The sequence below is a fragment of the Siphateles boraxobius genome, unplaced genomic scaffold, assembly GCF_051911475.1.
Source record: "Siphateles boraxobius isolate OS27281-9 unplaced genomic scaffold, OSU_SipBor_1 66, whole genome shotgun sequence".
Classification (NCBI taxonomy): domain Eukaryota; kingdom Metazoa; phylum Chordata; class Actinopteri; order Cypriniformes; family Leuciscidae; genus Siphateles; species Siphateles boraxobius.
In genome coordinates this window covers 9,255,232-9,316,613 of record NW_027509193.1, presented here as the reverse complement: position 1 = coordinate 9,316,613, position 61,382 = coordinate 9,255,232, and the positions used below count along the sequence as shown (strand labels likewise).

The following is a 61,382-nucleotide window of genomic DNA, read 5'->3' as shown; positions in this document are numbered from 1 at the left end:
TTCATTATGCACCAGTAAGAGATGGTAAGATCCGTCCTACGTCCCATTGGCCAGTGATTTCAAGTGTGACTCTTCAAGGACCCCCAGGCTGGCCTAAAGGCTGCGATACTCACTAAACAATTCATCATTTTTTCTAGGAGTCCTTCTGAGCTCAGGTGAGGAGAAAAAAAAAACCTCAATTACACTCTCCCAAACACGCATACAAAAAAGAAAAATAATGGGAAAAAATTAAAAATATTTCTTCCTTAAAAAAATAAAATATTCAAGACTATCAGCTTTTATATAAAACACCAGCAAGCAAAAAAAGGGGGAGAAATACAAAATAAAAATAAAAGAACGAAATTAGGAATACTGAGGTAACAATACCCTGAGGTAGTTTTTTTGTTTTTTCTTAATTCATTTTATCTAATCTGTTCTAGGTTCAGTGAGAAAAGCCAGGACCCTGGCAACCTCATCGGCAAATGTCGAACAAAGTGGGTGAGAGAGAGAGCACAGAAACCATATTGCTGTCCCCTGTTCTTGACCTTTGACCTAAAGGCAGATTTGTGGCGGCTGTACCCTGTCAATTAAACCTGGCATTCAGGACGACTCTCCTCAGTTGACTCGTCTCGGCATATTTTTACAGTATATTTATTCTCAGGAAAAACAGAACACCACATCTGAAGGCCAGGTTTACAGATGACAAATGCTTCTTAAAAAAGCGAATACGTAAAATCACACATTCCTAAAAGCGAACACGCTTTTTAAAAAAGATGCTCTAGATCTCGTTTTCTGAAATTACGGTACGCTCCATTTCTTCGTCTGCCTGCTCCAATGCAATGAGGGGCCAGGTTAACTCACATATCATATATATATAATATATATAAAATATGCCGTTTGGGTGTGGGCGGCACTGCAGCGATCATCGCTGGCGTGGTTTAGGGCGGGATAGTTGGGCATCCGCACATCAAAGCTGAGCCACTGCAATACAACTGCAGAGGTCACCTTTAGCCCACACGCTTACTGAACTCTCGCCGCACGTCCCGCCGGCCAAAGGGCACGTGGCCTGAAAGGGAAGCCTCCGAAAAATGCCGCAACCCTCTCAAACCAGGTGCGCGATTGCAGACGGTTAAACGTGCAGCATCTCAACTCAAAAAGTCATGAAGATTATATTTACAACCTCATTTTTTTCATCTTTTTTTCATCTCGTCACCCCCACAGTTTAGTGTGGGGGACTTCAAGAGCAGTGTTAACAACTTTGGCCCCTCCCCTCATCACTGATAGGTAGGGAAAGTCACCTGATTGGTGACCAAACCCACTAATAAATTGGACTGATTCTCTGCTCTCTTTCTCTCTCCCATCTCTACCTCACTGCATTTCATTAATAATACCTCTGAATAAACATTTCTATACATATATCTCTATCTTTAAAAAAAAACAGTTAAAATTTTGAAGTGACTGCTGATGGCTGAGGGTCCTATGTAGCTAAACTTTTGCGGAACCTTAATTATGCCCTATTCCTAATAAGCGGCTATGTATAAAAGCTCTCACCAGAGGGCGCTCCGCTCTCACGGACCTCCTCGCCATCCTCAGTCACTCCACCTGGCCTGGCATCTGGTCTCTGTTTTCTAGTTATCTCTCCTCTTTAGAAAAATCACTCTTTTTTCTTGTTCATATTCGCTAAACTTGTGTCCTCTTTCTCTCTCAGGCATTTTTTTTGTTTTGTTTTTTGTTCTCTTTTCAATTCCCTCTCAGTTTGCTGCTCATTTCTCCCTGTCTACCGCTGGGTCTGTGTCACTCTCTCTCTCTCAGTCAGTCCGCTCGTTTGTCCTCCCATTTGTCTGTCCGTCTGACTGGGTAGCGGCCCCGGCCTCTCACTTCCTCCTGGGTTCTTGTGCCAGTCCCTGCGGGGACCCCGGCTCAGTCACGACCTGCGGATGGGGCCCCTGCTGGCCTCCCATACCTCCTTTCTGCTGCTGCTTGACTTGTGTCAAAATGTCCCTGATCTTCCTCTGTGCCAACTAGAGAGGAAACAACAACAACAACAAAAAAACAGCTTTTTAGCACTGTCTGCTGTGCCATGTGCCAAGTTTTTGTAACATTCTAGCCAAATGAAATGTCAACCAAGCTCTTTGGGGGTCCACTCGTAACTAAGTGAAGTAAATTTGTGCAGAGAATACAGAAAGATAAGCCACTCACCTGACTCGCGTAAAAGTGGCCGATGATTTTGACAATGACCTGGTCGTGTTCATCAGGGGTTTGCTCTCGGGGAACCACTACTTCAGCAGCGGTGAGGTTCTGCAGCTCATTCACCTGATCAATGAAATCAGCAGCACAGTCTTGATCAGTACATTACATCAATTTTTTCTTTTAATTACTAAAGTTCTCATATACATTTTTGCTTAGTTTGATGCATTTACACACACACACATATATATATATATATATATATATATATATATATATATATATATATATATACACACACACACACACACACATATAAATATATATATATATATATATATATATACACACACACACACATATAAATATATATATATATATATATATATATATATTAAAGTATAGTAATATTACTTTTACCTTTAATATTAAATTATAGGAATATATATATATATATATATATATATATATATATATATATATATTTTTTTTTTTTTTTTTTAATAAATTAAAATTTATTCGGCAAAGATGCATTAAATTGACCAAAACTGACAATAAAGCCATTTATGTTAAGATCTGAATTTTTTTTTTTTCAAATGAACCCTTTTCTTTTGAACTTTCTTTTCTATTTTATTCTTCCTAAGAGTCTTGTATCAAATCTATCACAGTTTCCACAGAAAAATAAGCAACAAAACTGTTTTCAACAGTAATAATAATAAGAAATGTTTCTTGAGCAGCAAATCAGCATATTTGAATTATTTCATAAGGATCATATGACACTGAAGACTGGAGTAATGATGCTGAAATATCAGCTTTGACATCATAGGAATACACACACATATACATATATACAGGACACTTTAATATTAATATTTCTTGATAAAATGGGCAGAAGTTAAAAGCTGAGACTTATCAGAAGTAACAAAGCACAAAGCTCTTTATGATTATTAGATAGGAGGTAAGCTACAAATAATGTTTGATGTATTGAAAAAACATAGATCTGGCATCATCTGACATCTATCAGCAATTTGTTAATGATGTTTGACTTACAGTTTTCCCGCCCTTTCCGATGACCCTTCCTGCTGCCGCAGCTGCTACTTTTATGTGCGTCTCCAACTTCACCTCTTCTTTGGGGCCGAAGAAGTTCTCCTCCTTCAGCTTACCGTATATCCTGCCTTGAGCCTAAAACACATAGGGCTTGTTAATGACTTGTGTATCTACTGACAATCTTCCTGACAACAAATTCATTTAAAGAATTTTGATCTGAAATGACTTTGCAAACCATGCATTCATGCAAACCTTGAATTGAGCCTCAGGAGGTCCTGTCACGATGACCATTCGCATTTTCGAGTCCGGAGCCTCTGCTGGAGCAATCTAAGGAAAAATGCATTTGAGATGTCCTTCAGGAAAAGGGAATAAATATTTTAAATGACATAACACAATCTTTGATCTGAGATGAGCCGTGACCACACAAATATTAAGACACACAACGGTTTTCAACATTGATAATAATAGGAATTGTTTTTTCAGCAGGAAATAAGAATATTTGAATGATTTCTGAAGGATCATGTGACACTGAAGATTGGAGTAATGATGCTGAAAATTCTGCTTTGTTATCAGAAAAATAAATTACATTTTAAAATATATACAAATACAAAAGATATTTTAAACAATAATAATATTTTACTGTAATGTACCTAGTGTACATAATACTGTTTTTACCGCATTTTTGATCAAATAAATACAACCTTGGTGAGCATAAGATACTTTTTAAAAAACATTATTTAAAAAAAAGAAAAAATCCTACAGACCCCAAACATTTGAATGTGCATCATTCTTTTCCATGCAATTATAATGAATGGCAGTTTTCAAACTTAAAATGTACGCAAAGGTATCATAAAATATCATAGAATTAGTCCATAAAAATAAATTTTAATTTCCTGAATTCATAAAATAGCTCAGTATGTTGATTTCATTGAAAAGCTGCAAGTAAAAATAATGATTAATTCATAAAAATAAAAACGACCGATTCATTCACAAACCGAAAACATTGAAACAGGTTTGAAATGACATGAGGGTAATAATAGATGTATTTTTATTTTTGGGTGAACAATCTCATTCTCCTTTTGCATTCAAGTCCGTTTTGACTCAGAACAGGTGCGTCATTGTTTTGTTTTTTAAATCCATATGTTTTAGTACGAATATGAAACTTTGCGAGTTTGTTAAAACTGTCAAAATACAAATGTTTTAAAACAAAAAAATTTAAGAAATATAACCATTTCAGCCACATTGTTACACCTTTTGTGTTCGGAAACTGTGGCTTTCCACATTCAATTATTAATGATTATTTTTTTAATCTATTCATTAGTTGTCTCAGATTTGCCTCTTTCCTACACACTCTCTTTCCTTCCCACTACATTTTGTTCACACACACACACACACACGTGTTTGTAGAGCAAAGGTTCATAGACCAAAATTTATAACTTATAATGTTCTTATAATTTTCATCTAACGATATATTCTAATAACATTTCTCATAAATATAGCATTGTAAACATGGTAACAATCAGAACGTTTGTGCATTCACTCAATGAGAAGTTACTGATTAGATACAATATGATTTTAGTTGAAAAATATTGAGTTCTGACTGTTTTATAATCTTATGTTTCAGGTCCAAACAGACCCAGGAATGCAAAAGGTGTATTTACAGTTTTTAAATGCATTAGGATGCAAAAATGCAAAAAAATTCTGGAAGCATGAGAACCCAAAGAGATCAACCACAATGCATTTTCATAAAAGTTACCTTAATAGACGCTCCAGCAAAACGGCTTAGCTGCTTGATATGCTGTCCCTTCTTGCCAATAAGGGCTCCCACGGCTTGGGCTGGGATGTACACGTGGACGGTCTCCTGTTCAGCGGCCTGTAGGGATACACAAAACAAATAACTATCACATCGCACCATATGGTTAACACCCCGATAAAGAATTGTGTTTAAAGACCATAATAAGGTAAAGATGCCACAAGAGGCCAAGTTATGTGACACCAGTATCTATGATTTTTAAAAATAATGAATAATGAGAAAATTGGTCATACCCCCATAGGGCCATAGGGAGGACCAGGCACAGAGTTTCCGAGGGAAGGAGGCGGCATGGCCGAGGATGGCGGGAAGAGGCCAATGGCTCCCAGGTTAAGTCCAGGGATCAGGTGAGTCTGTTGCTGGATGAAAAGGCAATTTAGATTCAGATTAGGCTTCAAATTCATGTTTCGTGGCCAAGTAAGTCACACTTACAAGGAAATAATACACATTTTTTTATCTTTACGAAAACTCACATTCATGGCAGCAATGTCATTGTCATATGCCTCTCGCACTTTCTTCATGATCTCCTGTTCCGCCAGGCAGCAGGCTTCGATCGAGCCCTTCACTGTAATGGTCCTCTCTGGGTTATAAAGGGTCAGATCCTGCAGTCTGCAGTGAGAGACATTCAGAATATAAATGCTACCAATCGTGTTAAGGCAGCTCAGTATAAAATTAGGCCGCTGGTTGGTTCCTTTCATTTTTTCATTGTGTCCTTTCATTGCTTACGGTGAAATTGTGATCTTGGTATCAGTGTCTTGTTCCACTTTCTTCAGGTTGCGTCCTTCTTTACCGATCAAACGGCCAACAAAGTTGTTGTGAGCGAGAACCTTCAGAGGCACCTCATCAGCACTACCAGGAATGAATGAAGGTTGTTAATAAAGATCTGAGAGCAAATTCACAAGTCAACACCATTGCTGAGTATTTTCTCTTTAAAACTGTGATATAAAGACGCGGTTTGAAATCGCTGGTGTTTCTGACGTCACAAAATACCTTGTTACCAATCACGTCAACATACGGGCGGGCTTTAGCATATCATTAACTATGCTGTGAAGCAGGGGAGTCTCAAGAAGCCAGATTATCACGGTATATTTTTCTGCTGATATGATAGATCGCGTACATTTAGCAATATAGCGGGTGAATTATGTATATGATGTTATGATTAATTATATGCCTTTCTCCACTGATGTTCTGAGTTGTTCAAAGCGTTTCTACAGATGCTGAATGTTAGAAGGCAGCTGTCTGAATCTGAGATGGCGAATGGGTACATGGTTTGTGTAACATTAGCAACACATTATTAGCTGTTTGATAACACAGTCAAGCAAAAGACTAATAATATTAATTAGCGTCATGTGTCCAACGTTGTTGAGAGCGATACATAAAACGCATTATCATTCGGATACACCGACTTGTAGACGAGCATGTATGAGCAAGTGGAGGTATGAGCTCATTTGCATATACATGGGTCAACATATACTAAATAAAGCAAGGGTGTAATTATACTCAAGCTATTTTGAGGCATGAATGCACAGGAAAAAACATTTAAATGTAAAATTTCGGTGATCAAAAAGATGAGTATAAAATTATTGACCACATTAGGGAATTTAAATGTTTTTGAAAGTCTCTTATGCTCACCATTTATTTGATCAAAAGTACAGTAAAAACAGTAATTTGGTGAAATATTACAATTTAAAATAATTTTTCTATTTAAAAAAAAATGTAATGCATTCCTCTGAAGGCTATGCTGTTTTTCCTAAAATGATGATTTGCTGCTCAAGAAACATTTATATTATCAGTGTTGAAAAGAGTTTAATATTTATTTGGAAACTGATAAATTTTTCAGGGTTCTTTGATGAATAGAAAGTTCAAAAGAGCAGCATTTATTTGAAATATAAATATTTTGTAACAATATATAAAAGTCTTCACTGTCAGTTTTAATTAACTTTTTTTTTTTTTTTTAAAGACCCCAAACTTGTGAATGGTAGTGTATACTGCACTTGCAATGAAAGGTGTAAGGAATGACTGTTCTGGACTTGACTAAGTGTGTAAACTTATTATCACTCACGTTTTGGTGTCCTTGGCCTCCTGGTTCATGATTTCTAGGATCATGCGGCAGGCAGATGAACAGCCCTCTGGGGTAGAATGGATACTTATGGGCTTTTCGGCGGCACCTGCGTTCTCTTTACGATGCACATCAATCCTAAGAGATGAGAGGAGAAGAGAGGGATGTGTTGTAAATGTTATACATCAAACAGTGAATAAAACCAACAAAAGTCACAAGCAAAATCAAAAAACATCTTAAAAATCACACAGGTTTGGAGCGCCATGAGTGTGAACTCTTCCATTTATATTAAATTAGAGTCTGTTCCATTCCATTAAACATTTACCATAAAATCACACTTTGAGTCAATCACTCACTTGCTCTGAGTCTGCTTGGTGATGTTACGGATGGTGGCGCCCTCCTTGCCAATGATGGCACCCACGTATTGCGTGGGCACCAGAAGCCTGAGAGGGATGTCAGCGTGCTGATGTTTGGAGGGGATTCCCGAACCAGGCGACATCTGGCGGTTTCCTCGTGGACCGTATCCAGGACGACGGCCGTTGTCTGGGCCTCGTTGAGAGTCGACCTCAGAGTTCTCGTCGGGGATGTATGACACACGCAGGGCGTTGTTCTCAAATTGGTAACCGTTGAGCTTCTGAATAGCTCTTTGGAACGAAATGCATAAATAATATGCATGAATGGAGGGTTTATAGTAACGGACAGTCTTTTTGGAGAAAATGTCACGGTGGTGTGGATGAACGCTAACTGATTAAATGCACAAGGATTAAATCATATGGATAATTTCACAGTTTAATAGAAATGATTTGCCTAAAAGGTTAAGAAACATTATGAATTAATCCAATGAATAATCCAGACTGACACATCTCATATTTAGCCAGTAGGTGTCAGCCTCAAACAAGAAAAAATCTCTCAATGAGAAGGCGTGTGATATTATACAAAGACAAGTCATTTATAAAGCCGAGATTAGTAACTTTTGTGTTAAAATACTTTTTTATCCCATCTTATAACGCACAAAGTCATTTGTAAATTTCTTTTCTTTTTTGGTCTTCTAAAAATTGAAAACAGTGGTGCTTTCAAAATATTGAGAATCCAGACCAACTCAGCACAGGACATTATCTCAACCAATGGTGTTAGTTTGGGGAGGGGCTATCTTTTTGTCAGACCAATGGAAGACAGAGAAATCTTTTTGACAAAATTCCATTCTATTTAGTGACACTAGTGGAACAATTACACACTTAAGCTTTAAATTAAGGTTGCAGGGCAAAGCACACTCACTGTCTAGCATGCTCCCGTGTCCCATATGTGACGTTCACAACTGCAGTCTCACTCTCTGTATTCACTATGGGAAAAAATAAGAACAGAGAGAAAAGCAGAGTGTAAATTACACAATGATACTGTAAAAGAATTAGAAACATGCCCAAGGGCATTATGAACTAGTCTGTCACAATAATACAAATTGTTGTATTATTTCATTAGTATTCCCTTCAATGTCCATAATTCAATTCAATTCAATTCAATTCAAATTTATTTGTATAGCGCTTTTCACAATACACATTGTCTCAAAGCAGCTTTACAGAAATTGCAACAATAATCCAAAACAAATAACACTCCAGATATTCATTTACCTTGTTCACAGTTCTCAACAGTTCCATACTGGGCAAGCAGACCATCAAGAACCTACAATGGATAAAACAGAACGAAATGAACGCAAGGAAAATTTACTCTGTATTTTTGTCTGGTTTTCCAGTAACAAAAAATTATTCTTAAATCAAAACATTTATTTTGGAAACAAAATGACTTAATTGTGATACATTTTTCAGAAAAGAAGCCCTAAGATGCTAAGTGAGTTTATGCTTAAAACAAGAAAAACGATCTGTCAATGAAATAAGAAAAATAAACATAATTCAAAGGGAAAACAGGATTTTTTTGTGCACATTTTTCTGAATATTTGAAGTAATTTTTCCTTCTCAAGTAAATGTATCTTGATTTTAAAAAATAGATATTTGTAATGGTTTTCAGCAAGGCTCCAACTGATTGGTTTCACAAAAGAAATGGAGACTCAAATTACTTACATCAGCCCTGTTTTCTAAGTACCAGTGTATAGTTTGTTTAATGAAGCTACACTCTTAAAAACAAAGGCTCTTAAATGACATCTGGTTCCATGAAGAACGGTCGAAAAAGTTCTTTAGATTATTAAAATGTTACACTAAGAAAGGAAATGGTTCTTTTAAGAACTGTTCTTTGACAGTTTGTTTGGGGAACCAAAATTGGTTCTTCTATTGTATCTCCGTGAAAACCCTTTTTTTGTAGTCTTTAATTTTTAAGAGAACAGGCCATCTGTAGTTTGAACCTATCAGGACCTCCCAGAATTTTCAAACTCTAAAAACTAGTCTCATCCCAAACGAAAATAATCAGGTATGTGATGTTGTGTATGATAATAACAGGCTTAAGTTCCATACAGAACTTAACATCTGTCAAACAGGACTACACCAAACCCAGTTGCAATCAGATTGTTTTTTGCCACATGGGTTTAGCCTCCTAGTGGCTGACATGGGCACAAGTGGCTGGCAGAAGTGGGGCCTGCTGGACAGCTGCCAAGAAGGACCCCGCCCCGCAAGAACAACAGTCAGACAGTACAACAACCATCGGATAAAACACGCACTGTGCCACACCCGCCCACGAGCGGCCGCGCACACACACACACACACACACACACACACACACACACACACACACACATACACATACCCAGACACTGTATGTTGATGGTGTAATCTCATAATCACACACAGATCACCTAACCTGAATGACATGGGTAAAGGCACTGCCCTTGCCAGAACATGTAGGGAAGTTCAAAGTCGCTATTCAGGGTCAGAAATTTGCACCAAAGTGAGAGAATTGCACAGATGATATAATTATTAAGATGCAGTTTTGTCCCCATAAGTATTAGAACATTTCTCGTATTCCAACAGAATGTGCAGAGACAGCGATTTTCTTGTTTTAAGCATAAACTCACTTAATTTGACATTTTTAATTTTTTGCAGAAAACAAAACTGAACATCTTAAGTCATTTACATTCTCAAGCAAATGTAAAAAATCTTAAAATTCTTTCTCGTATTCTGGCAGAATGTGCAGACAGGTATAAGTAAGCCATTTGTAGCTTCATTTTCCACAAAACTCTGTAAACTTATTTGTAACTCTGTAAATACCTCAGATTAAAACTCGCCTCAAAGTAAATTAACAGCCATGTATTTTGTGTATGATATTGATAACAGGACTAATTTCATCATATAAAACAAAATTCTCACATTTTACAACCCAGTTGGCATCAGACTGGCTTTCATAGATTTGTTTGAGCATCCCAACCAGCACAAAACGGCGTAATTGGTTTAAAAATAAAAATGTTGAAATTTCTGTTTGGTGACGTGAGTGTTGCAGAAACGACTTGACATTTATTTTGTACATGCTTTATTTTTTTTTAGGTCAAACTTAATATCCTGTCTGAAACTATGAATGGAGAAAAGCACACAATTCTTTTCTAGGATTAATCTGTGTCTGGAAAAACATCCTTAAGAGCCACCCTGGAACTTCGGTAGAATATTTGGGTGAAGAGCATCGTGTCGATTAAGAAAAATGAGAAGATCTTACTGTCAGAACAGACATGGACACACCCAGACTCACCTCCCACTGTAGGTGTGGTGGAATGTTTCTGATCTGGAGTTTTCTGGTCCTGTAGAGGAAGAAATGAAGAGAAAACGAGGTTTAGAAAAGGTTCCCCTCACAAACTTTGCTTGATCAAACAAGTTCTATCAATACACAATACAAATTATCAGGAGCTGTCATAGTCACAGACATTTCCAACAAAAACTGCTCTCAAGTTAACACCCACAATCACATTAAAACTAATTACACTAATGACATCTGGTGATTCAACGTCATCCAAATTCTGATTTACGCTGGCGGATAGAGTTTAGAAAGGTCCCGGTCTACATCTACATCTACATCTAAATGATGTGGCAAGAGAAGCATGGAAAGGTGAAAGTCAAAGTCAGAACAGGTATAAATCCATTTGAACAGTAACTTCCATCATAAAGGGTACTTCATTTTAGCTCTGACATTAATACTTTTATTCTTTCACATGCCATAAGAGTGAGCAGATATAAATCAAGTTCTTTTTTAACATTGCAAATTATGTGCTTAAAAATCTGTTTTTTTTTTTCATTTGAAGGTATTGATTAACTTTAGATGCATCAATCGAAGAAAAGGAAAATGCTAGCGTCTCAAAATCGAGGACAGAACAAGTAAGATCAATGAAAATATATCAAAGTGATCTGATTCGGGAATCTCTTATTATCTATAGTTGGGTTGATTAAACATTGTAAAGATGCTTGAGAGCATCTGTCCTGCTCGACGTTTGTGGAAATGAGGCGGAATAAGCAGAGAAGAGAAAGAGAAGAGACTGAATGTGTGTATATTGAAACTAGACACTGATGTAGTTTAATGCCAGCTGCCCCGGAAGCTTCCAAAATCATTGGTTGAGAAAGAGAGAGAGAGAAAAAGAAAGAAGTGCAAGTATGAATGCAATGAATAAAAAGATGCAGAGAGAGAAAAAAAGGAAAAACAATTGAATCAACTATAGTCTAATTGAGAACTGCAGCATGACACTGCTCCATCACCATAACAATGGCATAGTTAAGAGGACTTATCCAGATAACCTACACATAGCTGGAGCACTCTGGAACCTCTAGGGGGCGTAACAGCAACCTTCTGACGCAATGTATGTGTTTAGGATGAAGGAGGGAAATGAGTGCCAGGGGTTATTTAGGAGGGGCCTGAAACACTGCTCTGGTGACTGAGACCAGAAACCCTAAAGACCTCTGAACTCTGCAAGGTTGACGCCCACTGGTTGACAAGCAAAGAAAATGGCGCTGTTTGCTCACTTTCTACCTCCCTTCATGCAAATGGCGGGCAAACAGCCAATCAGGGGGAAAAGAATGCTGCAAGGGTGTTTCACACCACACAGATCAGCAATGCGTGCGTGGCCAGGCCAAACGAAACCAAATTAAATCATGTATTGTCCAATTTATTAAAAAAAGCCATTCCTTGGAGCACTTGCTTAAGATATTAGAGTATGTACTTTCTTCTTTTGTTTGCTTCCAATATCATTCACAGTTCAAGAGGAAATCAACATGTCTTCCGGTGTGTTTCAAGTCAATTAAGAGCAGAAAAGCACCTAAAGATACAACAAATGTTAACAAAAGGCAAAGGCCACACAAGCACCACCAATCTGTTCGCTCTCCCACTGATCAATCACCTCGTTCCCGAACCCATCCCCCAACCCGCCGCTTCCGCATCCCACCCACATTCAACACGAACCCGCAACAGACTTTTTCATCCCCATCCCAACCCCCACTGCTGAAAAACATCCTTCTTGTTTGGCACCTTTGAATTCATTTAAACCCATCATGTCACGTCCCACCAAGTCTCTGACCAATCTGATTGGTCAACGGAATGGAAATCCTGGCCACATGAAAGAGGTGAAGAGGACTGACGATCCTTTCTTTCTCTTTTTCTATTGTTTAGAGACGAAAACATTTCTGAATTGACCTGTAGTGTTGCAGGCCTTACGTCCAGCCATGGAGCAGAGGATGATGGGACACTAACCACAAATCTGTTAACATGCTCAAATTCTCCAGAAAGAGTTGCATGGGATTTTTCTGTATTTTATGGCGTTGCAAATAAAGGCTATGTTTAGATTTGGCTTTAGTTAAAACAGGAATTTCAACACTCATTGAAACAGAAATTTCTAAAATCACACAGCACTACAAATACGATCAAAATGCAAATAAAAAGACCAAATAAAAAGAACAGAGGAGAACAAGGATAGAAAAGATTGGAAGAAAAAAAGAAAAGAGATTCACCCCCTAACAGGGTCAAAGGTGAGGGCCCTATAGGCAAGCGAATAGCATTAGGGGGAGTGTGTGTGCGTGTGTGCGTATCTGGCATTGTCCTATAGGAGAGCGTCAGCAGTGCATACCTGAAGTTTACTCATATCTTGAACTTGTAAAAGTGTAATAAAAAGTATAGACATGCTTGAGATAAGATTTGAATTGAATGGGGGAAATAAGTAAAAGTGGCAAACGTTTCGGTCACATGACCTTTCTCAACTATGCATTGAGAGAGGTCACATGAAACCAAAACGTTTGCTACTTTTTCAGTAAAGCATTGTTTTATCTTGCAATTGATGGTTCCCCTTCACTGATAGAGTGTGTAGACTTTTTTGAAGGATTTCCCTAATTAGACTCATTGGACAATTTTTAAGGCAAGAAGTTTGATGTATACCAGTAGGTTTAATCAATAATCATATATTATTATTATCATCATCATATAAAAAAAAAATCCACAATTGTTTGGTCTTTTATTAAAGAGATCTGAAATTCATACTAGCTGAAGCATCTAGCAAAACTCTATCCGTTCCACACACACACACACACACACACACACACACACACACACACACGGTAGCACATGATAAAAAAAACCTTAAGGGGAAAGAACTATACGTCTTGACACAGTTAAGCACATTCAGTTCCTCCATACCACGCAAACACGCTTAAACACACAAACACATTTACTTCACATTCTAATTGAGACCATACACTTCTATTCTGAAGTTTGGGATCAGTAAGATTTTTACACTATGATTTTTCACAGAAATTAACACTTTTATTTACCAAGGATGCATTCAATTGATCAAAAGTGATATATATATATGAAAATATGAATTTAAAATAAAAAGCTGTTCTCTTGAACTTTCTATTCAAAGAATCTTGAAAAAAAAGATTCCATAAAAATAGTAAGCATCAAAACTGTTTTCAACATTGATAATAGATAAATGTTTAAGCATCCAATCACCATATCAGAATGATTTTTGTGAAGACTTGAGTAATGATGCTGAAAATTTAGCTTTAAAAATCACAAGAATATATTACATTTTAACAACATAGAAAAGTTACTTTAAATTGTAATATTTTTTTAAAATAAATGCAGAATTGATGAACATAAGAGACTTCCTTTAAAACATTTAAAAATCTTATGTGTTTGAATGGAAGAGAAAATAATTTATATTTGATTATAGCTATAATATTTAAATATAATTGGAATTTTAAATATTAGAGCTGTATATATTTGTTAAATATATACTATATAACTTAATAATTTACATTTAATAAATGTGATTTCATCATTACTAATTCAAATATATTAAAGTTTAGTGTAATTTTCACATCAATCTTTTTTTTTAAACTTAGGATAATTATGCCTAGATATGGATTTTTTGTGTGTTTGTTTTGCTAATAACTATAGCCAAGTAAACACACACACATATAAAGCAAGTGCAACTCCACCACCCTCTTCGCTAAACATTAATAAGACCTCCAGCATAATCAGATGCATGATGGGCCAGTCTGAGCTGGCTTGGAGGAATCAGTAGGGCTATCTTCATCAGACGGGAGACATCTTATCTTATATTCAAAAACACACTCCGAATCCCTGGAATATCAAACAAACACACACACACACACACACACACACACACACTAAACTCTCGTTGCCTGCTGACAACCTTTTACATGCGCCTTATGGGTTAGTTTGTCTTATTTGATAAATCAACAAAATGTATAACATATTTTACTGTGGTATCTAAATATGTTATACATTTTTATGCATAAAAATTATCAAGCGATAAGTAAACCTTGTGAACATATACAAAACACACTCGCAACACTCAACATTTAAAACAAACAACCCTATAGTGCAGAGAACAAATGTGTCACACTGACATTAAACACACAGGCAGACTCCTACACCGTAAGCACTACACAGGTGCATGCAAACCTAGGTCTGTGTGAAAAGTGCTTAAATCCACCAAACCACTTTTGATGAGCATAGGCCTGTAAAAGAAGAAGAAAAGACGCAAATCTGGAAGACAAATGCATGTTGTCGAGGATAATACACATGCTTCCCAAAACACCGCACTCCATTTAGTCTCAACGGATACATTGTATTAAAAAACTGAATTGTGTCTGCTCTACAAGCCTTACCATGCAATCATCTTAAAAGCTTTAGACACTAGGAATCTTTTTCTGTCAACTATGTGTGAGGGATTTTTTTTAAACAGAGGAACACTAGTTGGAGAAAGGAGCAGGAAATTAAGAAATCATTGAAGACATGCATGAAGGTTTGAACTAAATACAGCAAACTAACACCTTTGGCAATTTAATAGAGACAAGAACATGAGGTTAATGTGATTTGCAGTTTACAATACTTCACATAAGTGTAAATTTAGGTCAATGCATCCATTTCAAAGTGCAAGAACAGTCATAATTTACATTTAATTATGGCACTTAACGCTACAAAAGATATAGTGATCTAACAGGAATTAATTAACCAATTCCAGGCTGATTGTATAAGAGGTCCAACAGGAAACCAAACACACAGGAAGTCACCCCTTAGAAGTCAAAACCCTCGTTGAGCAACTTCCTGTCTTGCTTTCAGCCATTTCCATCTCAGCCAATCAGAGGTGAAGTTGATAAAAAAATAAAACAAAAGAGGAAAGCAGAGAGAGAGAGAGAGAGAGAGAGAGAGAGAGAATATGCACAAAGAAACTTAAATCACTCACATCCTTAACCCCTCCTCAATCATTCAATCATTCATTCTCACACAAAGCAGCTGATTATGGATACCTGAATTATAAGATTATGAAATATGATTCCAGTTAAACTAAAAAGTCTTCTAGTCAAGTTTTTAACGCATCTAAGGGAAAAAAAAACACGTACATTGTTGACCAGTAAATCATCCTAACTTGCCAGCTAAACTGTCCACATATTCAAGTAGCAAAATATCAACTTGCATGAAATGAATCTGAAATGAAATGGCATCCCAGATTCTTTCTAAAAGTTTTGCTAGAACTTTATTAAACATACAGGGCTTAAAATACTGCTGGTCTGAAAACAAGGTCACACTGCACCGAATTGTAAATATTCTATTTTAATATGGTAAAAAATAGTTGAGCATTTTAAAGTGAAGGGGTCCATTTTCTTGCTTAAATTAACTACATTTTTGAGTCACATGTTTTAATACTTTTCAAACAAAACGGTAATATATAAAATGGTATTTTATAAATATATATATATTTTTAAATATACTTTTTCTATATTCAAATAATAATAAAAATATTATATAAGCATTTAAACAAAATAAAATATTTCTTCAATACTAATCTAAGAAAAAGAGAAGCAGCAGGGATTATACTTAGCACAATAAAGTTTATATGGCTTTGCAAGAAATGTTTGCTACATAGCACAAAAAAATATCAGAGGAAAAAAAGTGTTATTTGTAAGCTAATTACATTGGTGTAAATAAAAGTATCTTACTTTTTTCTGCACTAAATATTTCTTTTTCAGCTAAAACTATTTTTTTTTCTTATAATATGCAAATCTTATTTTACTTTCAATAACTATTGTATTGTACTAAATAGTTACATTTAAAAAAAATCTAACCTACATTCTCCTGAAAGCAAAAAATTATATTCTATACTGAAGATAATGAAATTCCATGTAAAAAAAAAAAATTATATACAGCCATAACTGAAATTATACAATGCTAAACCTTTTTTTCTTCTTCAACATGACACACTGTGGTTTTACAGAGGCACGACATGAAACAGAACTTCAGTCAGTAAACTGCCAGTGAAGCTTCATACAGCAAGGCCTCTGCAGCCAACACTGAAAATGGCGGGTAAGTGTGGGAGGGGAAGGGGCGGATCCTAAGTTCCACACACCTCCCTTTCCCGCTCTTTGCGTAACAACGAGTCCGCGGAGGGACGTTGTAAGCTGCTTAAGGTCTAGATGGACGTGGAGGTTCCTCAAGTCAATAAAAACATCCTCGTAACAAAGTTAAGGACAAGGATCAGAGTTCAGTTTGTTGGCTGTGTAGAGAGCCATTGGAGATACCCTCTCGCCCGGGGGGACCAGATGCGGTGGTTCCAGGCGTTGAATGGAACAGCAAGGGTTAAGCCATAAATCAAAGTGGTGTAGAGAGTAGCAGAGATGGTGAGACAACTTTACCAGAAATAACAGACGTCCCATCCCCCATTTTTCCTGCTTTCTTCTCACTCGGTTTCTCGTTCCCCCTTTCTACACTCCTCCCTGTGGAGCTTTCTGCTCTGCATTACCTGATAGGCCTTCCCACCCCCTCGCCGCTCTGCTTTTTTCCCCTTGCCCTATTCCTCCGAGAGGTGAAAGGTCACTCCCCAAGCTTAGCAATCAACACATGCTGATGCAACCCGTAACATACCAGAAGAAGAAAGCGAGAGGGGGCGATATATTGCTTACTGCTGGCCCCAGCAATACAGTCGTAGAACAATGAAAGCAATACAAATAAATCTCTCTCGCCTCTAGCCATTGAACATTGGTGATGGCCAATAGCATGGCAGTGGTGGACACATCTGTCTTAAACCAAAACGGAGACTTGAGCCCCATACACTGAAAAGACAAAGTTACTGATGGTTTTTTGTGAAAATGTATTTGAATTTTGCTGCTCAAAAAGAATAAAAAATTTCCTCTAAAAGTTTTTTTTTGTTTTTAAAATCAGAAATTATGATCAGAATATGAAGCGAGCACTAGCAGGAGAAAGTGTATTCATATTCATCTACAAATGCATCACATTATAAAGAGATAAATCCATAAATAAATGAATGCAAATAGATGCAGTCTGAAAACAATTTGACAATGCTGCAACTGTACAATTTGGTGACACATTTACTAATAATAGAAATGTATCTGTTGCCATTCAAACCATTAAAATGTAACAGGAGAGAAGAGGACGTTGGCATTGTGCTAAATTGATCTATGAAAAATTCTAGACTCACATAGACGCAATAGAGTTGTGTATGTACATTTTTCACAGTCAATGCAAAAGTGACCAGTGACATAAAGTGTCTTTTTGACAAACAACGATTTGAGAAGCTGCAATGTATGTTAAGTTAAAACCTTCATGGACACACAGATATCAAAACAGTTGCAAGAACGTGAGAGTGGCCAAATGTTTTGCTATTAGATGTATAAATCTAATCAGAATTATACAAATATTATTCAAGCATGAAGAAGGAAAACAAACAAGAGACAACAAAAATGTACTGCTTTCATTAGAACCTACATCACAAGATTGCCATTCTCCACATATACCAGGCTGTGGTATAATACTCTAAGGTGCAACTGATTTAAAAAAAGAGAGAGAAAAGAAAAGAGAGATAAATAAACTAAATGTGAAGACACATTAACAGTTTACTTTTGCAAAGTTATAGTCTGAAGCTCATATGCTTCTCTAATGAAATAGAAGATAGTTTATAGTTTACAGCACATGTTCTACCCGACGCATGGACTATTTTTTAATTTTTATTAAATCCTGTTGATCTCAGAGAAGTGGATAATTGCATTAAAAAAATATTATACATACTATATTTAAGACTGCACTTATTGTCAGAAGCAAAAAGCATTTGAAAAATTCAAGTGGAAAATGATTCAAATCTGCTAAAAATGCACAAATTACAATACCATTTTCACATTTTTGTGCGAATTATTTATACCAAACTGTTAAAAGAGGATTAAAAAAAAGTATACAAGGTTCAGAATCATTAGGCAAACATAAAATCATTGAAATCACTTTCAAATCCAAATGATTTGAAAATGTATTTAGAATGTAGTACTATTTTACTTGCATGAGTCTAACACGATAGATTATATAGGGAAACCACTCTGCTTTCTACTGCAAATTTGTAAGCATGTCAAAGTATGCAAGGAGCGACATGCTCAGCTGAGGAATGCAATGCCTCTGAAACAGCAGTCGGTGGGGGTGAAGCAAAGAGAACCTGAGGTCCTTTCCTGCACATTATCATGTGAAACACCCCTCCTTCTCATCCGTCATCCTCGCTCTCTCTCTCTCGGCCATTTGAGTGAGACGAGGAGCCATAGGGAATGGAGAGTGAGAGAGAGAGAGAGAGAGAGCGAGAGACAGAGAGAGATTTCATCTCATTGACAAAGAGTTTTTTTTCTGCAAGTAGTTCTCAACCTTGCATCTCAACCTTTGACCCCAATGTGGATGAGGAACGCTTTGGCCGAGACTTTAAAAAAGAGCCATAGGGCAGGGCAGGGCTGAGGACTGAGGTTACTAGCAAACAATTGAACTTTTCAAAGAGGCCGCAGATTATCCTGAGGTATAGTGGCTCTTTTAAAGGGTGGTGGTGGTGGTGGTGGGTGGGTCACAGGACATAAAACAGCAAATATTAAAATCTTTATTAAATTGTGGTGCATTGAAATTGACAAACTTGAAAATCAAAATATACATTTTTTAAATTAGTACAGAACAGGCCCTTGGCAAGTAAACAGGCTTGTTGAAAAAGGGGCGTTGTCTGGATCATAACTCATCAGCAATGACAGAAGGCAATGTCTAAATGTTTTATTAGTTGAACAAACTAACATAATCGTTGAAAATAATCCTTACTCAATTTGTATGATACCATTTACCTAAACAGTGCGTGGCATAGCCTATCTCGGCTATTCAGAGAAAAGACGCTCAAGAGTGTTTGCGTCTTTCTGAAAACTCCATAGGCTACAGGCATTTCCCCCTATAGGGTGGGGTTGGTTCGGGGGCTGGTATGCGAGAAACAACTGAAGACAGTAACAACTCCGGGATCCGTTTAGTTTACAAAGGCAATATGCCCTTAGTTTTTTGGGTCAAAGTTCACGCTTGGCTCTGCTGTGCCCTACTCAGCGTGCAGAAGATGGATGAAGCGTTTGTGCGCCTCCATTTTGTGACTCAGGAGTAGGGTAGAGCACGAGACATCATGACTGACGAAACTGAAGGAAGAGACACGCATTGAGCTCATTATGACCAAATACATTTGTATTTTTAATATTAGTTAGACCCACATTTAAAGTTATTTTACAATGAACAATCGCATGAAAAGAATAAAAAAAGATGACGCTCCACTAACGAGGCATAATCTGACAAATATCGCAACAGGCTGTAAAGGACTTCTGTAGGCTACTTGAATCGATTTTGTAAGCTAATCAACGATAGGCTATAAATGATCCTGACACTCCAGTGTTGAATATAGTTTACCTAAAATCTGTATAAAATTATTCCTCCCTCTCCTCGTCTCGTGTGTTCGCCGTTTCATGAGATCCAAGTGGACACAGGAAGGAACACGCTTGTTCAGTCCCAAAAGTCACATTTGAGCTGCTTTTGGAAAAATACACAAGCTCAATTTAATCAAATAATAACATTTGTTAATTGATTTTCTAAGTGCGTCTGTCTCATGCTGTTTCATTTAAGTAAGCCTGCTCACTCGCGGTGGCGGAAAAATAACTTAACATGCAGCTCTTAAATTAATAAAACAATTCTCTCTGTCTATAGCCATTTTGGGGTCATATTTAATTATACACTAAGTGACTTACATTTTAAAGTGTTAAAAACAATCTCAAATAATAATAATAAAAATCAGTGTGCATAATTCTTAAATTCTTTTAGGCTACACAGGTTAGGCTACAAGACAAAAAAAGACTATACGAAAACAGCACTATCGGGTGCTGATTATGCAGGTTTATTAGCCTATAGTTAATATAGGTCGGATTTTGCTCGAAGAGAGCGTATAAACAACGAAAACCAACTGTCCATTTTTTTTACCAGACGGTTTTAATAAAAAAAAAACAGTTTAGCTTAATAAAGACAAAAATGAGATGTCATGAAAAAAAATCTTTAACTGTATCATATACACACATTCTTTAAATGTGAATCATGAAGCACGTAGGCTATTACAATAATAGCCTACACGAAAACATACCCACCTTTTAAGACAAGGTCTTTTGTTGTATGGTTTAGCATTACCCAATGCACACAGGTATAGCCTACGTCAAGACATTTAAGTCAAGCAACACACACAGGCTACAAAACCAGCCGGACATTTTATATGAGAATAACGTGGGCCTGGATATACATCTCAACCATGTGTAGCTATAGCTACGTTCAGCCATCTTCCACTGACAACGCCCAAATTTACCACAATGTGAACCTCAGTCACATGGGCAGGCGCAGAATGTGCTAGAAAACTATAGGTAGCCTAACATATAGGAGCCGGATTACCATCCATGTCAGCACAGAGCGAAATGTGGAGTGTCGTAAGCATGCTTTTGCAAAAATGCATAAAAACCAAGTGCATGTGAAAATTGCAAATAACCTAAAACCGTAAAAAAGGGCAGCTGTAGCTAAAGTTGCCATTTTATTTGATGGAATCATACTCTCATTTGAAACTACGTCCACTGTTATGTAAATGCAATGAGAGACCAACGTGCGTATGAATTGGATTACAGTTCATGCAACAATTAAATGCACTATTCCGCGTTAAACGGCAATAACCAGCGCATTTATTGGAGCCACCTTGAACTGTGAGGATTTGCCAGCCTGCAGTGCCGCAGAAGCAAACGCTCGCGCTTCTTGATCACTCCCCTTTACGGTGGCTTCAGCTTCAGCTTCTCGCAGGCAGTGAGGGGGAGACCTGCCTTCATTCATAAAGTCACCGGGCTACTCGAGAGTACTACAGCGTCGTGAAAGAGGCGGTACGCGCAGTCACTGTACCGCCCACCCCGGAGCAACGGAGGGGGTTGGTCGAGAGGAGGAGAGCTGCACATTGACGAGGAAATGTGGGGGGTGTAACGGAACAGAAACTGTCTCTTACAGATCCGAGCTGTGCATCCACGCTAGGCTATAAGTGCCACAATGCAGTGCACCTGACTCAGCACGGTTTAATAACGATTTTGTCACGATTGGCATTGCTTCCAGTGCTGTCCTCTTTAAGAGCACATGCTTTTTATTTAAAGTAGCTTATAGATTTACCGTGCTCTACCATAAAACTTCGCAAATTATTAGTTTCCATCATGTTCTGGTCGTAAAACACGCTATAAAAAGCATGGCAATAATTTACAATAAATGATTTCGTTATATTATGAAATTAACATGATTATTTGTATCTAGGCTAAGACTAAATGATTTAATCTTTCATAGTATCGAAGTATCTAAATAGAGTTGCAAGCTGTCATATGATAGTTATTTCACATTCTTGGGAAAAGTCAGATAATTTGACTCACCTGAGTAACAAAGTCAACATATCTAAAGGATTGCCCAATGTATGGAAAAGTCTTATATTATCTTAAGTTACATACATTTCATATAGCCATTTCCCAAGGCCTACTCATTTTCTACCTGCATAAAGCAGCGTTTCCATTTTTTTTTCTCTACATGGATATATATTTCCTAACAAGTCAGTTAAACAAGCATTAACATGTGTGGTCACATCTCTAGAAGTTTTTCTTGAGCTCACATTTTATGGGCTATTGTAAACATGAACGAAAATCAGCATATTGTAAATGTCGCCATCATATTTAAAACAAGACTTTTGTTTAGCATGGTTAAAACTGAATCTTTGCATGAAGACAAAAAAAAAACATTTCCCACTTCATCTTTATAAACTGAACAAACAAACCCTGGAGGATCACTATACACAGACACTGTTTGCAAATTTAAGTTCATTTCAAAGTCTCTGAATTCTTTGAATTAAAAGAAATAAGACCAAAAAATAGAAAAAAACACTCACATAAGACAAGGTGTTTCTTTTAATAAATGTGACTATCAAATTCATATGGTTACTTTTGTTAATCTTCCTATACATTTTAATTAAACTTAGCATTTTAAAAATGTCCTAATTTACAATTAATCTAACATTGTCTAACAAATTAAAAAAGTAAATTCACAAAACTGTTCATTGCTCATAATTATTTCATTTGTTGCCCTGTTAGAATTTTTTTTTTAAAATACAAGTTCGCACTTTGCACTGCAATGCATGGTAGCAACAGTTTTGCTTTGAATGTAAATTCATTTCACAGATTTGTTAAATTAAAACAAACAAAGAATTAAACATTAAACTTAAGGAAAATTAAACGAAATAAAACCAAACAAAATAGCAATAAACCAATTTTAATAAAAAAGAAACTAAAGACTCAGCATCAATAAAATGAACTTTAAGACAACATTTCAGTTTAAATACAAGAGCTAAAAATCCAAAATTTCTCTGACACATTTTCAAGATATTTACACAGACAGTATAAACATGTTTCAGAGGGGGGAGGAGGGGTTACCACTCTAAATATAAGGTTCCAAACCAATGATTTACCACTAAATAAAATGTAACAATTTGTAGCTATAATAAATAACAATGTCAAATAAATTGTTTTCTTGTTTTCTCCCCATACAAGTCATAACTATGAAACACTTCTCCACAAGGCATGAGGTAATTTTTTTCATTTGCTTCTTTTAAATTCACCTAACTCTGAAAGTGAACCTCTGGTGCAACTGACAACATTCTCTTCTCACTGGTGTCTTCGCTATCTTTCCTTTCGTCCCTTCTTCCATTTACTTAAATTCATTAATGAATAAAAAAATGCTGTTTGTATAAAACTTCTTTTTTTGGAGGGTGGGGGGGGGGGGGGGTGTTCTTCAGAAGGGTTAACAATTTTGTACAAAAAAAAATTCTCAGTAGTCCACAGAACAGGGGCCTCATGAGTAAACACAGAGGACACTGTGGAGAAATCAAAACAAAGTTGTCATAGGAAAACAAGTCTAAACAATAAGCTACACAAAGTAACAAATTCAACATGTGACCACAATTATTTCCTAAACACTATACTACTGTATTAAACAATATTATATAAACTAGAAAAAAAGGACAGCTTTTTTTTAAACTACCTGTACAGAGAAAAAAAGCATGGCATCCACAAAACATTTTTTTTGCAAGAGACTTTCTTTCTGAAATTATCAGTTTGACAGTCCGCTGAAATGTTGCTCTGAATGCTATCACATCAATGTCCAAATGAGAAGCACTATCAGCCAGCTTATCTGAAAATATTAGTCAACTATACATACACACACACTCTCCTCGACCTGAGAAGGATACACACTACGCTGCATGTTTCTATTAAGGGGAAGGTATAACTCCATGTAGGTCTGAGGGGGGTATTGGCAGCCCTTCCCCCTCTCTATGCTTTTAAAATGTATGTGTGTGTGTGTGTGTGTGTGTGTGTGTGTGTGTGTGTGTGTGTAAAGGGGGGATAGCATGACCAATACCAGCACATGCCTGTTATGAGGTCATGTGATCTAGAGGCTCCATTTTAAGTGATTTGGACTAAGGGAATTGCAATGTAGAGGAAGAGAGGGCGTCGGAAGAGTGATATAGAGAGAAAGTAGCATAAAAAAAATGGTGAACACGCCACTTTCATGCTTCCACACCTATGGCGAATATTTGTGGTGAATCGTAAAATGAAAAAAATAATAATTCAGTTAATTTTTATGTTCAGCTCTATTAGCTAGCTCTAGCGTTTTACTACAAAAAAGCATATGGACATCACTTACAATTTTGCACAGACAGTAACCATTCTTCAGCTAATGGAGGGGCAACAATATGGACTGAAAATAATACTAACATCAAAATCAAAACCTAGAGTTCGGGATAATTTCATTTCAAAGCAAACAAACATTAAAGGGTCACTCCACCCATTTGCATTAAGATTTCCATTGTTAGAAATCCAGTCATACTATTGAATGGTCGTGCAACACTCTTTCATTTTCCCCTGAGACGAGAGAAATCCTCTATTTACCTTTTTCACTTCCTCCTACAATGACGCAAAAATCGTCATTTTACGTCATTGTAGGAGGAAGTGTAAAAGGGGGGGATTTCTGTGAAGACTACAAGCACTAGTTCCCACCCTTTCAAACCCGCCCATAGGGGGTTGGACCTAATGCGCTAACAGACCTATCAGATCAGTGCCAGTGCGTTTGATTTCACCGGGAGAAACTTTTTGAAAATATGGACGAAGGTACTGAATACGCAGGCGGATGCATTATGGAGGATCTGGATTTTGACGAAGTTATGGTAGAAACGGATGTTCGTGGCTACCTTTATGAGCCACAGTATAGCGACGAGCAGCTGAGGGCTATGGAGGAACCGGAGGCGGCTGAAGCTGCTGTCACCACAGCCGATGCAGACGATCTGCCTGCCGCGGACGAGGAGCCCGCAATGGCTCAAGCTGGGGCAGATTGGTGGTGCCTGTGCTCTCACTGTGCGCCAATGGACACAGAACAAGAGTCTGTCTGCTGCCGAGAATTCCAGCGGTGCTACGGAATCGGAGGATGACACGGACGTGTGTGTTGTTGCTCGCCCGAGTTTCGCACCCCATATGGATAGCGGCGTCCTGGAGACCTACTTTAGAATACCTAAGTTCAACTGGCAACGTCAGCCAAAGCCTACAGGGTCAAATGGTCGTCTTTCTGTAAAGTAAGTTTATTTTCAATTTGTTAACATGCTAACGTGGCAGGTTCATTGCACAAATATCTTGCAGTTAAGCTAGCTACTGTAGTGGCAGTGGTCTCGGAGCTGAGCATTGCAATGCACTATGGGGATTGTGGTCTACAATCCACAAGCACTAAAAAGTCATTTTCTGCCTTTTATCAGCCAAGAAGGTCCCAAATTAGAAATTTATGATACTATTCTACTACATATATGACCCACTTTCAATAAATATTCATGTCTCCACCGGTGAAATGACCCTTTAAGGTTGCGATGTAAAAGTAGCAACAGATCTTTTCTTCCATATCGTGATGTACATACAAGAGTAATGGTTTAGCGCAAAAGAAAAAAAATATGACGGGGACTTAGTTGTATCTATCCATTGATGTTGATTGGATTTTGAGATGTTGCACCCAAAACTACAGAGTTCAAGCGTACCAAATAATTGGAGAAGTTTAGCATCAGTCACCAGAAAGAAGTTTAATTTTACTGAAAAAAAAATAAAAATGGTGCAAGCATGGATGAATCATTCACAATAATATTATTAACATGCATTTACAAAATAGATGGTGGTTTTTCATTTCACGCTGACTTCAAGAGTAGAATTCTGTTTATTAGGTGTGAACAGCTAGCAATGGCAGGTCAGCATCAAATTAATATAGTTTTACTGGCACACTGCTCTAGAACATACATTATATACATGCATACATTATGTAAACCCATATATTATTTATACGTACAAAGACAGAAGGATGATAGTTACTAAAGAGAAAATAAGCTACATTTTCCCCGTTCTAATATGTGGTCTAATGCTCTTGTGATTAATACAGAAGTAATGTGATTCTGTAGGACTTGACTCATCCTCATTTTTAAAATTTCTGGGATTTTTCTCATTTTGAATCATTAATGAAACACAGAGAGAAAGAGCTTTTCATTTTTATGTTGCCGATATGTTACAATGTGCAAAAACAAATGGAACCTAACAGGATATTAATTTAGCTCATAATTATTTGTAGGTGCAAGGAACAATTATTTGCTTGATCAGTTCACTAAAAGAGTAAAACTATTAATAGGAGCCTGCATGACAGAAAAGTTTGTTGTTTTTTTAGTGCTGGAAGATGACAACTTCACTAGAAATTATTAGAAGCCACATAAAAATGCAACAAGCCAAGTTTTCCCCATCCTATGACGGTGACCAGTTTACTTCTTATAACGCAATTCCACAGAAATGATACTATAAATGTAAGGCTATGTTTCAGTAACAGGAGAAAAAATTACTCGGGAAAATATGACTGCTTTGGGTGATATGTCTCTTAATATAATACTAAAAAAAAAGCACATGAATGAGTAAAGAGGAGAGAGACTGCATTTCAAAAAGAGATGAAGACATTTCTTGAGCTTGCTGTTAAACTAACATTTTAAAATAGAGATGCACCGATTGATCGGCTGGTGATCGGAATGGGCCAATTTTCACGTGATCGGCCATGACAATCTGACGTATTCCGATTTTTTTGCCGGTCAAATGCACTCGGGCGCCGCATGATTAACATCGCGCAACATCAGCATCACACGGAACACACAGGTAGGAAACCTCGTGAATTATTACCGAGAGCAGGAGCAGCGCGTGAGCGTCGAGCAGGAGCGTCGCGTGAGCAACAGTGAAGCGGGGTTTCGCCGCAAAGTCTATTTTTGCTGCGCTGCTCACGCTCAATTACAGTTTTTTACTATCACTATGACGAAATTTTCAATACTTTTAACAAATTTCCTAAACTCTTAACGCACCAACACACCTACAACACATAATTGGCAAAACAGTTAATTTCATGCTCAAAATCACACATTGTAAACTGAACTCCAACACTAATTTTCAAAATACAATACACTAGCAACAATACACTATGCCTACCAAAATCAAATAATTTTTCAAAACACTAACATATGTTCTCATCCAACAGAAAGATTTAGTCAATCATAGCACCATAAAAACACTAACATCAGATCGAATTACAGAAACTGCATTATTTTACATGTGTCAGGTATACCCTTATACAACACACAGTATATTGTATTAATCATAGATTGTGTTTTGCACTGCAGTTTCCTTTGAAGCCTCTCTACATTTTTGTTTTGTAGGGTTTAGGTCTTTTTCTGCAGAAATTCAATAAAAAAGACCCATCTCAGAGTGCTTTATAGAATGTACGGTTACTGAAATGAAAAAACGAGGACAGAGACAGAATTGCTGCAATGAATAAAATAAATAAAAATAAATTTATATATTTGCATAATTCAATCAGCTGTTTCTCAGTAAAAATAGAATAAAATACAGGGGATATATTGGTGTTTCAATTCACAATATAAACGGGGGTTTACCTTGACTTGAGCCTGGATTAGGTTTAGAAGATGGTGTTCTTTGTTCTGATATACTGTGTTAAAGCATTTGTAACTTTGCCAGTAAAAATCCATTGTTTTGGCCTTGTTTGAGCTTGTGTGTAAAAGAAGTTTAAGCATTTTAAATTTATGTTAATTGTATGCATTTTGTATAGCTTACACAGACGGATGTAGTGCTAACTGTGTTAAGAGTTTATGAAATTTGTCAAAAGTATTGAAAAAATTGTCATAGCGATTGTAAAAAAACTGTAAAGTGAAAGCACACTTTTGTTGGACAAAATAAAAAATGCACAGAATTTGTATGTCTGGTGTGTTTTAACAAGAACTGGAGGAGGCTATGTCAAAAAAGAAATGATTTTTATTATTTCCCAATCGTTTCCCTGCACTTGCCCGAGCTTAGCGCTTGTTTAGCCTGGCTGGACATGTGGCAAATGAGAGAAGAACTGTTTACGAAATAAAACTTGCCATTGATGTACAAGTGATTGCAATAGGTCTGTGTGTGTTTTGAGAAATATATTTATACTGCAAGGCTATATTTATTTTATTTTAATTTGCCATTTTTATATTATTTTATTGCCATTACCTGTTTTCATACAGAAGTTTAGTTACCTATATATCACTAAAATATAGTAAATATATCACTTTTTTTTGTTGAATATTGGAAGTGAAAATGGTTCTTCCATACCATACCACTGAACTTAGATATGTGAATTTCCCACACCAGGAGTAATAATTCATATAGTTCTATTTTATTTTATTTTATTTGTTCAAAAAATGTTATATGTAAAATGTTCTATTAAAGAAAAGATAGAAAATAAATATTTGTGTTTGCTGTAAAGTGGTTAGAAAAAATGAAATCAGAATCGGCTAAAATCGGTATCGGCAGGCCAAACTCATGAAAAATTGTAATCGGTACATCTCTATTTTAAAATCACACAAAGTGAGAGGAAAACCAACTCGTTTATCATTTTCACTTAAGGTTTTACACTAGTCATTCAAATACATAGAGAGGTTAAATATAAAAATATCATCTAGATAATATGTAGAATAACAATCATTTTAATTGCTGTGCTTGTGCATGAGTTTGTTTCACCCAAGCAGGATCAGGAGCACAAATAGCACAGGAATTTAAGCCAGCAGCATTTTAACACACATCCTGCAGAAGAACAATGTGCAAAATAGCTTCATTATTTACAGTGCAACAAAACCAATTTGGAACACACTTCACTTAGGCTATTTTCGCTCTTAAACAAGCAGAGCATATATTTAAATATGCAATGAGAACTTGAATGAATATTAATCAGTTCAAGGCGCTTGTGTCAACATTCTGTCAACATCATATGTACTATGACCCCAGGCATTCAATACACGTTCATTGGTCCTTTTTGGGGGGAAGGGAAGGAAGAAAAATGTAAAGAATTTTAGTACCCATAGCCACCACCAGTGTTTATGATGGCGACGCCTTCAGAACGGCCAGTTCAACGGAGAAATAAAGAGGGGGGCAAACAGGGGGCCCATACTTCAGAGGACTAAACCACCATGAAGCCTCCCCCCTTGGGAAACACCCCTAGTCTCACATCTCTCCCACACACACCAAAAAACAAAAATACAGAGCCACATTCATAGACTGCTCTGTAAAGCCACACTGCACGGTTGAAATGCAAAATGAACATTCAAAATAAGACAAACACAAAAAGTAATTTCCAAGTAATTCTTATCCAGAACATCATCAAGCCTATCAAAGCACAAATAGCACCATTTTGTTTGGAGAAATAACAGTTCAAACATAAAGATAAGTTCTTTTGTTTGCTACTACAAAAGTCAAATTTATTCCATTTTTACAATTTAAATAAATATGTAAATGCTCAAATTCTGTTCCAAATATAACATAATTAACGTTTTACATTTTAAACATTTCTGTAAAAAAAATTAAATAATTTGAGTCAAGCAAGACCCTGAAACCCGTCCCACAGCAACTTGGGCAGCCATGCTGCAAAATGGCGCCAACCAATGATTTGAACTTCAAGCCAAGTCCCATCCACCTGTTCACGCTGCCTCGTGACAGCAAGACTCTGCGGATAATTCATCTCCGGACAAATTTTGTCAAATGGAAAGTGAGGGAGAAAATGTTCTTATGCTCCATTACTAGTTCCTTGACATTCAAGTTAACAAGAACCAACACTTACTTACTCTATTTATCCAAATCCTTCCACTTATACAAGAAATGCTTATTGGGAGACGTCTCTCAATACAAACACTCACTTTCATTGCCAATTTTAACCCTTTTACACAAAATCATCTAATTTTTGACTAAAAGCCATTGGGTATGCTTGTGCTAGTGAATGAATAGTCCAAAGATGTGGTAAAAGGACTTCAATCCTTTTCAAATAACACAGCACAGATGGTTCAAAACTGGGAAAGGGGGAGAGAAGAGGACACATTAGTAAGGGGTTAAAATGGGAGGGGTGCTCTTAAAGGCACAGCACACACTTAACCTTCACATTTTTAGTATGTCTATGTGTCATGAGCATTTTTCCTTTGTCCCTCATTCTCCATCTCTCTTTTCTCTGTTCAAAACAACAGCCGTTTTGAGAGAATCGCTCTCCGTAATGGCAGAAAAAGGGAAGCCCACAAGGAAGTGCTGCTGTGCATTCCCTCCTCAATCCCCACCCCCTCTTCTCCTCTTCTTATCTCCTCTCTTTTTTCCCCTCATCTCCTCCCTCTTCCTGCTCAGGCAAGCCCTGCAAACAGGACGTCATATAACCAAACTGACACAAGCGTTTGCCTGCACATTCTGAATCTGCAACCCTGCAAATGTGGGAAATCAATCAAAAATGCATGTCTTACAGCATATGCAACACAGAAGGACAAAGAGAGGAAAAGAGCAAAAGAAAGAGACAGACAGAGCATAAGTGCAAGCCAGGAAAAGAAAAGGGAAAAAACAGCACGCAAGCAAGCACGCTGCTGGGAGAGAGAGAACGAGGAAGAATGAGAACGAGGTTGCCTCGCGTGCAGCACCGTCAACGGCTTCTGAGAAACTGCACACAGGTGTTCCTGGCCCCCGATTGGTCGCACCTCCTTCTCCGTAAAACCCCCTCCCCCTGCCTTCTGTAGTACTACGATCACAAGCAGAGATGGAGAGAAAAGGACAGAGAAGAGGAGGGAGGGTGCCAGCGAGAGAACGAGAGAGGGAGAGAGAGGACAGATCAGGCAAGTGTGGCTTCAGACTGCTTGAGCATGCAATCGCAACACGCTCGTTTATTTACCCGGCCAAATGCTGCGATTCGATTCAAATCCGAAGCTTTCTCTTTCCCCCCCCCCCCTTTCGCGTTGAATCCACTTTTCAAAGGTCTGGTGAGATGTAGCTGCTTTAAATGCACAAATCCTTACTTGGGAGTTGCTTTTTCAAAACTGCTATTATTTCAAAGAGGAGATACCCTGCTGTAAGCCTGTAGTTTTCTCCTCCAGTTTAATCAACCAAAGAATTTGTTAGATACTGGGTGCTACTTTGTATTAAAAGAAAAACAACCACCACATAAAACAGGCTTTTTACAGCATTCCCTAACTGCAAGACAGCAGACAATCCATTTTTTGTTCTTCAAAATTATAATTTTGTTCTAATTTAATCAAAAGAGGTGTGACGGAAAACATGAGTTTTACTGAACATTTATAATACGGAATATCATGAGACAAAAACATCCCAACAGGGAGAACCTACCAACGTTACACATACACACACTTCAACAGGTCTTTCCTATCACGATTTATCAATTAACCTAAATAAAGTTATACTTCTAAGCGTCAGTAATGCAATTTGTTTCCTACTCCTCAAACACACACATAAAATCAGATGTGCAGCATTATTTCAGACTGCCATTTTGAAAATAATTCACTTTTCACAGTTTTTATAGTTTTTATAGTATATTTAAAAATACACATTTCGGTTGCAGATCTATTCCAACAATTTATGAAATTGCACCATACTGGTCTCTTGCACTACTTCTCTGCTGCATTGTTTAGTAAACGAAAAAATTGCCGGTGCAAAAATTTGTCAATATACAGTTTTTTAAAGGCAGCAAAACCCATGTCGCTTTCTGGATCTTGATATATAGGTGTCTACAAGGGGAAGGGAATGTGCAGAGTTGCGTTTGGAAGAAGGGGGAAGGGCAATTGTTACACTTTTAACACCCAGTATTGTCATAAAGGTGTGGTTCTTCCCCTTGTCTTAAAATCTCTCGTGCCTAAGAACTTCAAAAGTGGCCAATCAACCCATTGCAAATGGCCCCGTCACACCAATGCAACATTACATAAAGCAGGGAGAAACTCAAGGCGTGAGACATGGAGCCGCCCACACAGCTCTATGCACAAAATATTATGGCTTACTCACTACAACCTCTATGGTCTTCACTGTATTCTTTGCTCACATTTAACTTCAGTTTTACCAACAAATACTGTTCTTTAAACAACCAGATAAAAATCATCTTAATAACAGTTATTGGTGGCCTTGATTTTTTGACAAGTGTTTTGTTTATTTTCAACAATAAGATGTCTTCAGCAAAATACATTTCTAATTTAATGTATGAGCACTTACATAAGACAGACCCCATGTTACCAAACGCAAGGGGTGTGCACAATAGGAAAGGATCTGCTCTGACCCCCTACCCCTCCCCAAATCTTGTTACTCATCCTGCATTCACACTTCTCCAAACCAACAAATGAAACTTATAGCAGTTGAAAATGTGAATGCACAAATGTGTAAGAAAAAAAACTGATTTGGTCAGAGTAGCACTTTCACCAGCACACAAACATACAAAACAACAAAGGGTCAAAGCAACATATATTCTGACTTGGGGGTGTGAATTGCTTTTTAAAGTCCCGCACCTCACAGGCCAGCCCCACAAAAAGGTGTATCAAGATGGCGACGAGTAACAGTTTCACTCTAATTAACATTTCTAAATCATTTTCCATAACTCTGTGTTTTTTTGTTTGTGTGTGTGTGTGTGTGTGTGTGTGTGTGTGTGTGTGTGTGTGTGTGTGTGTGTGTGTGTGTGTGTGTGTGTGTGTGTGTGTGTGTGTTCTGGTTACTTGGATTTTTCAAAAACCAAAAGAACCACACATCTCTCAATAGGGCAAACTATACGAATTCTAAAATTAGCATACGCACACAGGGAGAAAAAAAGTCCCCCAAGTATAAACGTAAATGGCAAAATATGCGAGTTTAGGAGCAAAACGTGTTTTAGCTAAAATATATCACCTAGCAATTATATCAAGGATCATCTCACGGATTAAACTGTTTTACATGGCGCAATCAAATGAACACGTATAGGCTATGTATTTTGCACCCATTCAAAGAATATCCCAGTGCTTTCAAACGGAGCCTGCGACAGAGGGATACATTGTGCGCCATTTTCTCAATTGCTGACGTTGGTTACTCTTCACATTAATGGCGACCACGTGTCATACTATCAGTGTAACGTTGGCCTCCCAACACTAATCACAACGTATGCCATTAAGGTCCATTTAAAACGTATTCGTTACACAATCATTGATAATTTTAAAAAGTGCGCTTGATCAGTATACATTTGGATACACATTATGCATCTGCGTCACACATACACAAAAAAAATCAAAAACAGCTAGTTTATACATCTGGTGTAATATCAGGACTTCCGTAACTGTTGAAACGCATAGCATACGTTTTCTCACAACACGCCTATCAGCAGTAAACAGATTTATAGTTAAAATGCGTAAACATGAGGAACACAAACAAAGCGCTGGTTCAACTCTTCAGAAAGCGGTCCCTCAAAACAACATAGCCTACATTTATAAACTAACTACGAAAAAAATTCCAAAGATGTATGAGAAAATAAATTAAACATGAACTAAAAATTGTTAATTAATATTATTTAGCACAAATTATTGTCCTCACATGATGCAATATTTTAAAGCACTATACCCGCGAATTACGTCAGGTGTAGTTTTGACGTTTAAGAAAAATGCGTTTAGAGTTTAAAGGGGTAAAAAGGAGAGTTGATATGGGTGGGGACGAAGGAGGGGAGACCTTTTTGTTCCACATAAACAGTCTTCTGCGAGCCATTCAAGCTCCCAGAGCACAAATAAATATATTTCTGAAGATAATTTTAATTTCAAACAACAAAGGTTGTGCTCTGGCATTCAGATTTACTCATAACTATTTTCAGAGATGCGGATAGATGATCATTTAGGCAACCATTCTTTAAAACTGTCCAGTTTATGTTACACACATGAGCATTGCTTTGTTTCTCCTGCACTGACCTGAAGCGGCGTTCCATACGAAGTCTATCCGCACAATTCCGCACAAAAGTAACAACAACGATGATGTTCCAAAGTAATAGCAGCTTCTAAACCACAGTGGGCTAGAAAACTAAATCTGTGTAGCATGAACCGTTTAAACGAATCCAGCACGAGGCCTAGGCCTTGCAGTAGGCCAAGGCCTAATCAACAGGGAACAAGTGAAGTGATTGAAATGACACGGAGAACCGCATTGTATACGTTTGACAAATATACACGCATATGCCTAACGTAGGAGACGAGTGACTGTTAATGTAACAGCACGTGGTGTAACGCTAAGAGCATATGCCACTTGAACACCCAAGCACTAGGCTATAACATCCATCACGTGAAGAGAAACAAATAATATTCGCATATAGAAAGATATGCTCTCAAAAGTAACAGCAACTTAACTGTTGAATCAAACAGGATTCACAATTTAAGCACACAGCGAGATCCTGGTGACATAATACACATAGTTGTACTACCGCCACGACATACATTCAGCTTTTACATACAGCATGCAAACAATTGTTGAATGAGAAAGCAAATACCTATGCTTTTTAGGGACAGAATGTTCGACCTCAATTCGTTTGCCGTGAAGTTCCACTTTACCTGGAAAAAGGAAACAAATTATATTTTTTTCTATTTTTTAACCCCAACTAACAAATGATGCCACCAGCTTACTTAAAAGGCCCTCATAACCAAAGTTGACTTTAAAAATAACGTGCATTAAAAGATTAAATGTGCACCTTAAAGATTTTTATTTTACTTTTCTGTGTGAAGAGAACGGTATTTTTTACTGTAGCCTACAACTTGCTTTGCGAATGGCCTAATGAGCTTTCGAGGTTGCAAAGGGTAGGCCTACGTGTTATTAAAAAGTAATTAACCAAATATTTTATTGTTTTTTGGCTGGCACTGGTTAAATGACAGAATTCGTAGGACGCTTTCAAGGGTCACTGCTCAGGGCTATAAAAACTATTTGCGTCAACTGTGTAAGACAGAATCCATAGGCTATGTGTAGCTTATTATCTGTCTAGTTGAGACCTAAGAGGTATAGCGAATAAAAGAACAGCTGAATATGAATTAATCTTGACCGTAACTTCATGTGGTTGATATAGTTTTAACTGAATCCTTATCGGCATGGCGACCTTCGTGCTATAGAGCTCACGTCACATGCTACATATGTGGAGAAGCAAGGAGATACATATTTTGTACAGATGACATGAAATTGCATTGTTGAAGTCAGCATATAAGAATGCTATATGGTCGGATATATTAAAGACACGAAAGTATCCCTCTGTATTGTGCCTGTTAACTCAATAGGGGCTTCAGGAAACATGTTTCATTTTAGCTCCACTGGCCTATTAGCCAAAAGGGGGAGGGGTGAGACCTGATTCTATAGCTGTGCCGGGTAGGCTGGACTAAACCTAAAGACCGAGTTTAGGATAACTACGTCCTACAGCTTACAACCACAACGACGCTAAATGTAGGCTACAGTTATTCATCAGAGTAGAATATAAATCACGTTTTAAACCTGTCAGAGCAAATAAAGTAAGTCGTGGTTGATGTGTTCATGAATGCTTTCAGTGTCTGCAAACACTCTGCACTTAAAAAGTTCACTATCTCAGGCACCTTTGCACTATAGCCTAACATTGCCCTGACTTAAATGGCAAAACAAGTAGAAGCATCAATTCACTTTCACAATATTCTCGAAATGTTTAGTAAAACAGTAGAATTTGAATTATAAACAACCCAAACGCTCATGGGAGGTCAACAAGAGTAAGTCATTAAAGAAAGGCCTATTAAATTCAATTAACTCACCAGAAAATGTTTCAATCGCTTTCATTGCCCATTGGTCGTCCGGGCAATCAACAAACGCATAGCCAGTTTTCATGAGAAACTGTCCAGAGTATGGAATCTTGTAATCTTCAAAGGTTTTAACCAAGTCTTCTGCGGTCACGTTTTCATTGAGATTTCCAATATATAGCTTGTTCATCGTGGAAAAACTGTAACGCTCCCCCCAAAAAATAGAAATGAAAATAAAACTTTCGGTCAAAACGTTCTTATTTTTGAAAAAGGACCAAGACACCCGCAGATATATAAAATCGTGCAAATGTCAACCGGTTGGAATTAAAAACGTGTAGAGAAAAAAAACCAAACAGCAAGAGAATCCAAAATAAAAAGGGAAAAGTTCGACTAACAGTAACGTTGTAGTCTGATTAAGTCCTGCAGGCGAGTGGTAAATATTCTTCACTGTAGCAACCTTCGAATTCCCAGCACGCTGTAGAAATGATAACAGTTTGAATTAAGCTGATGTTTGTTACGATGGAATAGTGGTGCGAGTAGCCTATAGCGGGATCGGGAGAAATTCTTTCCTCTCGCTGCCCTCAACCTAAAGCTGTACCCTGCACTGTCACACAGATCCTACCGCTTGGCGATGGCACCGCCTCTAAAACCGAGTCGAATTTACTAATTTTTTTTGTTTGCAAAGAAGAAACCACGTGGTCTCAGAGTAGCTAGAGAGAAGGGGCCGGTCCTCCGCTCTCTCTCTCTCGTGCGCGCGCGCTCCCCCTCTCTCTCAAGCTGGTTGTGCTTGGAAAGGCAGGAACATTCTCTGTACATTGCACCGTATATCCTCTCTGCATGCATTTCTTACAGACAAACACACATTTATATTAGCCCACACAGGCTCCAGATTTACTTATGAGCTTTATGTCACGAGAACTGCTTCACTTTTAACCTTTTGTTTCTACATTCATCAGAATTTTCGGATTCCACTGAGACTCAATTTGCAGGACAAAATGCCATTTGGTGTAATAATTTTACATTTTGTGCGAGTTCATGTGCAAATAAAACGCCTATGTGTGATGTTGCTCGGCTAGCTTTGGTAGTTACTCTTTTCATATTCGCTTGCTAGTCTGCAGTCTCGTGACTGAAGTTGATCACGAAACACGTATTCCTTATACTAAAACCAATATACTTTATGTAGGCTACATAACATTGTTAGCTGTGGGTCACAACCATGGCGGTGAAGTAAAATATTTAATTAGAGTAGTTTTACAACCAAAGTTAATGGCAAACATTTTTGAGGTGGAGTAAATACGAACAAACATATTCAATGCATGGTTTTATTGAAACACTGTATCCTTTTTAATTCGGCTCTTGGGAACTTGGCCGAGCGGGTAACGGAGAATCCAGTTTTACTTTAACAGGTCAGCTCCAAAACTAGAGAGAGACACATTCCCACTGAGATCTTGAAAGTTCTCGTGCTCACCTCCATGTTGCGCAAAACCGAGACATTAGAAGGTCCAACAACTGATTCAAAATGGGGGTGTTGTACAGACAGCAGGGCCTAAAGTCGAGGATACCGCCTACCAAACAGGAAGTGAGCAACTGTTGCTTTGCCTATTATAGGTAGGCTACACCCCGTGTATATGATGTCTCATTGCGAGGCTTTTTTCAGCTATATACTCAGGTCAGAAAAATCCAACCTCAAATCCCCATTCAAATGAGTTAAACGCAAATCAGATGGGAATTTCAAGCGGTTACTTTGTTACGTGTCTCTGAAATTGTACACGTGGCGGCAGTACCGGCTCACTGTGAGAAAATGGCTTCCCGTCCATTACAACAAGGATGATGAATGATTCACGTCTCGCTGGCAGTCTACAATAGTCCATAACTGGGGCATAATGAAGAGTATTTTGACCAACACTGAAATAAGGAACAGATTCTGCATAAACCCCATTTCTTCTGTCCCTCGAGCTACGAACATGTTTAAATTACTCATGGCGTGGCCATTCCGTAACGAAGCACAACTTGAGCGCAAGGTTTCAAGGATGATTACGATGCGTTGATAAAATAAGCGTATTTGTATGCATGTCTGAACTGTTTACCACGTCTGTAGTGACTAGTGATATATCAGCGTTTTTATTATCTGAATAAATATTATGCCCTAATGCGCACACATGAATCTCGCGCAAGCTTTCCTGCAACAATGTAAATAAAGACTGCATCGGGCAAAATTGTTCCAGATTATTACCCTCTCTATTTTTTTTACATCCACCACAATTCATAAACGCACACACTAAGTCGTGCCTAGGGCCATATTCAGTCTTTCAGCAAACGTATGTGAATTTTAACAGACTGCATTCAGCTGCACATCATGCTGATGTATCTGTTGTAACAACATCTGACATGCAAGGTAGAACTATTAATAAATAAAGGTGTCACTCTTTTGATGGCCTCTGTCTAAACTCAGCTAGAAGCTGCATTTTTGTTAGCTTTAAAGTCAGGCTACTAGGTCAAATCCATGTGTAGGCCATATTATTTTAATTGCAACAATATGCAATACTGCTGTCTCATATCTTGCATTGCATATGAATTTCTTTTTATAGTCATGTGTGTTACACCCTGTAAAGAGAAACTGTTGCAAGGGGGTGCATTTTGTGGTCCTGTGAAGGAATTGGTGTTTAAGAAGGACTCTGAGATTTGAGATTGTGACCTGACCACACACTGAGAGGGGGATGAGGGGTGGCTGATGTGGGGGTAGGGCATCTCTTTTCTGGATGAGGGGGACCACAGGCATGGAGCTCATCCAGGACAACAAGAGCTCTAGAGTTTGATGGTGCATCAATGAAAACTGCCCCTTGATATTCTTTACAAAATGCTGTTTATTTGACAAAATAATTGTTTTATTTATAACAGCTGTTTTAAGGTATGATCAAGTGCTTTGTTTTCACTTGCATCATGTTGTTCATAAAAAGGCTCTGGTTCTTGCTCTGAGGAACAACAAAGCATGGTGGGAAGGAAGTTCTGAAAAGAAGCATAAAGTAAGAATAGTTTGAATATGTTTATTCACCATTTATATGTTATTCAACTGATTTCAGTAACGTTGTTACCTTTAGGAGAAAGTAATGAGCGGTGTAACTTAATTCCAGAAAGACACAAAACAATACACATACCAATAAATAAAGTTGAATGCGAGAAAAAATAAAGTAAAATAAAAAAGAATTTAGTATTGGTCTAGCTATATATAATCCATGGTTGTCTGATTGGGTTACTGCCTATAAGGCAATTTAGGAAATTTTCAAACAGTTAATATTTGGAAAGCAATATTTGCAAAGAGACCAGAGGCAAGGTCAGTCGTAAACATGGAAAAGGAAGACTGTAGCTGAAAAACATAGACAATTCATTATTATTTAGGTTACCAGTGGAAATGTAATCAGCCTTTTTACGGAAAGAAAAAAGTAAGTAATATTACATAACTATGAAAAAAAGTAGCCTATAACCAATGGAAAAACTGAAAATGCAGTTTAGGGACAGAAATACAACATTATTGAATATAACTTACTTTATTTTATTATAGAATAAAATATTCTATAGGCTAATATAATATTTCATTTTATTATAGAATGAAATTAGTCTCAAAGTTTTTATACAAGCTAAAGTCTATCTTTTATATCACAGGAAGGGCAGATTTGTCATATTTGTTCAACACATGATCAACTGAAGACTTTTGCAAAAGAAGGTCTAACAGTGTGAGAAGTTTGAGACTTCATTACTTCATGGTTTCCCTGAAATGTTCTATAACTGTTTGCTTGCTTCTTTTGTTACCCATGCTTGCATCTATGCAGTTCTTCTCATTGAAGAAAACATTAATAGATCATTATTAACTTTTCAGACTTTTTATTAATAATAAAATAGATTAAATGTAATAATACATTGATTGAAGAAGATATAGCTAGTTGGTTAACATAAATCATTTTAAATTGATCTGACTTTTGTAAATTGTAAATAGATAGCCTAATTCAATTTTGGAAAAATAACACAAGTGGATAATACATATTTTTTGATGTGGAATATTTAATTAGTAGTTTAAACCGATACTTCAAATTAAGCATTTAAAAAGAAATAATTTTATCCCCTGTAAATATCCCTAGTTAAAATGCATGCATGCTGTACAAATATGAATAAAAAGATGAAGATTTCAGTCTTAGTTTAAGCAGTCATGACTGCACAAAAATAACAATAGCATCAAAGCTGATTCAAAGTTTTCAAAGTCTGAAATTAGGTTTTCTTTCTCTTGGAATAATACAAATAATGTTTTATATTTTAACAACTTGTTAGAAAGCAGATTGGATTATTTAAACACTTGATAAGAGTGATGCAATTTCTGCCCTCTTGGAGGAAGTTGAGAATGATTGGCAGTTCTCTGTCATTTCCCATGATGCCACTCAAATTATGTGAGACCCTCTCTGCTGTTTTAGCAATAACGCATTATAATCTGGATTTGTAAAACCCTGTAAATCCAGCTTTATTAATCTAAGCAGTAAGCCACAATGAAGAGATACCAGTATGTTTAGGTGTTGTTTCCGACTCCTAAAACAGTTTTGTAGCATATCTATACACTGTGAATTTAGAATTAATTGTTTCAAACGGTCTTCACTTTTATTTCTAAAATATGTATAAATAAATATCTAAAAATGTTCCCAGTTTTAGCCCATCTAAAGATATCTTTTTAAAAAAGAGATGTCTCTTAAACAGTAAGCACACAAAGAGACTTGTGGGTTTATAAAAATATGTTTGATTGAGAAAGCTGAGTGTAAATAAATAAATGCTATTTATTTACATTATAATACAAGCAGTTTCATTTTACATGCAATTTCAATCTTAAACAATTAAAGTACTAATATAATCCAACCCCTCACAAAAAACGTTTCTATAGTTTATTTTATTCTAATATAAATTTAAGTATAATCTAATCTCAAAATGAAATAAGTCACTAAAGTTTGATCAAATAAGACATATATTTTTCTTACAAATAGATAGTGTGCAAGTTAGGAGTATAACAACATATTTAAAGCCTATGGGAAAGTAATTTCCAACTAAATCAAAGTAGTTTATAGCACAACATACAAGCAAATTTAACTATTTAAATATGTAGGCTAATTAACACGCACAATACAAGCACATTTAAAAGAAATAATTAGCACAATTAAAAATACCACTGCAAGATTTAATCATGCAAGCTTTTTTTGAAAAATAAAGTTTTGTTAACAGGTTTAAAAACTGAGTGAATTTGACATACAATAAGAAAGAAAGAAAGAAAGAAAGAAAGAAAGAAAGAAAGAAAGAAAGAAAGAAAGAAAGAAAGAAAGAAAGAAAGAAAGAAAGAAAGAAAGAAAGAGAATGATCATCAGGTTAAATGCACGCGCTGTTGTTGAAGTACCTGACTGATTCATATCATCAGTTCCTCTATTGTGTTTAACTTCTCGAAGATAATACATTGAATATTCGATATCCGTTTTGTAACGACAAAGAAAGTTTTAATGATCAGCAACTTGAAGCATATATGCGATTTCCCACAAAATGGAGAGGGGGAGGGTGTGTCCAATCAGAACAGTGCTTGACTTCTATGCTGGTGACGTGCAGAACACACCCCTGCGAGCGTTCAACGTAAACAATTACTCTCAACCCCAGTTAATGTATTTCACTCGTCCGTAAAACTTAGCCTATCATTCGGTTCACGTTTATCAAAGTATGTTTTTGTTGACAAATCTGAAGAAATTATACAGTACTGAGCATATGAACACAATAAGCAATTTGCCCCTTTATGTCAAATGAGACTGGTTTATGTAGCGAGAGCGCGAGCGTTGGAAAAAAAAAAGCTTTCAGTGTTGGTTGGCTCTCATATCCGATATCTATCAACTGTTGTATCGACAGCTCTCCGTATATATTTTTTTCAAAAAGCAAAGTATGTTTAACGCTCAAAACCGTAAACAGACCAATAGTTATATGATTTTTGTGTTTGAAGTAGGCTGATGTTATGCCCACTAGGGCAATGACTTGTACGTGGCTGCTTCCACCAAGTGGGCATTTTGAGATAATGCAATTCCAGAAAACTGAGACTCTCAGAGAATTGGACACTATATGTGTTATAAGTGTTCATTTAAAGTACACATTATCATTTATAGCTTGCATTTGTTTACATGACCACATGAAGCTCCATTGACTGAATTAATTTATGATGAGACAATTCTTGTAATCCGATTTCCTGCGAACAACAGTGACATTTTCTTTAGCAACATGATGGGAGCAAATCCCAAATGACTGATAAATACTGTATAGGTCTTTGGTTACGAATCATAGTGAATTTCGTTAACTTTAAATTTTTGCCAGACTGATGTTACTTGCGATGTTAAAACGGTGTTGTTTACCAGACATTTCATTCATAATATGTCACTTGGATACGACAGTTGTGTTGCACAAGAGGTACACATAACTGATGCTCAAAGTTCGTGTAGGCTGTATTGAATTTATTTGTATGGTCATGTGTACAAATGATAACTGACAAAGACATATAGCGATTTAAAGAAATTCTGTATAGCGATTTTCAACTCGAGAAAACAGAAACATAACTGAACCAACGAAGTAAAACGAAATATTGTGTTACTGTTGTGTGCTTAATTCTTATATAATTTTCTAGCATATCTACACATTAGATTCGGAATCTTTTCGCCATTGCTAAGTTGTTATTTGGGCTGCTTGAAGCACATGTTTGAAGACAACAAATAATAAAGACTAAAAAAGGATGAGTAGCCTATGGCATATTTAATATAAGGCTATAGGCTACATTGTGAGATAAATAAAAGTCACGTTGGATTATCTTAACCCAGGCCGTAAACAAGACCAATCAAATTGTTTATTTGTGTTCTGCCTGCGTATTTACCGAGCTAATCAAATGTTTTGGAGGTGCAAAGTCAATTAATTACAACAATCAAGACGTTTACCTCTTTATAATAATTTTATGAATTCAATAAACAGTTTGCTATAACGAAAGAATAAAGTCAAATAGAATTTGATGCAGTCAGGTTTCTAAAGTGAATAATTGATCTGAGAAAAGAAAGCGTTTTCATAAATTAACGAATTAAGTGTAGCCTACAACTCAAACTGTCCACAGGGCGTTTTCAGAGCAATACAAATGTTGTGGTTCAAATAACGCCTTGTTATCGCACAAACAATTAATTGCTATATTCCTTAAATGTAGGCTACGAAGCATAAAAACCATAAAGACACCCCCAATATCTAACCTCACGACTTCCTCTGAGAACTTCCTTTATAACGGAACTGCTGTTTGTTAGTTATGTGTGCCATAAAATCGTGGTTTTCCGCCCATCGCGGGGACATTTGTTGTTTATGTTTCATGTTTAACTTTCGTATTTGTGCATTACATGCGTTTGTTGTTGTAGCCTATTGGTTAGTTTGCTTAGAATTACTGACAGATAGTGACGCCATGAAACGTTAACTTTCATTGCCCCTCCACTGGAGTTCCAATGTTGTCATGGTTGTGATGTTGTCGTGGGAAAAAGAAAATCCTGCACAAGTTAGTCACTATTCATGAGGCAGTAATGTGGCACAATCAAAGACACCTACAATACATTACACTTATGATGTTGGCCTATAGGTGAAAGATTTCATATTGCCTAGAATTAATATGAGTGAAGTCTTAACGAAAGCATATGTGGGTCTCCTATGAAGGGAAACGCATTTAAAAACGAAGGAATTCGATTAAGGGCTGAAGGTCCACGTTGTCTGACAACCTAATCTTGTAAACACAATGTGTTTCTGTTGACCAAAGATCTTTTGAGAACTAATAAGCTCAATTATTTTGCAAGAGATACCTGAGTAGTAATCACAATTAGCCTACTACATAAAAAGTGTTCCTGTGTTCAGTTACAACTTACAGTGCAGTACATTACAGCTTACAGTATTAATGCTTGACTTTCACAGTTCACTAGAAGATACTTATTTTTATTTTTTTACCAAGGAGGGCACAGCAAATTATTAAAGGGAAATTAGTATTTTTAAGAGTTTTTAAGTGATTACTCAGGAGATGTTGAAGATATTTAAGAGCGGAACATTTCCACAAAAAATAATTTTGATGATTTGTCAAAAAATTTGTTTTGTCAAATCAACTAAGATAGTTTATGTGGTTCAGATAACATTGGGTTTCTGTTGGTTAAACAAATCTTAATTTTTATTTCAATGAACTTAAAATTTTAAGCAACAAGGCAACTTTTTAAGTTACACCAACAATAATTTTTACAGTGACCAAGACAATTTTAATCTTAGTCAAACAGCTTGTCAAATCTGAGGCTGCTCTTATAGTCAAGAGTTTAATGTCTTCTGAAGTATAATGGGAAGAGGATATACAGACAGCATGGTGACATTTCAAACCACAACAAAGACAGTCTTTCTCAATTATAAAAAACAAACAAAAAATGTTTTAATGCATTACATTACATTACATTGCACATTCACACATTAGGTTTACAAATAGAGATATAACTTTTCGATATAACTTCAGGATTCATAGAAAGCTGCCTCCATAAAAGCACATCTAACAATTTAGCCAAACATCATCAAGAATTCAGAATTTTGGCAGTAATCCCAATCTTTCCCACGTGATGATCAACAGGTTTTTCAATACGAGCGAGTTTGATTGTGCTCTGTGGTGACAAAAACTACGCACTACTGCCCCCTAATGACCGCTTGCTAACAATACTGTAGCAATGGACTTAAGAGCGATTGTACTTACATTAAAAGTGCTCATTTATGGGATAAATTATTTTTTATATCGTAAGATTGCTGAGATTTTAAAAGGACATTAGGAATATTCGTGTGCCCTGAAACTAAAATGTAACTCATTTTTATGTGTTGATCTGATGTGCACAAAACAGATCAACTCAAGACATTTAAATTAAAATCCTAATTGTCCAAATCAGTCACAGCCCGCATTCTTTTAGAACTATATGAATACTTGATTCCCCCCCCCAAAAAAACACGTCGCATAAAGCTGACTGAAAGTTAATAGCAGGGGATATTTCAACGTGTCATATTTGTGACCTAAAAACACCAAAACCTGAAATAAAATGCTGAGTTTAATAATTCAGTGCATATTAACCATTGCTTTTATACACTACCTTTCAAAAATCTCTTATCTCTTACTGGGGTCAGTAAGATTTTAAAAGAAGCCTCTTGTGCTCACCAAGGCTGTATTTATTTAACCAGAAATACAGTAAAACAATAATATTATTATTACAATGAACTGTTTCAATATATTGTAAAATGTAATTTATTCCTGTAATGGCAAAGTTGAATTTTCAGCATTGTTACTCCAGTCTTCAGTGTCACATGATCCTTCAGAAATCATTCTAAAATTATTTGCTGCTCAGGAAACATTTCTGATTATTATCAGTGTTGAACACAGTTGTGCTGCTTAATATTTTTGTGGAAACCGTGATACATTTTTTTGTGACCCCAAACTTTTGAACGGAATATATGTACTGTAATTACAGTGGTCTTTTTTTCATTTACCATGAAAATCCCACATAGTAAAATGAATCAGTTTGACCATAGAGTGCAAAGAAAAAATCTCAACATGTAAAATTATGAGAATTATGAGTGAAATATTGTGTAAAATATAATATACACTCCCTCTGCCATTTTGAATGATTAAAATAGTATGTCAAACAAACAAAAACAATCAAAGAGAGACAAGTAATCAGAATCAATTTTATATATATTTGTCCTTATAGTTGCAATTGATTGATACATTAATTATTTACATAATTCATTCTCATTTCGCTAACAAGGGAAAAGCATTAGTACATCACAAAGTCAAACTCACAGTTAAGGAACTGTTTCCTGTTGCAGGGCGTTCTAGAAGAGACACATAGACTTAAGAGTCAAGCAACCTAACAGTGCTGTTTTATCAACATATGATGTCCTAGACCAGAATATATTCTCTCTCACCCAAGAGAAATCAAAATGATAGCACATGCAACAACCTCAGAACTGTACTTGGCCCAACTGAAAAAGTAAACCTTTGCAAAAGGAGTTTTTTTTGTGTGGTCAATCACTCAGTATATGTCTTAAATGTAATCTGCTTTTTTCATGGCTAGAATGTGTTAAAAATGTATACATGTACAGAAAAGTAAAGGCTGCCATTTTGGTTGTGTTTAGTACAGTGTGGGAAACTTTATGCCTGCTATTTAAAGGGATGGATTTCAACAAATTGTTGCAAAATATTTTGGTGCACTCCATGAAAACTAATCGGAGCATAGATAGAACCATGGTTTCAAGAAATGGTTGAATGTGAATCCATTCCTCTTCTACAAATCTGTACTAGACAGCTTCATCCCATTGCATATGATGACACAAGTGACCACAGTATCCCCGGTAAAGAGAAGGACATTTGTAGCAGTATCGAGGGACGCTTTGAGCAGAGCTGGTGTGGAACTGCTGTGAAATTACAACAAAAAGCATGTAAAAGTATGTTTCCGTCTTGTGAAAGTTCAGGATTATTCCGAGAACAGATGTCTCTTTTGACACTCAACAGCTTCACAATTAGAGACAGACTTAAGTTCACCAAACGAAACCGACACTCAAAAGGCAACCTTTCCCACGAGTGCTTGGCAGGCTGCTGTTACTCTAACCAGTTCAATAGCATTTTAAGAAGATTGAACATTAAAATAAAAGTTCTCTATATAATCATATGTACATTTCTTTAAAGTTGCATCCGTTTTTCTTGCTCTTAAACTGTGGGGTTCAATTCATTATGAATGTGTATCTCAATTTATGACCATACAAATTGTTTTTTAATGATTTCATTAGTGAAAAGCAAACATTTTTATCAGACTATAAGGAAACAGTGGAACAAAAAAGAAATGTGTGCATTTGCAAGTAAACTGGTTTGTTTTAAGAGTGATTTTATTATCATAATGAATTATTTGACTTCATATGACGACTTTTTTCTTCTGTTTAGCTCTACAATGGATGCAGCAAGAGACAGAGAAACATGGACTCGAAAGGTAGAGGCTGTGTTGACCTGCTGAGGAGCGCGTATACCACTCTGTCACAAATGTACACACGCACACATACATCTATATGCAAGGCCCTCATTCCCCCTCCTGAACCTCTTCTCCATCAGGGAAAAAAATAAACAGCAAAACAAATGGCAGTCATTGGCCAGCACACAAGGAGCAAGAGCAAAAATATTAACCAATCAGAAGAAACAGAATCTCTGTTCTTCTCCGTGAGCAGATTTCTCCAGGTTGTTTTCCGGCTCTTCTTGCATCTGTGCTCGCTTGAGGAGTCCGGAGCTGCAGGTAAAGGGAAACGATCTAACCTTTGCTCGCGTTGCACCCCTAGAGGGCACTCTAAGGCTGTGAGCTGCCCTGACTGTCCGGGTCGGTGCCGGACGAGCTGGTGTCCGAGTCAGAGTCGCCGTCGTTGTCCTCTGGCGGACACTTTTCCCGCAATCGCCTCTGGATGGCTCTGAGACGGGTCAAGAGACCCTGGTAGTCAAAACGACCTCTCTTCTCCCCAAAAGGATCCTGCAAGAAATACATACATTTGACGGGGAACAAAAGGGAAGGAACAAAACGTTTAGGATATTAAACTACACTCAGGTAACAACTATAAAATTGTAAAACCGCAAAAAAAGTTTACATACATACACATATATATATATATATATATATATATATACACACACACACACACACACCATAATCCAAAAGATTGGGATCAATGCTCTTATTTTTGGGAAAGAAATTCATACTTTTATTTATCAAGGATGCATTAAAGTGATCAAAAGTGCTAGTAAAGGCATTTATAATTTTACAAATACATTCTAGTTCAAATAAGTGCTTTTTAAAAAAAAAAAAAAATTATAATTTCTATTTGTCAAAGAATCCTTAAATACATTATAATGGTTTCCACAAAAATACTAATGATGATAATAATATTAATCAGAAATGTTTCTTGAGTATCATATTAGAAACATTTCTGAAGGATCATGTGACACTGAAGACTGGAGTAATGATGCTGATAAATAAATAAATTCATTACATGCAAAGTAAGATATTTCAAGCATTTTTTTGTTATCAAAAAACCACGGTCTCACGGTTTAACCACGGTCTGTACAACAATTCCACAACAGTCGAGTCACACAACTACAAAATGCCTGAATATTGATTCATAGCAGTCCAATTCACTTGAGGACAATAACAACTGCAAATCCCACAGAAATGGCTGCAGGCGAATGGAAGCATCACTCAGTGATTCAGCTAAACTCAAGTACTCTTGACTAGGAGTTGTGGGAGTACGTCAGATTCTTTGTTCTTGTCTTCAGTAAATGATGACATGAATGACTCACCACAGCTAATAGGAACATGTGTAATATCACAACACATACATAAACTATTACACAAACATTTGCATAAGGTTGTATTTCTAATGTTATGATGACAATCGAAATGACAAATCCGAAGGCACAATGTGAAAATGTAGCAAAGCACATTTGCAAACAGTCATCACCTGCATGTTCTGCCCTTGGAGGTGCAGACGTTCTTTGCAGACCCCCTCGTAGAAATCATAGTACTCCAGGAAGGACTTCTCCATCACGCTCCTAGGAACAGAACAACAATGCGTTTAATAAACAGTTGATCGGTCTGTTTTTTAACGACATGCAAACTTCCTTGGCTATTTTCATGGGGACTTAGTTATAAAAAAGCAAATAAAAAAAACAACAAGAATAAATTTAAAAAATGTGTTTTAGATAAAAACTCAAAAATAAATTCAGGGCTGACTATTAAAAAAAGACTTGTTTTTTTTTTTGATGAGTTATATAATTTCCTAAGAAAACTTAAACCATTTAATAAATGGCAATACTAATAAAAAGTACAGTACGGCCTACAAGCCTTTTAAAAAGGACCATGATTATGCGAAACGGTTGAGGGATCATCACTCACCACAAAGCCTCGGGACACGGCACTTTACTCTCTAGCATATCGCACACAGCAACTCGCATGGTCTCGTGACGGATACACTCGTTGTAGTTTTTGCTGTCACCTGGGTGCCTTTCCTAGCAAACAGACGAATAAACTATAGCATTCACTGTGAACCAAATAAAACACAGCACAGGGACCTTCTAAAGCAAGAATGTGGGAGCAGTAGTACCTGCTCAAAGCCTGGCTCATTGTGGTATGGGTTCTCTGTCATTAGGGACTGTATGGATATGAGAACAGAGGAGATGCTCTGGGCGGGACTCCAAGCTGGACCAGTCCAAGTGCTATAGAAAGAAACAGCTAGAATCTGAGTAAAAGCCCATTCATACCAAGAACGATAACTATAAAGCTAACTATATTAGCGTCTACTAAGGGTAACAATACATTGATATGGATCGATATTGAATAAATGACTAACAGTATGTGTATATATATATATATATATATATATATATATATATATATATATATATATATATATATATATGTGTGTAAAAAATAATTAATACCGATATATCAGTAAGAGACACCTTTATTTTGCAACGTCTGTATACTCATCTTCACTATCTGCATATGTGCCAGTCAAACTCTAATAAAAATATGTTTTAACAGCTTTTAGGGCTGTCATGATTCTTCGAATACATTTGAATAGTCGATTGCGATTTTCCCGTGTTTACATACGTGTACGGTATACGTTATAAGGTCACGTGTTCCTTCGAGCATCTCCGAGTGGCTCCGTTCACATTAAATGCTGCTCCACACAAACTCAGTCTCTGCATGGGCTGTTTATTTGGGTTTGCTTATAACGTTCATCTGGGAACGCAACATGCGCCATTTCACCAGACTTGTAACTTAAATAATTTAAAAACCTGCACTAACAGAGGAGAATATATCAATATTTTTTTTAAATATGCAAATTGTTGTTCATCGCGATTTCAATAACACTTTAAACCCTCGCTCTGAGTTTGCATGTTTTGATGTCCACATGTTCAAGAAATTACAGTGGCTGTAGCATTTCTATTGTAAAGAAGTGGCCAAATATTAAAGATTAAGTGGACATTTGAAATAAATGTTGTTTGGCCAATATTAAACATGGATTTGATCAAGCTTTATGTGATGACACCAACAATCACCAACCTTTTGCCACCAATTGCCAACCTTTGCAGGTATTTGTTATAATATGTAATGTATATTTTGTTTATATTACGTATATTATGAATTTTAACAGTGTTGTTTCAACAAAACCATATGATAACTTGCTTTTGACACTTTATTTGAACAAATTGTTATTGCCTCATTGTTATTACACCTATGTATTTTAATGGTTATTTGTGGTTTTTACCAAAAAATTTACGATTAATCATCAAAATAATCGACTGATTACTCGATTACCCAAATAATCGTTAGCGACAGCCCTAACAGCTTTATTTTTCTAAATTAATGTATTTTCCTACAACTGGAGTACCTCGTTTTTTAATTCCTAATAAGGATTTTCACTAGAGTTTAGACATTGCACATTGAAGCACAGAAGCCTGAAAGACTTTCTTGACTGTTGTCAAGTCCTAAGCTATTATCAGATTATTAAGCTCATGTGTGACTTGATTTCATTCCCCTTTATACAACCATTTAAAAAAACTAAAGTGTATTTTTGTTGTTGTTGTTGAATCTATTGCAGATTTTTTTTGGGTGTATCTGCAAATATGCATCACTGGTTAAGAGAATCAAAATCAGATCGTATAGAGACAAAATTATTTAAACTATACATTGTATTTTTATCAGCTGGAAAGATATTCCACTGAAATTGATTCCAACGATAACTATATTACCGTCGACACCACGGTGGGGTCTACCACTTTAAATGCTTCAGCTCTATCCGTCGGGTGGATTTTTGATCGGCTGTTAATGTTTTTATCTTTTATCAGCTGGAAAAAAAGAACTCCAGGGATTCCAATGATATCGATCCTCTGAGTCCTTATTGTTGTAGTTATGGTGTGGACTTTCTTATTCTCAAAGAATTAGAATGATTATCAAAACTTTATCCACCTTATTCCTGACGAGTTTACTGCGTTTTGAATTATGGGTGGCACTTCCGGTTTGGGGAACTCCCATTCAAAAAGACTGAAACGAATCATTTCAAATCATAAGGTTGCCCTACAAATAAAGCTGATCCGTCAGTTTAACTTAATGAGCTATTAGTTTTCTTTCATGTTTTATCTAAGAATAACATCAGAATAACGTGGTATTTTAACGTGACAGGTTATAACAAGAATATCTATAGTAAGAGCTCTGCATTCTTTTCCTCATGATTATTTTCTTTTTTTCTTTTGAATTTCGCTGTAATAGTACGATAAAGGTCAACATATACTGCACATTTGTGGTCTGTTCTCCCGATTTAATTTACGATGTAGCCTATACCAATTCACTGGAATACTCCCCAAATCCTGCACGTCTCTTTCCAGGTTTGGTTTCACAGGTAAATTTACAATTTATTATCTGTCAAAATGACTGAAATCCCTTTAAAATAGAATCACGCAATGCTGAAGTAAAACATTTTTTTATTATTTTGGCAACGTATGTTACATAATACAGATTACCGCCGATTTTGCTGTGGAAAGATACTTTTTCATAGATTATTCATGGTCTTTTGAAAGTACCTTGTTTATGCTTTTACACTTTTAAATGTCCTTTTAATGTTCATTGGTTGAAGGGTAAGTAGAATAATGTAAAGTCATCGTACACGGTTTAAAAATATATATTATTGCGTCCAGAGCTAGTCTTTCACGGATTGTTTACAGCTTAACGGAAGTTACACCCTTAATTCGTGCAAAGCGTCATGGGGCGCAGGAATACTGTGGATAGTTATCGTCCTTGGTGTGAACAGGCCTTGGCCACTTTTAGTTTCAGAGTTAAGTAAACTATCTGTGAGAATCAAACAAAGCCTAAACAAGAAATTACCCTTACCCGAGGATGCTCAGGCAAACTTTGCCATTGCGATAGAAGTTGGGGTTGAAACGAACGGTGTTGTGCCCTGTAGTGATCAGTTTGACGCGTGGAGGGTGGATGGGATAGTCAGGGGGACAGCGGAACAGGAAGAGGAAGAAGCCACCCTCATATGGTGTGTCGAAGGGGCCGGTGATGAGGGCGTGAATCTGTGGAGACAGGTGGAGGCGGCTTTATATGGGAGAATGACAACAGACCTACATTCAACTACAGCAATTTCCATGACTTTTTTTTTTTAACAATATATTTTACAGCATTCATTTATTTAGGATAATTTCTAAATGTACTATTGTTAATTCATGCTGGTACATAATTGGCTGTGTTTACACTTGGCATTAACATGCGACCTGTATCCGGATGTTGTCCACATACACATTGAAAAGACAAGTGTAAACGCACTTCTGATCGGAATGTTATCCGATCAGCGTGTCCAGGTTCGGAGGGGGTCGAGGACGCATTGTGACGGATCTCAGTGTAATGTAAACGCAATCCAGCCATCGTGTCTGCATTCACAGGTGGACGTCATATAAATCAGTCTCCCCGCGTGGCTGTCAGTCAGAAAATAATGGCCAGACGCAGTTTAGACAAGAAATTAAACTTATTTGAACCTTACAATCAACGTCAATCTTTAAAATAGTTTATTTAGACTTACATGATCCTATGCGTGTCATTTTTCATTTTAATTGTGCAACATTATCTGAACGAGGCGATCGCCTGTACAATCACAGTCAGTCATGAGATCTTAATGAAGAGCTGCTCGCTGCTTTGCCAGAGGAATAATCAGAATGTTTTAATGTTTTAAATGTTTTTATTGTTTCAGCATGTTAATCAATCTCCCATTTCTGTCAATTTAGTCATTGCACGCTATAAACTTAAACCCAGATGATCGATGATGTGACTTGTTTAACATGATCAACCCAGTTATTTTTGTATGATCAACTCTGGAAGTAGGCCTATTCCTTCGTTCCAAAAAAACTTAATTTAGACTGGAGATTGCACAGGAAAGTAAAGTGAGTGAGTGAAAGCAATTGGTACATTGTTTAATTGGTATCATCTTTACTCCTAATCTGGTGTCGTGCCACAGACCTAATTTAAATATTGTGCAGGAAACAGAAATCCGATCTGTTATCCAGATAAAGAGGCTACTTAATGTGAACAAATGTAAACGGCCCATGTCCTGATTGGCTAATGATCCGATCTGCTTGATCGGATCACGGTGATCGCATGTGAATGCCAAGTGTAAACGCAGACATTCGTCAACAAATGTATATACACATATATATTAGTACACTACAGTTTAAAAGTTTGGGGTCTGTAAAGTTGTTTTAATGTTTTTTTAATGAAGTCTCTGTTATGCTCTTAAAAGCTTAATTTATGTGATCGAAATACAGTAATATTTATAAATGTTATTACAATTAAAAACATTTTTTTTATTGGAATATAATTTAAACTAATTTGTTCCTGTGAGGTCCAAAGCTGAATTTTTAGCATCATTACTCACATGATCCTTCACAAATCATTCTAATATGATGATTTGCTGCTTAAAGGGATAGTTCATCCAAAAATGAAAATTCTGTCAGTATTTACTCACCCTCATGTTGTTCCAACCCCGTAAGACCTTCGTTCATCTTCGGAACACGAATTAATATATTTTTGATGAAATCTGAGAGCTGGATCACTCCTCCATACTCCTCCATAGGCTTCTAAGGGATTGACATTTGCCAGCCCCGAAAAGTTATTATAGACATCGTTAAAATAGTCCAAGTGACTACAGTGGCTCAATCTTAAGTTCATCAAACAACGAGAATACTTTTTGTGCGCAAAAACAAACAAAAATAATGACTTTATTTCAACTATTCATTTCCTTCTCTGTGGGCCTCTACTCAGTTAGCGTATGTAATGGCGTAGAGCTACGTCACACGTAGGCTCACTATTGGCCGACGCTGGTCATGTGTGTGATGCGTGTGACACAACAACAGAAGCTTACGCCATTACACTAGTGAACTCTGGTGGACTAGTGGACACGAGGCCCATAGAGAAGGAAATGAATAGTTGAAATAAAGTCGTTATTTTTGTTTTTTTTGCGCACAAAAAGTATTCTCGTCGTTTGATAAACTTAAGATTGAGTCACTGTAGTCACTTGGACTATTTTAACAATATCTTTAATAACTTTTCGGGGCTGGCAAGTTTCAATCCCTGAAGAAGCCTATGGAGGAGTGATCCAGCTCTCAGATTTCACCAAAAATATCTTAATTCGTGTTCCGAAGATGAACGAAGGTCTTACGGGGTTGGAACAACATGAGGGTGAGTAAATACTGGCAGAATTTTCATTTTTGGGTGAACTATCCCTTTAAGAAACATTTTCATTATTATCAAAGCTGAATACAGTTGTGCTGATTCATATTTTTGCGGAAACGGTCATGCATTCTTTGATGAATATAAAGTTCAAAAGAACTTATTTGGAATTTATTTATTTGGAATATATTTATTTGGTAACAATTTAAAATAATTTACTTTAATGCATCTTTGCCGAATATACGTATATAAAAAAAACCTTTGAACACTAGTGTATATGTAGAAATAAACATTAACCTAGAATAATAAATGCTGTAAAAGTATTGTTCATTGTTATTTCATGAAACCTAATGCACTAACTGCACGTGCAACCAAAGCCTTCTTTAGTAAGAATATAACAATAGACGGAAGGATAGAGGGAGGGAACACAGATGTTGCTGAAATATCATCAGAATTGTGAGGGAGTTTTCCCTAACAATTTATGGTGATATTTCAGCAACATCTGTTGCTGATGCTTACCTTGGTCATGTCGTGAGGATCAGGAACCACAAACATACCCGGAGGAGGTTCTTTATAGATGGACATAATGTCTCTAAATGAAAAAAAAAAGTGTTTAGAATAGTTAAAAACAGAGTCATCACTCACATGAAGAAAAATCAGTGGCAGTGTGTGCCATTTTTGTCAAAGCTCAAGGAGGACGCAGAAGCCACACACAGAACACACCCTGCCAAGAAAATCATCAGACCACCGAATCCCTGTAATACAGAGCCAAACTACACATAAACATAACTGACTCATTGTAACTGAGTGTTTCCACTTTTCCATTATTATTTATCCTCTGGGGACGTCTGGTCAAGGCCAAAGTCACTGCAGTTCCCGAGAGTGGCAACATTGTTGCAGTTGCCTATGACAGGTTAATCTGCAGACACAATTGTAACATTTGACTGGAAAAGTTTTGAGAATACCAGGCTAGTAGAGATTGACTGGTCATTGGTTTGAGCAACATATAGGCTATATATATATATATAAAAAAAATATATATATATATTTTTTTTTTGACCAATAATCAATAACAAAAAAAAAAGGTTCTACTGAGGTGGATGTCTGATAGCCAATTACAGCACTGTGCATTCATCAGAAAAGAATAATGCTCACAGGTGAGTAAAGTAAGTGCATATTGTTAACATAAATTACTCAACTTTGTATGCTTAATTCTCAAGCAAGAATTGCATACATAAGACGAAAACAAATTAGAATGAAATTAAAACAACTTTGCATTAATGTAATGAACATTATTTTTTTTGTAGTCTAATTAATATTGAACCAAGAACAACAATTTACCAGTTAAATATAAATCGGCTCATTCAGTTCAATCAGCATTCTGACATACTTAAATTCACCATATGTTTGGATTAGAAAGTAAATTCAACTGTTTGTACGCAGGCTAACTTTAAAAAATTGTCTTACACTTCCAAAAACAAATAACGTTACAGATCCTATAAGATAGTGCAAAATTACCTTTTTATCCGGAGAATACACTGCTGAGACGCCTTCTCGTTGTCCCAGTCGGTGCTTAACGTGGGATCCCAGGAGGTGGCGTGAATTTGGGACAGGAGGCCCGCTCCGGCCGGAACTCCTGATCCGATACCGGGCGGCAGGGATGGAGAAAGGGCCCCGGGGACCGTGGAGTCGAGCGCATGGGTCAGCAGACCGAGTCCGCTCTCCACAGCCGGACTGATGGTGTGCGGGATCCCGGGAGCGACCACGGACAGGCCGGTTTCTGCCAGAGGCGGCGGGGACGCTGATGAATGCCCCGGTAGAGAATTACCCAAACTCGCGGAGAACTGCGCTCCGTGGCCCTGCACCGTCCCCACCGAACCGTTGGCCTTCTCCTCCCCAACGCTATCCGCCATCGTCGATCAGAGCGAAGCAGCCGCGAACTGTTTGACCAGCTGTCAGATCGGTCAGTTTCTTCTGCAGTTTCTGTTTCTCCTCGCTCGGAGGCAAGCGGAGGAGGGCAGGAAGAGAGAAATGACTCCTACATATTCTCCCGTTTCCCTCTAACGTTACCGATCTCAACTATAACACCCTGTGTCGAAAGCAGCGCTGATTTTAATGTATCAGTCGAATTAGATGAGCATTTAACATTCACATTAATGACTAACTGAGTTTAAGGTCTAAACGCACGTAAACGTAGTTTCCCCTCGCTCGGCCTGCCCTGTTTATCAATGTTGTTTCATTTCTCTTCACTTCCTCCTCATTCAAGAAGAAAGCAGCGCCATCTAGCGGTGCACTCCTGGAGGAGATTGGAGTTGAATGGGAGTTGTAAGGGATTTAAACGATTCTGGTTCCATTTTAGTGCATTTATTGAAAAAATATTTGGATAATAGAAATGTAAATTCATATTATATTATATCTGGTTATAAGAAAACCCAAAATGTTTTTAAAAAGTTCAGTAAGCGAGTAGTAGAACTGGGAATTGGATATTTTTGGTCGCACTGAATGATAAAATGAATCGTTTCATAAGAGTCATTCTTTAGGGATTCGGAATGCATTGGTCACGCTGCATGTTTTTGATTCACTAAAAAAAACCCGGCTCAGAACCGAGTCAATATTCGGTCAGAGGTCGGACTTCTCCAAATGGTGTACACTGGAGAGAGCCAAATAAAATCCAGCACCCCCTCTCTGGACGGCATGGGTTGAGCTTGACATTGACCTTGTCCAGCTCCACGAAAATTAACCACGACTTTAAAAAAAACAGAAAACATTGATATGACACTTTATATAAGTTAAACCATGGTAACTACAAATTTACCGTGGTTTTACTACACTTAACCATAGTATTTAATACGATTGTGGTTTTACAAATGGTAATCAAGCTGTCACTTTTTTAAATGAGGGAAATGTGTAATTTGTGTTATATTATGTAGTTACCTTCTGTGAATGTTTTAGTACTACTTGCTTCTGTAATGTGTCTTTCAAAAACATTGAAATACCTTTGAGGAATGGCTTCAGTAATGCATTTTTTGTATATCAACTGGAATTTAATAAATAACCATTGTACTATACATGAGATAATATTGATATTAACTTCTTTTACATGAGTGCACCACAAATTACGAACCAGTTAGAAAAAATGTGCATACCAATTCAAAATCACATTTCTCCACATTGTTAAACATTTGCCTGTGTGCTTTGGGTCTCAATATTGCATATAATCAGTAGGTGAGCGAGTAAATAGGTGCATAAATTGGAAAACTAAAATTTAAATGGGGTATATTTAAATGTTAGTGCAATGCAAATCTCAAGGTGTCAGAAGAATTAGATTGAGTGACTTTTAAAGTCAGTCAACCCAAATCCAATATGGTTTTCAAAAAACACCAGGCTAGTTTACCTTCCCTCAGACGACTACATTCTTATAGCGGAAAAAACACACAAACAGATTTCAACCATTTATTCAGATGGTCTTATGTGAAGGGAATTCTTACATAAAACGTTCAGATAGAGAAAAACGGTACAGGGAAAACATAAAAAGGGAGAGTTTCTTGTAGTTTTGTTGGAATGGCGGTGCCACGGCCTAAGCTGCATGTCAGTTCCAATCTCCGGATCAAGGGAGCCGAACTGCTTAGAAGAAAAGACATCCAAATTACATGGCGAAAAGGATGAGGAATGCCACCATCAGACAGAACAGACCCATGGCCTCAGACAGAGCGAAGCCCAAAATGGCGTAGGAAAAGAGCTGCTGTTTCAGGGAGGGATTCCTGTAAATGAAGAAAAAGCTATCAGGTACAAGCAACATGTATAACAAACCCATTTTAAGAGCCCAACTTCAAAGTTTGATTACCTAGCATAGCCAATAATAAGGCTGCCGAACACTGTCCCGATTCCAGCTCCGGATCCGGCCACACCCACAGTGGCAGCACCAGCACCAATGAACTTGGCCGCTGTGTCGATATCTCTGGATACAGCGCTGGTCTGGAAACCCCGGGTTAGGTTAAGGAGCGTCGCTTCGCTGACTGGCAACAGAGCTGCCTGAAAGGGAGGGCAAGAAATTTAAGCATGTGCATGAGAAGCAAAGTACTCGGAGCATTCACATAGAAGGCACTTTTTATTTTTTTACCTGTTCGGTTCTTGCTTCAGGTCTGTTGAACAAGACTGAAACTGGCCGGGCCAAAACCCTGGATCCTCCACGGACCTAAGGAAGAACAAACTTTCAGAACTACTAATTTAACATCTATGATGCGTATGCTTTCTATTACCAAACCATGTTGAAAATGCGTTTCAAATTCAAATATTTTATGACAGTGCAATAATCCAGTGTACATTAATTTGACCAATTTAATTTAAATTCATTTCAAAACAATGCACAAAGAAAAAAAAATGATCCGTAATTTTCCTCTGCTCTAGTTTGTCTTCTAATCTAGCTTTCGAATAAACCTGGCATCACACATTATGAATATTGCTGGCTCTGTGTGAGGAATTGCTTATGGTCCTCTGTTTTAAGTTGTTCTGAGTAAAAGTAAACATTTAATTGGAGCATTTAAATGCATGATTATAAACGTAGTTAGAACTGATATAATTTTAGAACTGATATAATTATAGACAATTTCCATGGAAGAAAGAAAATACAAGACTCTAAAAAGAATGGCATTAAGGTAATTTTCATAAACGGCCAATGGAATGTGACATTAGAGCTTGAATACATACCACAGCAGGTGAGGTGACAAACTTAGCACATGCGTACATGTTTGAAGCCTGTAGAGAAGAAAGATGTTAGACAGGTGAAAGAAAAGAGCACCAGTGTCATCAACATAAGATTTCATGGCATGCATCACCTTCCTGAAAATTAAACCACAGTAGGCAACAAGAACCTAATGCACCAAGAACAGTTTGTGGCATCAATACTGGAGTTAGAGATTATAACTCACTTGCAACTGAAGGGACTTCTGATTTAATTAAGCCAAGCCATCAGTGCATTTCCAACACCCCACAAAACAGTTAAGAGAAAGCAAATATTAAATACGCGTTTCATAATTTTGGTAGGATCCAAACCAAATGACGGATGGCCTGTATACATATAAGGGACCCCGACCTGCTTTGACAAGAAAACCTTTAGCCACAGCAGATGCATAACTTCTTTAGGCCTAAAGCACCCCCCCTTTAAGCCAGTGGTCAAACATATGGCAGCATAAAGGTCATGTACGTTGTACTACTGTACTGAAAACAGCCAACACAAACTTTTACCCACTCAAGAAACAGAGACTTGAGGGACAGAGTCAGCCATTAAACCTGAGGTTATTAGAGCCTGATAAAAACGGTCAACATTGTGACAACAGCCCCAACGAAGTCCATCAAAAAATGATGTAACTTAATATGTCGGCTGAGTGGAAGTTTATGCACGTTTGCTTAATTCTAAATATTCATAGTTACGTTGGTTGACTATTTTGACTTCACCTAATTCAGGTCACCCTTTGGTCAACCTTTTGAACAGCCTGAGCACAACGCTCATGCTACTTGCCTAAAAATACATTATAAAGTACAAAATAACTAATAATCGCGTCTAAGGTTAATTTCAGTTCTAAGCCGCAGAAAGCTCCCGCGGACGAGCTGGATAGTGAAGGTCACCAATAGCTTTGAATAGTACTTGAAACACAAATGCACATAAACTGCCTTATAACATGACAGCAGACAAACTGTAACTGAATGCCATTAAAGTATTAAAACGCTTGCACTTGAAAGGCTGAGGCGCAGTGCGAGCTTTCAGGCTGATACGGGCCCAGCGCGAGTCAGACATTTTAACGTTACAAGTGTCACGAGCAATATAATAATTAAACCTCCGTGCATTTAAAATTCAATAGTAAATTGTGAAGCTAAGAAGCTTTAACGTTATTTCCCAGTTGCTCTTTGGGTTAAGTTCTTGAGACGTGTTCGCAGACTGACTCATTCATTCATTTGAAATGACTTTGACAAGCGGCTAGCGGAGCTTTAGCAACGCGCTTCACTGAACGGCACCAGAAAGCCGCAATTATTTTAGTCGGATCCGAAACTTCCGCACATTTACCTATCTTTAATAAGCGAAGTTCCACACTATGTGTCTTTAGATAAATGCAGAGATAACCTGACTCACCGATAAGTTCCAGCACACAAGGGCCCGGGGTTACAGGGACAAGCTTGCAGCTAAAGGCAATGAGTAGTACGCCGTGAAAACTGTCACCTTGTGATTTATAAGCTTCGGAACTACGTCCTCGTTTGTGATTGGGCAGAGGGTCGCGATTTCCTCCTCTGATTGGCTACGAGGCATGTCAATACATAACGAATACCCGATGATGTGCGTTGGCAAGAGGGCGGCCTCTCTGTGATTGGTTTAAACGATTTAAGGAAGAACGCCGGGAAAGTCAGGAATCGCATCCCGTGTCCCATGTTTCTATTGGATGCTTTGGGTGGAAATCCCGCCTTCTAGATTTTAGAGGACGTATGAACTGGAGCACTGTATTGAATATGTAAACATAACTCAGGGAAATGAGAGTTCTGTGGGCAGGAATACACTGTAGAACATGTCATGATATCATAGACTTTAAAAAAAGATGGACGACACCCCTTCGCTCTCTTCCATTGGCGAGAAGCGGCTTGCCAGCGTCCCGACATGGCACTGACATCTTGATACTTGAGTCAGCGCAGTAGCGATCTCGGGACCAGACCTGCGCAGTAGTGAGCAGGACGCAAATTCGCGAAATCAAGTCACTCTCGCTAAATCAATCGCAAGCACAAGCTTTTTAACATGCATTCAATATGTTGGCAACTGGTTATTAATGCAACGAAAAAAATTCCGTTGGTGCTTCAGTGACTACTTCGCTCAGATAACCTGTCAATCACAGCTGTCAATCATGACTTCACAGCAGCATCAAATAACTAACTAAAAACAAACTTGTTTTAAAAACAAACACTTGAAATTACATCAGCGTGAAAAAAGATATGTGAAGCGTAATTTCATTGTTTATT

At 37.1% G+C, this 61,382-nt stretch overlaps 3 protein-coding genes across 5 annotated transcripts; all 3 read right to left on the bottom strand.

The window, feature by feature from the left end:
- Positions 1–1,623: 1,623 nt before the first annotated feature.
- igf2bp1 (insulin-like growth factor 2 mRNA binding protein 1) lies at positions 1,624–36,693 on the bottom strand. Of its 3 annotated transcripts, none has more exons than XM_077212083.1 (15): positions 36,058–36,693; positions 34,788–34,848; positions 10,764–10,812; positions 8,708–8,759; positions 8,358–8,421; positions 7,439–7,726; positions 7,086–7,220; positions 5,750–5,872; positions 5,497–5,632; positions 5,260–5,382; positions 4,970–5,086; positions 3,466–3,540; positions 3,217–3,348; positions 2,179–2,292; positions 1,624–2,000 (listed from the first exon to the last, which is right to left on the bottom strand). In XM_077212083.1, the coding sequence occupies exons 1-15, from the start codon at positions 36,230–36,232 to the stop codon at positions 1,854–1,856; spliced, it is 1,791 nt and encodes a 596-aa protein (XP_077068198.1). In that variant the 5' UTR covers positions 36,233–36,693; the 3' UTR covers positions 1,624–1,853. The 3 variants fall into 3 exon arrangements, with proteins under 3 accessions (XP_077068198.1, XP_077068199.1, XP_077068200.1); XM_077212084.1 differs by having other exon boundaries at positions 5,260–5,376; positions 36,058–36,687; XM_077212085.1 differs by lacking the exons at positions 34,788–34,848; positions 36,058–36,693 and adding an exon at positions 34,219–34,347.
- Positions 36,694–45,796: 9,103 nt separating this feature from the next.
- ube2z (ubiquitin-conjugating enzyme E2Z) lies at positions 45,797–56,681 on the bottom strand. The gene is made up of 7 exons (XM_077212081.1): positions 55,902–56,681; positions 54,903–54,975; positions 52,050–52,237; positions 49,261–49,372; positions 49,053–49,165; positions 48,619–48,709; positions 45,797–47,633 (listed from the first exon to the last, which is right to left on the bottom strand). The coding sequence occupies exons 1-7, from the start codon at positions 56,294–56,296 to the stop codon at positions 47,457–47,459; spliced, it is 1,149 nt and encodes a 382-aa protein (XP_077068196.1). The 5' UTR covers positions 56,297–56,681; the 3' UTR covers positions 45,797–47,456.
- A 1,141-nt stretch (positions 56,682–57,822) lies between these two features.
- atp5mc1 (ATP synthase membrane subunit c locus 1) lies at positions 57,823–60,638 on the bottom strand. The gene is made up of 5 exons (XM_077212082.1): positions 60,511–60,638; positions 59,091–59,138; positions 58,504–58,578; positions 58,228–58,415; positions 57,823–58,144 (listed from the first exon to the last, which is right to left on the bottom strand). Exons 2-5 carry the CDS (start codon positions 59,127–59,129, stop codon positions 58,030–58,032), a joined length of 417 nt encoding a protein of 138 aa, XP_077068197.1. The 5' UTR covers positions 59,130–59,138; positions 60,511–60,638; the 3' UTR covers positions 57,823–58,029.
- Positions 60,639–61,382: the final 744 nt, after the last annotated feature.

Coding starts and splice junctions, on each gene's coding strand:
- igf2bp1 (XM_077212083.1), bottom strand. CDS start 36,232: ATGAACAAGCTATATATTGGAAATCTCAATGAAAACGTGACCGCAGAA. Junction 7,221..7,438: donor ACCAAGCAGACTCAGAGCAA/GTGAGTGATTGA, acceptor CTCATCTCTTAG/GATTGATGTGCATCGTAAAG. Junction 3,349..3,465: donor CTCCTGAGGCTCAATTCAAG/GTTTGCATGAAT, acceptor TATGTGTTTTAG/GCTCAAGGCAGGATATACGG.
- ube2z (XM_077212081.1), bottom strand. CDS start 56,296: ATGGCGGATAGCGTTGGGGAGGAGAAGGCCAACGGTTCGGTGGGGACG. Junction 49,166..49,260: donor ATGAGCCAGGCTTTGAGCAG/GTACTACTGCTC, acceptor TCTGTTTGCTAG/GAAAGGCACCCAGGTGACAG. Junction 48,710..49,052: donor CCGTGTCCCGAGGCTTTGTG/GTGAGTGATGAT, acceptor TTCTGTTCCTAG/GAGCGTGATGGAGAAGTCCT.
- atp5mc1 (XM_077212082.1), bottom strand. CDS start 59,129: ATGTACGCATGTGCTAAGTTTGTCACCTCACCTGCTGTG. Junction 58,416..58,503: donor CTGAAGCAAGAACCGAACAG/GTAAAAAAATAA, acceptor CCTCCCTTTCAG/GCAGCTCTGTTGCCAGTCAG. Junction 58,145..58,227: donor CTTATTATTGGCTATGCTAG/GTAATCAAACTT, acceptor CTTCATTTACAG/GAATCCCTCCCTGAAACAGC.